The sequence below is a fragment of the Vipera ursinii genome (assembly GCF_947247035.1).
Source record: "Vipera ursinii genome assembly, chromosome: 4".
Lineage (NCBI taxonomy): Eukaryota > Metazoa > Chordata > Lepidosauria > Squamata > Viperidae > Vipera > Vipera ursinii.
This window is the reverse complement of record NC_139514.1, coordinates 49,693,689-49,754,636: the sequence shown is the minus strand read 5'-3', so window position 1 is coordinate 49,754,636 and position 60,948 is coordinate 49,693,689. Positions and strand designations below refer to the sequence as shown.

Here is a 60,948-nt window from a genome sequence, read left to right as displayed (position 1 = left end):
GATCTTTAACAATTGAGAATGCCTGATTTTTATCAGAAGGGTACAAAGGAGATTTCTGTAATTAATTCTGATAGGAAAAGTACTTCAAAGGAAGACTTCACAGCCATTATGATTTCACTGGGTCCTCTGTAACTATGTCTAAACTATTTCACAGATGTGGGACTCTTGATAAATCTAACCCATGTGAATAATAAAAATTCTTCCTTCCTTCCTTCCTTCCTTCTCACCCTCACTAAAATCCTGACAAGCTTTTACGTTCATGTTTGTGTAAGACATGTTTCAACATTTGCTTTTAATGTTACTATATGGATGCTACTGGAATTTAATTACAACTCAGACCCATGTAGCCATGAAAATTTTACAATATAGAATAACCCAATTCAAAAATACATTTTTAAGGAAAACATATATTTCACATTGTCATTGCTATCAGTTTTAAGGAACCTCTTTTAAAATGTTTGCAGGTTTTTTTAATGACATTTTCATGTGAGTCAAATATGCCAGTAATCTTGGCAGTATACTCAATTGAAGTACTTGTTATTTGGTTTATTTTGGCCCAGATTTGATAAGTGCTTCTGAATTTCCACAGTGATAGTGTATTTCATGCATACTTGATGCATCAGAGAATGTTCAGTAAGAGTTGGTTACAATCACTCTGCTGTTAAGACATAACTGAGAAGATAAAACATTAATCCATATGATTTGGTCTTACCCTATTATTGTTGCATTTTAGACTTACAACATGGCTAATATGATTCTGGATCAAATATCATATGTTAAAGATGAATATGTTCTCCATAGTATTTGAACTCTATCAAGATACCAAGAACTATGCAGAATTTTTATCCATTTTATTTAACATTTAATGGTATAAGCAAACTATGTGGTACAATTGGCTCTAGTAGCATCCATAAGACTAACTAGCTTGACTGCAACGTTAGTAGTAATACACTTCATCAGATGGCTATCTGGACCAGCTTTGGTAAGATTTATGGATTTGGGCTCCATACAGCTAAATATGGTGCTTTTCATAGTGGAGAACAGACACGTTGGTGGGGAAGTGAGGAATTGTATAAGTGTGTGATAACAAAAAAGATGCAGAATCTGATAACACTTTGAAGAATACTCTTATTATGAAGTGGATACTTATACTCCAACAAAGAGGGCTAGTTTTGAAGATGCTATCAGATTCTGTATCTATCTAGAATCCACTATTAATAGTTCAATGTTTTAGCCAGAGTAATGAAATTCAGAAATAAGATTGTTTTTTAAATTGTTTTTTAATGAAAAAAATACTGTGCGAATAGAACGGCAATATAACAAAGACATTTTAGATGATTCAAGGGAAACAAGTATGTGGAGAAAAAGAAGGAAATGAAACGTTTAAAATATTTATCTAAGATCAGCCCTTTCTTCTAGAAAGTTCATCAAAATATGGATGTAAGACTAAATCATGTTTTCATCACAAACCTAAGCAAATTACCAAAAAGCAAATCCCAACCTGAATTTACTTTCAAGTCAGCATAAGTTTTAACATCACCATAAACAAAACTGCCAAAAATATTTTGTTCATTGGGCATTTTTTGCCTATTCCAATGATGATTGTAATGCTACTTTGTGTAAACCACATTGATAATTCAGTTTTAGCACCAAATCAGAAAGAAAAAAAGTTCATAGATCGTGTTGTCATTGGTGGAATAGAGTTCTGGCAGGGAAAGGTAGGGGAGGATTCTGAGAATTCTTTCTGTAAATAGCTAATCCTTAGCCCTACTTGACTGCATGGGAAGGAAGATGGAATAAAACCACTGATAAAATTGGCTTTTGCAAGTCTTATTTACCCACCCCCACCCCAAAATATTTAATTATTCATTTTATATACTGTTGAAATATTTGTGTGCTTTTCCTGATCTGGAAAATAGTTTCAGAGCACAAGTTGGATGAATGATCCCTATTCCTTCTAGCATCATAATTCTGATTGCCTTGTGGTATTGAAGATACTTTTACAAAAAAGAGAAATGGAAACAAGCTGATCCAATGTGGTTTAAAATGCATTTTCTTGGAAAGAGGCTGATTCTCACAACACATTGAGCACTGCTTTTAATTAGGGTGTAGTGTAACACTTTTGCATGTAGCACAAGTGTTAATAGAGATGACTTTTTGTATAAAATTGCAACTAAAAGACTACCCTTTCTGTGTATAGAAAGGGTAACCATTTCAATAGAGTTTCTAAAAATATGTATAGTAGTTAATTATGTTACATTTTGAATTTGATGTCAAATATTAAGTAAATCCTCAAGGCTTCATTTGGGAATGATGCCTGGGTAGCATCCTAACTAAATTTCAAACCAAAGATGCCATTAAAATCAACAGGATTTACTTTTAAGAAGTTTAATACTGTTGTACAACATAGACCTGTCCCTTTATTGTTTTAACAAAGTACATATTACCGCGTCAATTTATACTGAAATTCTAAGAGAATTTATTTAGGATTGAAATCCTATTAAATATATTGGAGGTTATAGACAAGGAATTTGTCTCTCTATTTTTTTTTGCTATAGCTTGACAAAGAAAGTGATTTAGATAGCATGTTGCTAACTTTTAAATATTCTTCCATGTTTGAGTACCTTTTCACCTATCTTGCTAAATAACAGACTGATTTTTCTCCCAGTTTTCTTAGCTCAAATTTTAAAAGACAGCATTGCTGCAGCCTGCCCCATTTTAACATTCTTCCTGCCATAATATCTTAGTGTAATCCATCCTCCAACAGAGATGACTCATACCAATTTCTAATGCACTTAAACCTTCTTAAAACTGAAAGAAATATCTTTAGAACAGAAACCTGATCCATTTGCATATATAATAGGGACTGATAAGCCTCTAACTATGCTACTTGAAATAAAATATCCAATATCCATATTTAGCTAGTGGCTGGAAAGCATTACATTAAATATAGATGCTTGTATAGTCTGCGATTTTAAGTGTTCCAACTCTTTTAGAAGGAATCTCTGAGACGTGGAAAGAAAAAAAAATCCCTTTACCCAGCAGACTCAAGATTTGCATTTTTTATTGGCCCAGATATGTTCATTCAGGTTATGATGATCCCTGTCTCTTTTGATACTGTATTCTAAGCTTCTCCAGCTGTTCAACACATTGTGTCTGGGTCAACTTCAGTGTCCGATTCTCTTCTGTCAGATCTGCATACTCCTTCGTTAGCTGTGCAGCATCCCTGTTCTCTTTCTCAGCTTCATCTAGCCTAGTGATCAACTCTTTTCTGAAAAGAAAAAAACAAAAATGAAGTGTCTTTATTTTCCAAGATTACATTAAAGGTGAACACAGATACCTTGGCTTGGATCCAAAGATCCATGAATAAAAGAAGGAAAAGGAGAATTGCTTTCTGAAAACATCAGTTAGTGGAAAATGTATGATTTTTTTTTCCTGGAAAGACTCAAGTTAGTGTGTTCAGTATAGCAGTCAACATGCTCATGATGGTAATAAATCCATTATGTATAATTTTACTAACAGCTGTAGGTAAATCTGAATTAAATGGAAAAAATAATTGTCTCATTATGTATGTATGTATGTACGTACGTACGTATGTATGTATATTCATTCTTTTTATAATCTCTTAATTTTTTTCCCTTTCAGATATCCCTGTTGCAATTGTTATTAATGGAAAGCAACTATGGAAAGGTCTGAAGGATCTTATAATCATTAGTTCTAGGTAACAAATTACTCGCCTGAAATTTAAGCGTGTAACTTAACATATGCTATATATAATATATACCAAGGGACAAAACTAAACATCTCATGCTGAGTTTAGCCAAACTCTGATTAAGAGACACAATGCCATTTTTAAAAAATTCTTTTTCAGTGTTCCTGAGCATTTGGTTTGCTCTTTGAGAAATTGGGTTGTATCCATCATCCAGGTAGTTATTTTTCAGTTTATGTCTATAGACCATAGTTTCCCATAAACAATAAATCTTTTCAGTTAAATACTTAACTTTTTTCCTCCCTTTTAACCAGGGGTAGGCAACCTCGGCTCTTTTATGACTCATGGACTGACTGACTCAGGAATTCTGGGATTTGAAGTCATAAAAGAGCCAAGGTTGCCTACCCCTGCTTTTAACTGTACACCTTCAGTGAGGCTCTTTAGCAGAAACAAATAACACAGCAGCTGAATTTTTATTAGCAGTGCCAACCATGAAAAAGAGAGGGTGAGGCAGAGGTGCTAGAAGGCAGGCAATCCTGCACCATGTCTCTCCCTTACTTGACACAGGAAACCACTGAGAAAATTTAAGTGCTATGACTTCTTTCTTGTGTTGTCTGGCAAATGATTTCACCTGTTTTGCATGTTTGCATGTAGGTGTGTGAATAAATGGAGGATGCTGTGTTTGGATTTGTGGTACTGTACGTGAGAGAGGAGGAAAGGAAGCAGGCTGAACTACCTCCCACCAGCCTCTGGCTAGGATTATCTGTTCAACGGGGCCTTCACTGCACAAGAATGCTTATTGCTACTGATCAAGGCGCAAGCTAGAAAGATAGGGAAAAATACAACTAAAAGGATATGTCCAGTCAACTGAACTTAAAACAATATTTGAAGTCAACCTGTGTAAACTACCTCCATAGTACTACTGGTTCCATCCAACAACCATGGCAACTCCTCCTAATACTAATAGGTTACATTTCATCACATATGTCTTACTGTTTTCAAATTTACTGCACTGTGAATCAGTTCCTATAGCACACAAATTCATATCTGTTTATCAAAAAGAAACAAATTTTCATTAAGACTTTATCCCAGATATCTCCTCCCCCATGGGTGAAAATTGGGAGACGATCACATGGAATATCATATTTTGTTTTAAATGGTTTCTTCTAGATTTTTATAACCGAAAAGCATCGCACCAGGTTGAAGAAAGCTGGTTTCTCTATTAGTTAATTAACACCCATGAAAACATGCTCCTTTGCAAAAACAAATCCAAGCTACTGGATGTAACTTTTCAATTTATTCTTAATGCTTTGAATGCCAGCATTTCTCCAGGTTTCTAAAGCACTTTGAAAATGATTGAACTGTAAGTAAAATCAGACTAGGTGCTGTCTTGGCAGAGAAACATGAAACATTGGGAAAATACACACTTATGTTTATTGTTTATTTATTTATTCCATTTCTATGGCCGTCCACCTCAAGAAATGACTCTTGCTATTTTCGATGCAAGTCACATGTTCCACATATTCACAGAGATAAATGCACTGAAGTTTTATTTCACTTTAATTAAATTACTAAACCAGTTAATGACTCCGTGATAAACTATTATTTGTGAGGTATGGGGAAAAAACTTACTTTCTTTCTTCAAGCAGTGCTATTTCTTTTTTGACTTCATAGTATTCTTCTGCTATTTGGCAATGCTGTTTGAACACCTGCATAGATTCCTTTGAGTCATGGCAAGGAGGCAGAGGCTTTATGAACAAAGAAAAAAAAAGGTCTGAGACTTTGTATTTAAATGGATCCTCCAGAAATAGAATTTAAATGGAGATATCATTTGAACATAAGCAGGAGATGCTTTATTTGATACTTCTCTTGTGAAAAGGCTTATATTTCCCCTTCTCCCTGGGGAAAAAAAAATCTCCCTTTTTTCCAGAAAAAAGTAATTAACCTTCATTGAGAATAACAATTTGTACCTCATTTAATAAAACAGAACAAATATTAAATAAAAAGCAATGCTGAAAAACTGAATAAAATAATCCATTACTAGAATCACACTTGACACTATTGGTCAGAATTTTGTTTTCAAAAGTAGTACTTAATAATTTAGTATGTCAAGTTCGGTGAAGAGTTGTGAGTAAAAATTCACCATGTGGGTTTTTTAAATATGTATTTAATTTAAAAAGTAAGCACTATATGTTATTTAGAAATGGTCATATTAAGTATATAGATACCAAATATTCTCTGGTGACATCCCATTTTTTATTTATTTCCTACATTTTGAACTGCCCATCTCCATCAAAGAGTGAGGACAAATCCATAATTTCTGTTTGCCCTATTGCCAGCATGGGCCTCTTACTGCTTCTGGAGGGCAGGAATGGATGGCATCCATTCAGAGTCACTGAGATTCAGATGGCCTACAAATTTAATATGTAACAATAATACATTACAGTTTGTTGCATAGTTAGCCAGATGTTCAGACTGGATTTGGCATTTTTATCCACCTATCAAGTGCTTCACAAGCACCTGGTATATACAGATGTTGTTTGATTGTGTTAAAGAAGATTTTGTCCATGCTGATGGTGTGCTCCAGATGTTTTGGGATTGCATCAAAGGTGCCTATTACTTTTCATACTATCTTTGCTTTCTTTTGCCACAGTTTATCTACTTCTATTTGTAGATCTTTGTATTTCCTCCAGTCTTTTTGTTCTATTCTGCTATTCCAGATACTGCTACTGTATGTCCACTATCCAGACATTTTTGCTTTCTGACTGACAATTGTTAAATCTGGGAGTTATGTGGCAGGTGTTTGTCCAGGGCTTTTTTTTTCATAGAACGCTCAGAACGGAGTTCCGGCGCCTTTTTTGGATGGAAACTTGTAGGTTAGGCAAGGCAGGTTGTATGACATGTGTGAGTTCCGGTACCTTTTTCTTTTACAAAAAAAGCACTGTGCTTGTCCATTTGAATTCTAAAGTCCCAGAACAATTTAGCTTCATGATATTCCAATGCACCTTTGTTGCTTCTTTTATCATGTCATTCTTTGTAGTCAGTCTGTACAAACTTCTTGCAAGGGCTAACTTTGTGGTCCACTGTTTCTTCAGCTTCTTTGCAGAGGCAGCACTTGCTGTCTATTGCTGTCTTCTCAATTCTGGCTTTGTGTGCATTTGTTCTTAAGAATTGGTCTTGTGCAGCCGGAATTAGCTCCTCTGTCTCTTTCTTCAATTTTCCTGCTCTTAGCCATTGTTAGGTCTCATTATGGGATTTACCTCCAATTTGTGGCACTGTAGTTACAAGTAGTCCACAATTTACAACCATTTGTGTAGTGACTGTGTGAAGTTACAATGACACTGAACAAATGACCTATTGTTTTTCACATTCCTGGCCATTTGTACATTGCCATGCACGTGTGATGAAAATTTGGATGCTTGGCAATTGGCATGTATCTATGGCAGTTGCAGTGTCCCGGTGTCATGCGATCACTGTCTGCAACCTTCTGACAAGCAAAGTCAATGGGGAAGCCAGATTCACTTAACCACATGTTACCAACTTAACAACTGCAGTAATTCACTTAACAACTGTAGCAAGAAAGGTCATAAAATCGGGCAAAACTGACTTAACAATTGTCTTGTTAGCCACAGAAATTTTGTGCTCAATTGTGGTCCTAAATTGAGGACTACCTGTAGGATGATTCAACAAGGGTAATAAAACAAAATAACAATGAGGGGACTGTATTAGGCTCAAGCAAGAGAATGCAGGAAGAGACGGGGGGGGGGATTTCCACTGTGGAAAGACAAAAAGTACCGAAAGAAGGGAGCAACATCCCAAAGGATAAAGGAGGCAGTATTTGACTATGGCACTAAGGGAATGGCCTTGAGGCGAAGATGGTATTGCTGCTACAAACAACTGTCAGATGAAAGCAACCTGAGCCCAGGGCAAAATTGAAACCTGAGGAAAAATCTCACACAAGACTCTCTCTAGATCTCATAAAGGTAAAGGGAGGGAGGGGGAAGTGCATTAAGATGTACATTAAATGCATTCTAAAAAACCTCCATGAACAATTCCAAGCATGTTCAGACTTGCAAGATTCTGAATTGGAAAACAGTAAACTGGATGAGGGGTATCTAATCTAATTATCTAATACAGCAATATTGTTGTATACAGCAATGATTTAATATTATTGTTGATTTCATAAGCCACATCTACATTCTAAAGTGTGATACCATAATGCCCGCTATCTTTCATTGATTTATTGTCCCATTTCTTTTCTGTTGCCTTTTGTCCTGAAAAAGCTCAAGCCAATATACAAATTATTTCTGCCTCTAATTTTATCTACACAACAGTCCTATGAGATGGGTGGATTAAGATACATGATTGGCTCCAAATTACCCAGAACACTCTTTTTGAGTGGGAGGTTGAAACTGCATATGTAATCCAACACTCTTATCCCTATACTAGACAAATCTGAGTGTTCGATGTACAGAATAGAATAGAATAGAATAGAATAGAATAGAATAGAATAGAATAGAATAGAATAGAATAGAATAGAATAGAATAGAATAGAATAGAATAGAATAACAGAGTTGGAAGGGACCTATGCAGTCTTCTAGTCCAATCCCCTGCTCAGGCAGGAAGCCCTATACCATTTCAGACAAATGGTTGTCCAATCTCTTGTTAAAAATTTCCAGTGTTGAAGCTTTTAGAACGTCTGGAGGCAAACTGTTCTACTGATTAATTGTTCTAGCTGTCAGAAAATTTATTCTTAGTTCTAGATTGCTTCTCTCCTTGATTAATTTCCATCTATTATTTCTTGTCCTGCCTTCAGGTGCTTTGGATAATAGCTTGGCTCCCTCTTCTTTGTGGCAACCCCTGAGATATTGGATAATGCTATCATGTCACTCCTAGTTCTTCTCTTCATTAAGCTACAGAGTCTTCAAATAGAACTTTTAGTCTTGTGCTAATTTAAATTACATTTAATAAATAATAAATAAATATCAGCTAGAGCCACATAGTGTAATTACTGCTACTAAAAATGAACCTTTTGGTCTTCTGAATATGCCAGACAGAAATGCTATACATCTTACTAGAGTGTCAGGAAGGCAGCAGCTCTTCTCATCACAAATGTGTCCCATGTATGTCAACAGTGTCTTGGATGAGTCCATTGAGTTAGATGTGTAACATATTTTACATTCCAATAACAGAATATTTTGGGATGTGATAGAATGATAACATTCATTGCAGTATCTTGAAGCCATCATTCTGAGGATCCATTGTAGGCTTATTAATAATAATAAAAACAGTGCCTTAAGTTTTTCAATCTTTTGTACAATAAATACTACATGCAGACAATTGCTGGCTATTGTGGGTTTTTCTATTATATAGTCATACTGTAAAGATAAAGGTATGGAAGAGATGTTTTTACATTGCTGAAATCAATTCTAGTATTCATACGTACTGGATAGGATCCACAATAATATTCTGTTGGAAGAGGGCAGTTTTAGTTGGAAGTTCCATAGTAAGCACTAAAATTCATGCCACACAAACATGCACAAGCATGCACAACCCAAGAGTGTTTTAGCTTTACTGAACCTTAATGTAATGTAATTGGTGTGAAATGGAAGATGCTGTTAACATAGGAATGCATTGTCTTAGTTTTTTTCTATTATTTCTTTTGTGTTATATTTTGTGATAGGCTTAAATCATGATCTGGGGCAAGAGAAGGCCACCATCATGGGGCCTGAGATAAAGTTATTCTACTTGACAAAGAAGTGCTCTATGTTTTATAAAGCAAAATCAATTATGTATTTCTAATTTATAAAATACACTATATGAATTCAGATATTATGATGAGACCGATTTCCTCCATAGTGTCTTGCTGGTATTTGCAGATATCCAAATAGCTCTGTCCTAATTCTCAAGGCTATGCTTTGCTGCTAAGAAGTTAGGAATGGATGGTGGTTTAGATTCTCTTATGGCACGGTGGGTATGGGAGAAAGGAGAAGTGCAGATACACAGTTGTCCAAAGGAAGTTTTAAAACACAGAGAACGACACATTAAGATTAAAGAAAGAGCATTCTGGGGAAAAATGAGCTTTCTGATGGACATGATTGTAGGCAAGATTTATTTATGGGAAAGTCATCACTACATCATAATAAACTGTGGCAAGTTCTTAAAGAGATGGGCATACCAGACCATCTTATTTGTCTCTTGAGAAACCTATATGTGGGCCAAGAAGCAACAGTGAGAACTGGACATGGAACCACTGATTGGTTCAAAATTGGGAAAGGAGTCCGGCAAGGCTGTATACTGTCGCCCTGCCTATTTAACTTAAATGCAGAGCACATCATGAGAAAGGCAGGGCTAGATGAATCAAAAGTTGGAATTTAAATTGCCGGAAGAAATATCAACACCTAAGATATGCAGATGATACCACTCTAATGGCAGAAAGTGAAGAGGAACTAAAGAGCCTCTTGTTATGAGTGAAGAAGGAGAGTGCAAAACTTGGGTTGAAACTTAACAATAAGAAAAACAAGATCATGGCATCCGGCCCTCTCAATTCCTGGCAAATAGATGGGGAAGAAATGGAGGTAGTAACAGATTTTATTTTCCTGGGCTCCAAGATCACTGCAGATGGGGACTAAAAAACGCTTGCTCCTGGGGAGGAAAGCCATGGCAAATCTAGACAGCACACTAAAAAGCAGAGACAAAAGTGCGTATAGTCAAGGCTATGGTCTTCCCAGTTGCAATGTATGGCAGTGAAAGTTGGACCATAAAAAAGGCTGAGCGCCAAAGAATTGAGGCCTTTGAACTATGGTGCTGAAGAAGACTCCTGCGAGTCCCTTGGACTGCAAGGTGATCTAACCGGTCAGTCCTAGAGGAGATCAACCCTGACTGCCAGATCCTGAAGCTAAAACTCAAATACTTTGGCCACCTAATGAGAAGGAAGGACTCACTGGAGAAGAGCCTAATGCTGGGAAAGATTGAGGGCAATAGAAGAAGGGGACGACAGAGAATGAGGTGGCTGGATGGAGTCACTGAAGCAGTAGGTGTGAGCTTAAATGGACTCCAGAAGATGGTAGAGGACAGGAAGGCCTGGAGGAACATTGTCCATAGGGTCGCGATGGGTCGGACACGACTTCACAGCTAACAACAACAAACAACAACATCACTACATCAGGTCAGATGCTGAGAGAGACAAATGAAAGTTTTCCTATAAATTCTATAAGTTATTTTCTTAAATCTAGATATTATTCTTTAATCTAGATATGCATAGTTTTACTATTTAATACTACAAAAGAGTATCAGACAGGAAAGGGCTTTGCTTGCAGAAGAACACAAAACATTTAGTCAAGCCAGAAAAGTTAAATGGCTTGACTGTTCTAATAAAGTATAGCTGAAGTTGCTTCTTATGGTCTTTTCTGTGAATAAAAAAGGGGAAACTGCTCTGTGAACCTGAAGTTTTTAATCAGAAGCCTCAAAGATGCATACACACCCATAACAGGTATCATTTCATAAATTCATTCAGATGATGTATTTTTGTTTCAGTTGGCTGACCATCTATATTTGACCCAAACTGATGGATAGGTTATTTTTACCTATAACTATGTAACATACATTTCTATAATGATTAAATTAACTTCTTACCATACTGTTTTGAATCAAAAATAAAGACTTGTTTAATTTCATGGCCCTGTTAATCAGCACCAGCATTCCTCTGTTATAAAAAAGAAACTATTTCTATCCCTGTAGTCTTGTTTTAGATCCCTCTATTTGTGGAGGAAAATGCTTAGAGTCTCTATGTGGGGAGTGGCACAGAATATTTATACTTGGATTGACCCTTTTAAAATGGTACAATATTATTCTCTAACCTTTAGCATGTTATTTTAGTAACTTTCAATAAAAGAACAGCTAACAATTTTGACTAATTGGCCTGTGACAACAAATATGATCAAATCAGGTGTCTGCTTATACCCTTGGATCCAAGTTCAGTTTTTGAATTTAAACATTAATTGTTATTGTTTCCAGAACATTTATCAGAATATGAAAGTATCTTATCAAAGTCTCTGCTTTTCACAATAACTCTAGGGAGCTGATTAATGTTTTTCTGATAATTTAATGGGTTTTATGGTTATATGAAATGTCTCAGACACTGCTTTGTCTTGATGAATAATGACCTATAATTAAAAATTATCTGATCCAAAGAGTAGGATCCTGCTAATTCTTTTAAACTTCTCAGTAACTTTAAGTACATCGAACATGGTATCCTTTTTTGGCTTTCTAAGATGCTTTGGTGTCAGAGGCACTGTTTTGCAGTAGAACTGGTTGTTCCTATTGGTACATGCATAGACGCTAGTGAATAAACTATGATGTCGAAGAGTTTTATCTTTTCTTCTATATCGTTTAAACTTAGTTCCAATTGCCCACTGGACACAGTTTAAAGGGGTGGAGTTGACTTTTTGAAAAATAATCTGTTATGTGTCAGCTAGATTTGATGGCAAAATAAATTAATAAATGGCATAAGGCTAAATAATCTTTGGGACTCTCTTTCACACTGTGAATCTTCCTGGTTCGTTTACATCAGCAGGAAAGACTTTTTTTGAAGATGGCCCAACTTCCATCTCAGATACACAGGAAAGAACTTTTCATCAGGCATGAAAAGAATACTCCCTAAAGCGATACATGTGGCAAAAGCACTGCTTTTGTGAAGTTTTAATGGTTATAGACTGCTATAGAGTGGTTATAAACTGTTTCTTCAGTCTACAGATTTTGCAATCCCAGAGAATGAAAAGAAGAAATTGGTCATCTTCCTATTTTTATTTTTTACAACACATTCTATCTTTCCCACTGTTGATGTATGTTGGGGCACTTTGGTTGACCCATCACAAGACCCTCACCTGACGTCACCCACACCTGACTCATCACTCCACTTGAAGTGACCCTCCCATCACAAGACCTACTGACCACACAAAGCCTTTATAAGTAGAAAAACACCAACACTGCCATTCCGTAAATTCCATTGAAGATGTTACTTAGCCTGTAACAAAATGTTCAGAAACCAACCGACAAACTTGGAGAAGGAGCCTCTACCCTCACCTTAGTTGTACAGAGAGAATGAACACAGATCAAATTACAAAACTGTATGAAAGAATAGGGATCAAGAAAGTTATGATAGACTGACAATATTCTTTTAAAAAAAGACACACAGAGAGACATACACAGCAGTGTGTAAAGTGGTGGGTGGATTTGATAGAAAAAAATGATGATTTGCATGCAATTAAATTTTGTTAGACATAAAAAATTAACTTTATGGACCATTTGTAGGGTACAGATGTCAATTGAAACCAAGTTGATTAAATTCAATTTACACAACGTACATACATTTCTATAAAATATATGAACAGTGTTCATCCTATATAATGGACTTTGTTCATTATTTGGGAGGGAAAGTGTGAACTCAAATTCATTCTACTGAATTTTAAGCTTACCAAATTGGGGCATAATACATGACATCAAGGTTTTACTGTATTGCCTTTTCTGTCATATCATGACTTTAATTTCTTTTGCTTACTTTCTCTTCTTCCCTACCTTGTGTAACACTGCTTACCATGAAAGGATGTGGAAATTATCACCAAGACTATATTCACAGTATATTTTAAAAAGAATTAACATGAGAAAATATAAAACAAAAGTGTCAGTTCTCAGAATATAGGGTTGAACCAAAGCAACTTCTATAGTATTAATGGCAATAACCCTAAAAAATATTAAGAAATGTAAATCTGTTTTTGGGAAGTGGATCCTCCAAATAGTTATTGCAGTTATTTACAAGGAAATTGCAAGCAATTATCAAAACAAATAATCAATTTTCATTTCAACATACTGATTTAAATTATAAATTAATTACAAATCCTATAAATTAATATTCTATTTTAAATTTTGAACTAGAACTTTTTTCAGTCATGCTCATTATTTTGGCTCAAAATATAATTTAAGTCTCAGTTGCTTAAATGGTGAACTCAAGCCAATATTTCTACATATGCAGGGTAAACAAATGTGTTGTACTGTACTATGTCCACCATTAACATCCATTCACATCTGTAATATCTACATTGTTAAATACTGTTCCAGAAAAGTCCATCAAAATGGAATTTGGAAACCAGTAATTTAGATTATTCTAGTGCTAGAGTCCAAGAAAAAGAAAGTGAAACTAACAGAAAAATTCAAAGAGGAATTTTTGTAAAATCTCTCTGGACCCAAAAGATTATAATTGATGTCCATGGTTAAATGCCATCTTTTGGGGGAAATGATTGCAAACATAGCTGTAACCTAACTACAGAAATTCTGTTAACATATTGTTTATCTACAGATCTATCTCATCTAAGCTTTTTAAATTATTATTTAGGGACAGAATTGACTTGGATCATCCCAAGGACTATTCTAAATATCTATTGGGTAAAGTCACTTGGATCTGCTCAGAGATAGATTTTGACTGAGCAGCCCAGAGAATGAAGCCGCTGGGTGAGATCATCTATCAGCAGGATGGAGTGGGGAGGGGGGATATCACAAGCATGCTGTTAGTACTCAGGTATACATCTCTGCACTCGATTGTTCAAATGATTCAGTAAAAGAGGTTACCAGTGCTAGAAGTGTTGAGGGCATGGATAGGGATGGACATTTCAACCCAAGCAAGACCGAATGTCTCCAGGTTTCAGAACACGATGGTTCTGGAGCTGCTCTATCAATAACTCCAGATAGAGTATCACTCCACAGAGTTGGTGCACAATCTGGGAATCCTCATGGATTTTCAAGTCTTGCCTGAGGAGCAGGTGATGTAACGGTTAGGAGGGTCTTTGTGCAAATCCAGCGTGTGCACCAGTTGTGCCCATTCCTTTATTCAGAGACTTTGCTCAGGGTCACTCATACAATACTTAAGTCACTTCCCATTTAGATTACTGTAATGTTCTCTACATGGGTCTGCCCTTGGAAAGCATTTGGAAACTTCAGCTGATTAAGAATGTGAGGGCTTTAGGGATGAGTCATTAGCACAGCCCAATATATATGAATTCGTGGCTGTGGTTTATTTGTAAGTTCCCTCAGATTTGTATTTATTATATTTGTTTTTAATTATACTTTTGTATACCTTTATATTGGTTTTGTATTGTTAGCATCTAGAGTTATTTGCTTAAGTTGGACAGTTATATGCATTTTCTAAATAACTTGAGAAGAGATAGAGAAAAAGATTCCCACCTCCACCCCCCACCACCACTCCTGATCTTGCTTTTGATAGTATTGTTTGGACACAATTATGGAACATTCACTCATGTGAGCCAATTTCTAGAAAGTAACAAAGGATTTCTATTTCAGGATGCCTGAAGGAAGTATTTTTTATGTTTCATATTTATATGAAGCTCTAGCTTCTTAGAAAGTTTAGGCTAAAATATTACCACAGCTTAATGATGTGCAATTAAAGCATATGCATTAAGAGAGCTTGCACATGACCAGCAATGAGTACACCTATGAACCAGGTGCTGAAGATCAATTCCTGGCTCTTTCTTTCTCTTTCTTTCTTTCTTTCTTTCTTTCTTTCTTTCTTTCTTTCTTTCTTTCTTTCTTTCTTTCTTTCTTTCTTTCTTTCTTTCTTTCTTATTTATTTATTTTAAAAAAGCACTACAGATGAGGGATTCTCAAGCCCTGGATAGGGATAGCTTAGCTCTGCTGACTCATGGAATAACCTCTAGAATAACTGCTGTAATGCTGTCCATGTGATGTCACCCTTGAGATTGCTCCAGAAGCTATAGCTAGTACCTTACATGTATTAAAATATCTTCACTGGCTGCCAGTTCACTACTGAACCAGACTCGAATGAATGGTAATTTAAATACATCACCCACCAGGATACCTACAATCTCTGGAGGGGTGCATGCTTTGCATACTATAGATTACTGATTATGTAACATAGAAAAAGGCCATACCTGTGACGGCACTGTTCAATGAAAAACACTTACTAGCCACTTCAAATAGGCTAAAACTACAGATCAAAAGTTGGGCTTCTGTGTAAATTATTTCCACAATTTCATGTGTGTAAATTTTAATGTTTGCGGGCTTAGTCTTGGACTGTATATTGGGGTGCATAATATTTTTAATGAATTTTATAGTAATTAAACAGCCTCCCTCCTTCTCCAATTTTCCACAGTTCTCCTGACAACTTGATCTTCTGTTCAGTTAGCTCTTCTTCCTTATCCTCAAATGTGTTCTGAGATCTTGTGAAGTTGGGGGTTTTGGAGACAAATGTTGGAGATGGTTTTTTACCATTTAAGACTAAGTGTCGAACATCCATTTTGTTTTTGTATGTGGTCTTTATAGTCCAATCTATTCTGAGATTTAAAAAGTTTCAGTTAATTGTCATTTGAACTCCAAATTATCCAGCCAGCCTCTCAATCCATCCTTAGGCCTCCCCTAAACAAATATAAGCAAAGTCCAGCTTTTTCTGTCCAATGAAAAACATATCCTTTCTCTCCAGTGAGAAAAGAAACAATTAAAAGTTATTCATCAATTGAAAGTTTATAATCCAAAGTGTTCCATCATCTTGATCAGTCATGCCTGTTTCTTCTACAGGGGAATAGTTCTACAACACAGCTGTAAAAGTCAGTTACGGTACTATTTATATTCATAATCCAAGCAGGCCAATTTCAAAATAGTTTATTGTCTCCACCACGCAGATAAGCAGCCCAAGCGGTTTTGTTTTTTTCCTTCTCTAGCTGCAGTCTTCAAAAGTGAAAGTTTCCAAGGACACCCAAGTCTTATCTGAGTCTGGGCTTCAGGCAGTATTTCCTTTAAGCATAATAAATTGTAATGCTGTGGTTTGCCACTAGATGTCGGTAACGCCTTCTTCCAGCTTCAAACTTATACTGCAAGCTTTTCAAATCTCTTTTCTAAAAAAGTCTCAAAAGCACTTTTAGTCCCCAAATTTCAAGGCTATATATATATCTATATTGATTCCAAATTAATCTTATAATTTTCTTCGTTTTCACCCAAGCAGTTAGTTCGCCACTTTTTTTCCTGAGGGAATGGGGCAAAAATTCCCTTTCCCTCTCATTGGGGAAGATTCTTTGCTTTGGGAAGTTTTTTTCCAGGAAAAAGTCTTAAATTTATAAAGAGAGGATAGAGTCTCACCCATTTCATCCATGTTGCTCAAAAGTTGCTGGTTAATGCTTATTTCCTTCGGTTGTCAGCAGCTTCTGACTGGCCACATGAATGTACCCAGTCTTTCCCTGGCCAGTTTGGAGGGCTTACTCAGATCAAACAGAAGGGCTGCCACCCCTCTGCAATCCATGAGGGTCCCCTCCTTCTTCGTCGCCTCTCTGGGATGACCTTTGACCCTTGATAGGATCCCCAGCAGGGAGAAAACGAACGCAGAAGATGGAGCACCATCTTCCTGTGTCTGTTATGCCAAGACAACAAACCGGAGGCCAAAAAATAACCAGATCAGATTTGTATCACTTACTGAATCTATTGTGGCAGACAAAATATTAGGCAGGTTTTTCTCTTATCTGTCCATACTCTAGCAAAATAGCCCAGAACATAACAATAGAAAATAATAGTACATGCAGTCAATTAGATACAATATTCAGGGGCAGGAATACATGAATATACATTTCCTGGACTTGTCTTATCTGTTATATAAGCAGCTCAATACTCTTCTCCAGGCATATATATCGCTCACTATTTGCACACTAGAATTTCTATTATAACAGAAGACTATAGCAAGTACCGTAATATTAAATTCATTGTAACTATTTGAGAACAAAGATGCCATATTTGAGGGAACACCTGCTGCCGGCATCAAATGCCCTTCGCCCAGTGCGCTCCCACAGGGAGGGTCTGCTCAGGGTGCCGCCGGTGAGAGATTGCCGGCGGGTGACACCCAGGGATAGGGCCTTCTCGGTGGGAGCGCCTGCCCTCTGGAACCAGCTGCCAGTGGAGCTGAGGACTGCCCCCGACCTCCGATCATTCCGCCGGGGCCTGAAGACCTGGCTCTTTGAGCTCTCAGGCCCAGGCTGAGGAGAAATTTTAATTGGGGGTTTTAATGTATACAGGGTAATTTAATATTTTTAATTGGTTTTTTAACTTTTGTATGGTGGATTTTTAATTCCCTGTAAACCGCCCTGAGTCCTCAGGGAATAGGGCGGTATATAAATGTAACTATAAATAAATAAATAAATAAAATATTGTCAAGCCAAGGGTTGGACCTGTTGTAATGTATGACTGTGGAGTTGGAGTCAACATCTTGTGGAATAGATCTGGATATTTGAAAAAAATATTTTGAAAAAGGTGAAGTAATTGAAAAAGAGCACAGAAGACAAGATGATACCAGAAAGAGCTTCCAACAATTCAAAGTAGCTATGATGCATAATAGTAGAGAAATTATGACTTCCAGAAGAATCAGAAGCAACCAAATTCCTGAGCAACAGTCTAAAATAGGCCTGATTCCCAATGTTCAGGGACAGCTGCTTCATAAAGTATTAATTAATTTGATTAATTTTAAGTTCAGATTAATGATCTTTTCCCTACCCTCATTTACAAAAGGACCAAATGTATATTTCTGATTTGCACACTATGTTCAGCTTGCCTTACATGTTTAGGCTTTCATGAATGTTTCTATTGTTATCTACTCTGTAAATCCTGTTTCCAAAACTAGAAAACTTTTTATTCCTGACTTAAGCAGCTCTTATCTTTTCTTCCCTTTCTATAAAGAGTAAGGCAGCCCATCTGTCTAACAAATCTGTCATTTCCCTCTTTCCATGCTTCTCATTCCCGTAATGTCATTTTTAGTCAACCAGTTGCATGGATTGTTTTTAGAATTTTAATAGCTCAAGTTGTCTCCACCAATGTTACATCTCATATCTTTAGAGTTATCCATTTGGTATAGTTTGCCCTGTCAGAACTATACTTGGTGTAGAAGGCGCATAGTCATCCCACTCAGATCAGATTCCCACCTGTGACAAAACCATCTTCGAAAAAATAAGACTATACATAAAAGTAATTCCTAAAGCGCTAAATAAAAATTACTCCTAAGCATATAACTTTTTAGCTTTAGCCTTCTAAATTAATTTCTTTTTCATATGAATATATACTGATCTATCTCCAGGATAATAGGTAGCAGATGATTCTGAAATTATCCTGGTGTAAACCAGTGAATAATTCAGTGTCCTTTTTCAAAAGTGGAGTACAGGTACTTTAAGCAGCACCTTTGTCCCTACTTTTTCTTCATTGAAAAACTGTCACATAGCAAAACATGAAAAAAATACAATAATGTTTTCTAATTTATCTCTGAATTAACCACAAAATATTTATATTCTAGATTTCACATATGATGATGTACACTGTTCTTTGGAGGAACTGTCTCAGTGTAGGACAAATAAATGCCACACAAGAAGTAGGCCAAGAAATGCTTAATATTTAGTACGAAATCTATTTCTAGAGGTTTATACCACATTTGATCATATACGAAATAGACAGTGAAATTGGGAAAAAAAACCCAGACATGTAGAGTAATTTGGAATATCCTTTTATTCTAATCCAAAATAAACACATTAGGAAATATTGACCTGTATAATAAGTATGTAATATTAGTTCCTAAAATAAACTATATTTATTTATTTATTTATTTGATTTATATACCGCCCTTCTCCTGAAGGACTCAGGGTGGTGTACAGGGCAATAAAATAAGAATACATTAGTTAAATAATATTAAAACCCAAATCCATCAGGCCAGGCCGGCTTGTTCGAATAGATAAGTTTTTAGATCACGCCGGAAGGAGCGAAGGTCGGGGGCCATCCGGAGATCAGCTGGTAAGCGGTTCCAAAGGATTGGTGCACCCACCAAGAATGCTCTCCCCCTGGGAGTCACCAGCCGACATTCTCTGACCGGTGGTACCCTGAGGAGGCCCTCTCTGTGGGAACGTACAGGACGGAGGGACTGCTTTGTATATATTAATGGTTCTGCATATTATGCACACCTAGAGAAGGCCAGATCAAGTACTACAGTCCTCAGAACAGCCTTCTTCAAATAATGCTGGTTGGGAATTAAGAGTTGAAATCTATTGCATTTGGAGGATAGGTTAGGAATGGGAAGACAATTACAACCAAAATAGTGAACTAAGAGGAGAACAACAAGAGAATGAGTCTCTTATTAATTATTCTACCTACTTAGCACCTAAAGAAAAGCAATAATAAACCAAGTGTATTAAGAACCAGCATTAGAAAAGGAAAAACACAAATTAATGCAGAACTAGACTGGAAAGGAGATGATATTACTTAGGGAGAAAGTTGTTGGAAAATGAGAAAATTGATCATAGAACTAGACAAAACTCATATTAGTGAAAACCATATGGTAAATGCTTCTTAAGCACCACTTAATCCATGCCAAAAAGATAGAACAAGCAAAGATGGTTATAACAGTTTATTAGCAATCTCATATATTCCTTAATTATTATTCTTCCAAAATATTGTGAATGAAGGAGACTGATATGATGATTAATTATTATGTAAACATTTACAGAACTTTACATCAAACCCTCCTTTTGCCTTTCCTCTCTTGACACTTCTCATTATATGAATAGTTAGAAAGAAATGTCTAAATCAGTAGTGACATGTCATGATTACCAGAACAACTATTTTTGTTTTGGTTTTAGGTTAATTCCAGCAGTCTTTATTTAACTTTGGCTTGGCAAGACAGATGTACTTAGGCATTGTGACATAGCCATTTTTGCATACTGCTTACTGTTATGTCTAAATCAGGCAACTATGGCTTATTCAATTAGCTATTCTTAAAACAAGTCCTAGTTTAGAGCAAGATATGAACCTATGCAAGTGAAAAAGTATGAGCCAAGGTAATTGCATACAAGAGTTGGAGATAAAAGTACATCATGAACTAAAAAAAAGCAAAGAAAGCAAAGAAACAAAAAAGTATCAGGGCCTTACTAAAATGACAACCTAATGAATCTAATGAATGAATCTTGTCTGTTGAGACTTATATTGCTACTTAAGGGTTGCCTGACAGGCCCAATTAGGGTAGGAAGGAATTGCCTTTTTTCTCATCATGGTACTGATATGGATGCCAGCTTGGTAGGTTCATTTTGTTGAGGACTTTGATGATATAGTGGATGATATGTGTATGTGTATGATGGTCTTGGCTGGTTTGGTAGATGGCCAAAAATGTACCAGTTAGCTGGGCCAGCAGAGCAACTGGAGTATGTTAATGATACCCAGGTATGCATCTCTACTGCTGGCCATGCAGGTGATGCTGTTGCAGTGCTATACAAGTATCTGGAGGTTGGTTGGGGATAAATCAACTGCAGCTCAAGGCTAACAACACAGAGTGGCTTTGGGTTTTTGGCTCTCCTGGGTCTGGTGGCTTATCTTTACTGTTGGAAGGGGATGTACTCTCCTACACTGAGTTGGTGTGCAAGTTGGGTATCCCTGTACTCCTGGCGCCTGCTTGATGAGCAGGTGGCAGCCATAGCTAGGTGGGCCTTTGGGCAGATTTATTTTCTGAGTCAATTGCACCCTTTTCTGGAGCAGTTAGTCTTGTTCATAGTCACCCCACATCTTCTTTATTTCCTGGTTGGATTATTGCTACGTGCTTTATATCGGGCAATGGGGTAGTACAATGGCTCAGTGGTTAAGATGCTGAGTTTGTCAGCTGGAAAACCAACAGCTCAGGTTTTCCTAAGACCTAAGCACCACGCAATGGGTGAACTCCCATACTCTTCCCAGCCCTTGCCAACCTAGCAATTCAAAAGTATGCGAATGCGGGTAGATAAATAGTACCATTTCAGTGGAATGGTAACAGCGCTCCATGCTGGCCATATGGCTGCGGAAATGTCTTTGAACAGCATTGGCACAATGGCCTTGAAACAGAGATGAGCATTGCCCCCTATAGTCAGCTATGACCAGTGAAGTAAAATCTCCAGGGACTCCTTTACCTTTGTTTATACATGGGAGCTGCCCTTGAAGACCATGTGGAAGTTACAAGTGGTCCAGAATGCAGCAGTGTGTATAGTATTGGGTACTCATAGATTTGTCTATGTTATACCTTTATTGAATGAGTTGAACTGACTCCCAATTTCCTTTTAGATGCAATTTAAACAGCTGGTTTTCACTTTAAAGCCCTAAATGGCACAAGACTCTGTTATTTGTAGGACCGACTCTCCCTGAGAATATCTGCCCATCCCACGAGATCAGATAGGGTAGGCACGCACACACATCCCTTCCCTGAATTCCTGCCAACTGGTGGGTCCTCAGAAGCATGATGTTGCATATGGAAAAGTTTCCTCTGACAATTCAGCAGGGCCCTTCCCCTTTAGCCTTTCAGAAAGCCACTGAGATCTGGCTCTTAACTGAGATGCTGGGAGAGATTGCGTAGATTAAAAGTATGGAATGAGGGCAACTGGAGCTTGCTGTGGGGCATCCTAAGATTAAGGCACAAGGTTTTTGTTTCGTTGTTTTACCACAGGTAGTCCTCAAATTACAACAGTTCATTTAGTGACCATTCAAAGTTACAATGGCCCTGGAAAAAGTGACTTATGATCGTTTTTCACACTTATGACCATTGGAGCAACCCCATGGTCACGTGATCAAAATTCAGATGGTTGGCTACTGACTCATATTTGTGACTGTTTCAGTGTCCTGGGGTCATGTGATCCCTTTTTGTGACCTTCTGACAAGCAAAGTCAATGGGGAAGCCAGATTCACTTAATAACCGTGTTACTAACTTAACTGCAGTGATTCATTTAGCAACAGGGGCAAGAAAGGTCGTAAAATGGGGCAAAATTCACTTAACAAATGTCTTACTTAGCAACAGAAATGTCGGGCTCAATTGTGGTCGTAAGTTGAGGACTACCATATTTTTATTATTTATTTATTTATTTATTTAATACTATTTCTATACCGCCCTTCTCCCGAAGGACTCAGGGCGGTGAACAGGGCAAGAATAAAAATACAGATTACAAAAGTTAAAACAAGATTAAATAAATGCCCACATACTAAAATACATCTTTAAAACTCAATAAAATAACCATAACAAACGCCCCCCCAATCCCTTCATCAGGCCAGGCCAGCTTGTTCAAAAAAGTATGTTTTTAGCTCGCGGCGAAAGGAGCGAAGGTCGGGCGCCGTCCGGAGCTCAACCGGTAGCTGATTCCATAGCTCCGGGGCGCCCACAGAGAAGGCTCTCCCCCTGGGGGCCACCAGTCGACATTCTCTGACATTATGGTTTTATAGTTGTTGGTTTTATTATTGTTGTGAACTGCCCGAATGATTGGCCATGTAATTCTTCTAAATAAATAAAGAGCACTTTGTTAGAAAGTGTCTGTTTCTTTATGTGGATGTCAGATAGGGTTGGGTGACATATTTCTTTTAAAAAAAAACTTCTTGGTCTCAGTCTGAATCTGGATTTTATTTTAATATTTTAATGAAGCACTTGAGTATACGTCAGTTCATCTATACTAAACAAAGTTCACAATCCTCCTGGAGCTTATAAAATGTGTATTAATATGTCAAATCTCAAACTAAAATGAAAAAAAATGATAGAGACGTCATATGTTTAAAGATAAAATACTGTACTCTATTACTACAAAATCATAATCCCTGAGGAAATATGCAGCTCTTTAATTTTTTTGTGAAATTTTAATTTACAAAAAAAATTGATAGTCCTACAAATATGCCTGTACATGCCTACTTGGTAGTACCTTCTAAGCATTGGCACACCTTGGCAACAATGTAAAATAATATCTTCCAGTGGACTTTTAATAAGAAGATAAAGACCAATTAGGAAAAGGTCTGTTTTGCTTACAATATTTAGAGCACTAACTGAACAAATTGTGCAATACTAATATCACAGTTAGGATCAGTGTTTTACAACAATGGTGTAATATCAGATATAAAGCACCTTATGCAATTAATGGCTTTAGAAGATTTTAAATATTTATTTTTTATTAGTCCTTTAGTCCAAGAAAAAGTGATTCCAACATTTTTTTCAGGACTCTCCCCTTAAGAAATTCTTGTGCATTGCAGGATATCATTCGCTTAGAGTACAAACCCATGTGCCACATGTTATGCTTGTATTGTTGGTCAGAATGTTTTGAACATTTTGAATTGTATGGAACTGTAGTTAAAATCCTGTTTCTTTATTGTTCCTTTCTTTAAAATCTTTGTCTTTCCTTTTCTTACCTGCCAATATATATTTAAATGACACGCACAATCCAAACAGACCTCTTTTTTTTAATTTCCCAATGATGTCAAATAATGGTCTAACAGTGCTACACAATTGAAACTAAGAGATTCTAATATCCCTTTCTCTTGCTCCCTTTCTCCTTGGACTGAATTGTGCATTTTTTTAATCACTGTGGCATCAGAAACGTTTAGAATTTATTTATTTGCCTCAGGAAGAACTGTATCACCTCATAATTGTTCTAAGTTCTTTTAGCCTTTGCCCTAGAAGGATACACTTAAGTTCTATTCCTTATATTTTACCTATTATAAATTCTATTGTTAACATTTTTTTTGTATCTGAGAACATCTTAATTGCATATATGTGTGGATTCCCACTAATAATAGTACGTTATTGATAATTTTAAAAATATGTTCCATATTGTAGCTTTGAATATTAAAAAAGCAAAACAGAGGCACCTGGAGCTGCTGTTCTAGATTTGGAAAAGCCAAAGGAAAGGCAGTCTCTGGTGGTGAATCATCTGAAATAAAAACATAAGGATTATGACCCCATGATGTAAAGATTAGAGTTTGCTTATTTTTGTATCCTTATATGTACAGAAATAACATTTTAATTGACATTTTATCACATTTTATAGACTGTATATATAGACTGTCTGTATATATATATATACACTGCTCAAAAAAAATAAAGGGAACACAAAATAAGACATTCTGTTGTTTAAGTGTTCCCTTTATTTTTTTGATATATATTGATATATATATTGATATATATATATATATATGGGGCCTAGCAAGGTAATCTAAATAGTTAACAAGCATTTAACACATATCTCCCTTGCTTCTCAGCTAACAAAGTGAGATAGAGCTTGTGGCCTAGAGGTTAAAACAACTGCCTAATGTGCAATCAGCCCAGGTTCGAATCTCAGAAGGGTATGGCTGACTGATGAAAACAAATAAGTTTGAAATGCATATCAGTCTCCCTTTAATTCTTTGTTAGCAATCTAAAATTTACACAAATATGAGCTGTCACTGTTGTGACTACTGCCTGTGGATGGCCTTCGGTTAGGCCAAAACAGGAAATAAAGATTTGTCCCATGTTTGGGGCCTAGCAAGGTAAGCTAAATAGTTAACAAGCATTTAATATATATATATATATATATATATATATATATATATATATATATATATATATATATATATATATATATATATATATATATATATATATATATATATGTATATGTTTAAGTATTTGTCAAGGCTTTTTGAATGCACCTTGCTAATTAACTCTTTCATTCCTGTTTTGGCCCGGCTCAGGGCTTATCCACAGGAACTAGTCAACTTATGACAGCTCGTTATTTGTGCAAATTATTCAAATTGCTAATAAAGAATTTGGGAGGCTAAGATGATCATTTCGAACTCTTTATGTTCTCATCAGTTAGTCATACCCTTTATCTGAGATTCGAACCCGGGCTGATTATATATCAGGCAGTGTTTTAACCTCCTGAGCCACGGGTTCCTTCTCTCTTATAGCAATTTGAATAATTTGCACAAATAATGAGCTGTCATAAGTTGACTAGTTCCTGTGGATAAGCCCTGAGCCGGGCCAAAACAGGAATGAAAGAGTTAATTAGCAAGGTCCATTCAAAAAGCCTTGACAAATACTTAAACATACATTTGCCTTGCCTTCCAGCTAATATAAGAGAGAAGGAACCCGTGGCTCAGGAGGTTAAAACACTGCCTGATATATAATCAGCCCGGGTTCGAATCTCAGATAAAGGGTATGACTAACTGATGAGAACATAAAGAGTTCGAAATGATCATCTTAGCCTCCCAAATTCTTTATTAGCAATTTGAATAATTTGCGCGTATATATATATATATATATATATATATATATATATATATATATATATATAAACAAAGATACGTACATGTGTCTATCCAATATAATTGATCACTGAAAGTATCATTATTGGAATTTTTCACAGCCGATTACACCCTGAATCTCATATTTGATTTCAGAGTGACATGTGTTGGAAGAAGGTTAGGCACTTCTCTCTTCTCATTGTAGTTGATATTACTTATTAACCAAGCTTTCCATTCCAATTACACAATTGGCAATCCACTAAAGATGGGGAGAGGAGTGAGGTGAACCAAGCTCCCCTGTGATGTTGCACCTTAGCGGACAGAGGTTGCCTTAGGTGCTTCTTCATAAATGGAAAGGACAGTTGTTGGGGTAGTAGAAACAAACATTCCATATTTGAGGATTCACCAAGTCTGTCTCCAGTCACGGGAAACCCTTGTTGTAACCCCCTTAGTTATAATGTATTTTACAATGCAACACTAAAATTTCTTTAGTCCCCAAATGCTAAACACTAGAGATTATAATGCCGAATAATGCTGCCAGAGGATCAGAAGCGAAGCAGCAATCTGTGTTCATGTGTTCTAAGATAATGGTTTAAATAATCCACAATTATGTTTACAATATGCAAAACAAAATGCAAGCAATTATTTGTAAACAAATAATTAGCGAGTTGGGTAAAAAGTCAAATTCTGTTTATACAGTATACTATATAAAATATATCTTAATAGAGAGTATCAAGAGAAGCAGCAGCTACAGAGATCTGTTAAAAAAAACAAAACAACCCACTGATTCCTGGGACATGATGTCTGACCAAGGTGATGACTTCTTGGTCCCTGATTTTGACACTAAAAGGGTCCCTAAAAACTCTGAAGTCTTTGCTTGCCATGTATTAGTTTGTCTTACATTTCTGTCTTACATTTATCATGTATAACATTTATTGTTTTACATTGCTATAGATAGGCTTCTTTCCCCTGGATAAAATATATCAAGTCCCTTGATTTTTTCCCCTAAATCCATTATTGATTATTAATATACATTATATAATATTAGTAATTTAATTTAAATTACTCTCAGAAAACCTCCCAGCTGCCATTTTTTATTTAAATTTGATAGTCTCAAAAGTCAATTACACTGGAGGCCTATGTAATTTTTATAAAACTAAATATTATTTCTTCTTGAATCTTAATGGCACCATATAGTATTCTGGATTTACACAGTTTGCCAAAATATGACTTGTTGAAATATGTTTGCTTACATAAGCGGAAAGATAGGCCTCATGTACATAGATATCACTCTAAGCCCCAATGTTATTTCTACAGTTTCATTCCAATATGCAATGTGAGGTCAGGCATTGTTCAGCTTTAATTCATTGCTGTAACTTTCCCATTAACATGTGTTCTCCTGGTGTTGGGACTGCCTTTGCTCACACTGCCTATAACAGGGGTCTTCAAACTTGGCCCTTTTGTGACTTGAGGACTTCAACTCCCAGAATTCCTCAGCCAGGCATGCTGGCTGAGGAATTCTGGGAGTTGAAGTCCACAAATCATAAAAGGGCCAAGTTTGAAGACCCCTGGCCTATAAAGTTGTTTTTCCTGTAAAGGAAGAAACTATAAAGATTCCTTCAATAAGGAATGGTGACCTCATATTTGCTTCATTATTTCCATTTATTATAAAAAGATGAAGAGCTAAAAATATGTATGTGCCCACTTCATACTAAGATATGTGGCAGATGTATTTTCTACTCTGGGATTATGTCGCAATACAAAAAAGCCTTGTCTGAAGTGTCCTAAGAGCTCCAGGAGGACCAGGAAAGACTATTGGGATGTCAAGAATGAACAGCTGGCCAATAGTAACATCCTCTTTTTCTTCTGGAATGGGAATGGAATGAGCAGCTTTCTGGCAAGTTGCCATATGGCAGGCGGCCCAAACCAGTCTGGGTAAGGGGAAAACATTGATGGGTTCAGTGATCAGCATTACATTTACTCTTCCAGTGATTAGTTTAATCTACACCTCAGTGACATGTTTTTACGCATGTTATACGGAATTGTATCTAATCAAATCACTTCTGAAAACCTCGCCAAGAAAACTGCAGGGACTTGTCTTGGCAGTCTCCGAGAATCAGACATGATTGAACAGAAAAAAAATGTGGAACTGTATCTAATCTTTGGCTAATAAAACAAGGTATTTCAACCATCATTCCTTTGGCTTACCAAATTATTTTTATAAATAACATTGACTAGGAAATTCCTCGTGTACAAGGCAAAAAATAGATTTTTTTTCCTTAATGCTAGGGGTTCTCTGAAGAGAGGTAGAAACTGTTAGCAGTTTGTTTGCTCAAAGGAAATCTTGGTGCATTGAACATAGTTTATTCCAAATATGCCAATAAGACAGTAATTTTAAAAATTAACATTTACTTGATTAACTACTTTATCGACAAAATGTAACAGCAGATATTTTGACATAAGTATAAGGCTGCCCGTGCTCCTTAATTATTCTCTATGGAAGCGCACCATATTTTATATGTTTGTTTATTAAATTTATGAGCTGCCCACTTTACCAAGGATAACTCTGGGTGGCTTACAATGCTGAAAAGGATAAAACTATACAAAACCTATATATATATATATAAATAATATAAATAAAATACCATAAGAATACTCAGGGCTTTTTTTTGTCATAGAACACCCAGAACGGAGTTCCGGCACCCTTTTTGGATGGCACCTTGTAGGGTAGGCAAGGTGGGTTGTATGACATGTGTGAGTTCTGGCAATTATTATTATTATTATTATTATTATTATTATTATTATTATTATTATTATTATTATTATTATTATTATTATTATTATTATTAAAAAAGCACTGAGAATACTCAACCCTAACTAAAACATGGGGAGGGAAGAAGCAGGATGAGCAGGGGGGAGAGGTGGGATCTGCTATTAATGTATGAATCTATCAACCACCTCCAATGTGAAGCTCCCCTATTGGAGCCCCAAGCCAACTGTCAGAGCCAGGTATTTAAGCGGTTATGGAAGGTCAGGAGGGTTGGAGATGACTTCACTCTGGTGGGCTTGGCTCCAACCCTCCTGTCTTCCACAAGAGCTTAAAGAGCTTAAAGACCTGGGAAGATGTTCCAAAGGACTTGAGCGGTAGCAGAGAAGGCTCTTCTCCCAAAACCTATCAACCGAATACCCTTGCCAATGGGGCCTGCAGCAGGCCTCCTCTGCCAGCACAGATGGGGTGGGCCAATCCCAGTTATCTCCATCAAGCCTGGATATCTGGATAGAAAAATAGCTAGATAGAAAGATGGATGGTAGATAAATGATAGACAGACAGACAGACAGAGTGCATTCAGAAAATATTCAGACCCCCTTCACTTTTGTCAATTTTGTTATGCTGCAGCCTGATTATTGCTGAAATTCATTTTTTTCTCATTAATCTACACTCAATCCCCCATAATGACAAAGTAAAAACAGAATTTTAGAAATCTCTGTAAATTTATTAAAAAGAAAAAACTGAAATATCACATTTGCATAAATATTCAGACCCTTTGCAACAACAGTTTAAATTAAACTCAGGTGCCTCCAATTTCTCTTGATTGTTGCTGACATGTTTCTACACTTTGATTGGAGTAACCTGTGGACATGATTTGGAAAGGCACGTGCCTCTCTATAGAAGGCTTCACAGCTGACAATGCATACTGTAGCAGAGCAAAAGCCATGAGGTCAAAGGAACTGCCTGCAGAGCTCGGAGACAGGATTATTACAAGGCATAGATCTGGTGAAGACTACAATAAAATTTCTGCTGCAGTGAAGGTTTCTAAGAGCACAGTGGCCTCTATAATTCTCAAATGAAAGAGATTTGGCACAACTGGGACTCTTCCAAGAGCTGATCACCTGGTCAAACAAAGCAATTGGGGGAGAAAGGCCTTGGTAAGAGAGGTGACCAAGAAGCCAATGGTCACTCTGATTGAGCTCCAGAGATCCCGGGTAGAGATGAGACAGAGTTCCAGAAAGACAACCATCACTGCAGCTCTCCACAATCTGCATGGTAGAGTGGCTATACAGAAGTCTCTTCTCAGTGCAAAATACATGAAAGTCCAATTGGAATTTGCAAAAAAGCACTTGAACGATTCTCAGACTGTGAGGAACAAGATTCTCTGATCTCAGGAAAACAAGATTGAATTGTTTGGGCTCAATTCTAAATGTTATATCTGGAGAAAACCAGACACAGCTCATCATCTGCCAAATATCATCCCAACAGTGAACCATGGTGGTGGCAGCATCATGCTGTGGGGGTGTTTTTCAGCAACAGAGACTGGGAGTCTGGTCAGGGTTGAGGAAAAGCTAAATGGAACAAAGTACGAGGATATCCTCAATGAAAACCTGTTCCACATGCTCAGGATCTCAGACTGGGCAAAAGGTTCACTTTCCAATATGACAACGATACTAGGCAGATAGCCAAGACAACACAAGAGTGACTTAGGAACAATTCTGTGACTGTCCTAGAGTGGCTCAGCCAGAGCCCTGACTTGAACCCTGTTGAACTTCTCTGGAGGCACCTTAAAATGGCTGTCCACAGGTGGTTGTCATCCAACCTGATGAGCTAGAGAGGATTTGCAAGGAAGAATGGCAGAAAATCCTCCAATCTGGGTGTGCAAAGCTTGTCATGTCATACCCCAAAAGACACGAGGCTGTAATTGCTGCCAAAGATGCTTCAACAAAGTACTGAGTGAAGGGTCTGAATACTTTTGCTAATGTGATATTTCAGTTTTTTCTTTTTAATAAATTTACAGACATTTCTAAAATTCTGTTTTCACTTTGTCATTGTGGGATACTGAGTGTAGATTATTAAGAAAAAAAATGAATTCCAACAACTGTAGAATCAGGCTGTAGCATAACATTGACAAAAGTGAAAGGGGATTGAATACTTTCTGAATGCACTGTAGATAGATGATAGATAGATAGATAGATAGATAGATAGATAGATAGATAGATAGATAGATAGATAGATAGATAGAGACAGAGACAGACAGACCGATAAATAGATGACATATATTCACTATTGCACAATATAGCTCAAAACTGCTGTTTCTCAGGAGGATATCCATCAGATTTTTTTTCTTATTTAATTATAGCTACAAGTCATGGTCCTGATTTTCAAAAAGTTAAATTCCTGTCAGGACCCACCCCAAACCACGTCTTAGGAAGACAAAACTCTTGGAGCCAAATCTAGTCCAAAAGGAATCTTTACTATGACATGCTTGGTTGTAGGAATACAAGACAGGACTTAATATTGTTCTACAAACTAAACCCTTATAAAGAGTTCCCGGTTCAACCCCCCCTTAACCCCATTTGGTCAGTCCCCCATCATTTACCTCGTATCATCCCTCTCATGGGAAAGAGGAACTTTGGACCTTTTACGTTTATTGCTCTCTTCCTTGACACAAGCCAGATGCTATCTACCCTAAACCCTCCCTTTTGTTCCCCCAGTTCAAAAGGCTTCTCTTTTCCTTTGAAATGCCTAATACAGGCTCAATACACATTCGTTCCCTCCTCCTCGGGAGATGGCAGAATCCAGGAACAATGTTTTAAACATACATTTATGAATATGATATAAATGGATTCTGACAATTCCCTAACTGACATGGACTGACTGAAATTGCCTTTATGACTGTTTTTAGAAAAGCAGTTTCCATGTGGCAACCATAGGTTTTGTCTACATCTTTATTTTAGGTTTGGGTGATTATTATTCATGTGGCTCTTGTGTAATAATACCTCAGGAAGTGCTTTATTAAACAAAAACATGTCACACTAGCATAATGTAGCGAAGTATCTTAGGGAGGCACATCAGAACTAATCATCTCAAAATTTGAGAAATGTCAAAATTTGAGAATTCATTTCAAAATTCATCTCAAAAATAGCAACTTTGCCAAGTGCCCTGGAAACCAGGAGTTCAAATAAAGATTTATTGCAAGCTTAGGCCCTCTACAAGAATCTGGCCAACTGACCATTAAGGGAAATGTGGAAAAGATAAGAGAGGGTGGCTGGACTTAGATTTCTTGCAGGCCCAAAAGGACTTGTGACATGTTTGATCCCTCCCTCAGGCTCAGCCTGGTCATCTCCCACAAGCTTCTGCCAAAAGGTAGAGGTGCTTCAAGCTTTGCTCAGGTTTCTGATAATATTGAGAGTAGGATGTGTTTCAGTATGTAAGAATTTATGCCATATTGTATTAATTATGCATCTCTGAACCAATAATTTGCCTATAAAATGTATTGACCCTTTGGAAGAGGAAATGATAATGCTATTGTTATTGTTAATAAAGGTATTTGTTGGATTCATGGACAACAATAATATTTCATTCTAATTGTGACTTGCAGAGATAAGATATATGGCTGATATTTAGATTTCAAGATTGTCTGATGGTTGGTATGAACACATTCCTATATACACACAGTTTCTTTTTCCCAGAAAACAGAAAGGGGAAGACACCCCTCTCCCCTATTCATCTATACTTGCAACCGAATAGCAGGCTGCTGTGGAGTTCTTCCATAAGAGAAGACCATAAGCAGTGTTCTCCTCACATTTCTTTCCTTTGGATAAATCTTTTTCACTCAATCATCTGTTTTGTAGGATAGAAGCCCTTGTAACAACAGTTGGACATGTAAAAAAAGAGCACCAGGAGTGGGCTGTAAGGAAGAGACCACAGAAGCCATACATGGTCCAGGAATATTTTCCCACTGCTTATGAATTAACATCCTGTTTGCTTTGGTCTGCAAAGATATTACTCACATGGAAACTGGGCCTTACAACTAAGCGTCTATGGAGATTCTCAGTCATCCACGTCATAGTTATCTCAAAGGTGCTTTTTCATGAGGCAACTGGACTTTCTTGTTTTTCTTTGAAGATGTTTCATTTCTCATCCAAGAAGCTTCTTCAGCTTAGAATAGAATACAATAGAGGTCTTCTAGTCCAGCCCCCTGCTTGAGCAGGAGAATCTATACCATTTCAGACAAGTGACTGTCTAATCTCTTCTTAAAAACCTCCAGTGATAGAGCACCCATGATTTCTGAAGGCAAGCTTTTCCATTGGTTAATTATCCTCACTGTTAGGAGGTTTCTTGCATGAGAAGCAAAATGCCTCATGAAAAAGCACCTTTAGGCTTACAACTAAGCATAGATAAGTTGTTTGATTAATCTTAGCAGCAAGTTAAAGTCTGAAGACAGTATACTTTGACCAAAAATAAATGTTCAGATGTTCCTAATAATACTTTGGAAAAAGTTCAACTGGCACTCTTAAGCATGATGATAATTAAATCTCTGCAACTTTTGATATGAAATAATGAATTATGAATTATGAAGACTAACATAACAAAAATTACAATTGCACTGTCTAAATTATAAATGGATATAAAAATAAATGATTTATGGATGTAGGATTACACTACCAAGAATTTCTGATTTCTAGCAATGCAAAACACAGCAACTATACAAAAATATTTTCTTTCCTGAACTGAATTTTTGAATTTAAGAAAGTTTGCGGTAGTCAGGAGTACTTTTTTAAATGTATGATCACATTTTTTCAGTGCTCAGATAAATTCCTGGGTTTAGAATGCTTTCATTTTAACTGTTCATAAAACTCTACTTGGTAAGTACTAGGTTTTTGTAGAAAAAAAGCACATACTGAATCCTCAAGTCTATATAACCTAGAATAAATGAAGTGACTGAAAATTTTTAAAACTAACCAAGCAAGATTATTTTAGCACATTCCTATTTTGTTAAACTAGAGAGACTTCAGGATGTATGGACTAAATACTCTGTTGACATTGAGCATAGAGTTAGTCCTTGTTTAATGACAGCAATTAGCAATAGAATTTCTGTCACTAAGTTATGTGGTTAAAAAAGCACAATGTCACATGACTATGGAGCCTAGTGACAGAAGTTCTGACACTTCCGGCTGAATGAATCACTGTTGAACATTAAGCAAGGATGTCACATGGTCACCATTTGTGACCTTCTACCTGCTTCCCCATTGACTATAAAAAGGTAAAGGTTCCCCCGCACATACGTGCTAGTCGTTTCCGACTCTAGGGGTTGGTGCTCATCTCCGTTTCAAAGCTGAAGAGCCAGCGCTTGTCTCCGTGGTCATGTGGCTGGCATGACTAGATGCCAAAGGTGCACGGAACGCTGTTACCTTCCCACTGGAGTGGTCCCTGTTTTTCTACTTGCATTTTTACGTGCTTTCAAACAGCTAGGTTGGCAGAAGCTGGGACGAGTAACAAGCGCTCACTCTGCTACGTGGCACTCAGGATTTGACCTGCCAAACTGCCGACCTTCTGATCGACAAACTCAGCGTCCTAACCCACTGAGCCACCGTGTCCCTAACTATAACTAACCATTGACTATAGCAACAACTAAACAGCACAGAAATAATATATTAAACACTGTCTTTGCTTTTAACTAATGGTTCTTCTTTTTTTTGCAGTTCCAATAGGGTAACTCTAGCAGTTAAATGCAACTAATAGTTGTAGTGCCATGGTTAAGATATGGCTCAAGGACAAGAAGCTTCAGGTTCAAGTTCACCATTCCTCTCACTTGCTGACTTTACACTAATAACTCTTCTCAGCCCAAATCTTCTGGGGACAAATTAAAGAAAAGAGAACTATGTGCTCTATTTCAAGAAAGGCGGAAAGTAAGTCTAATGAATTAATATAGAATATGTATATTATCAAACATTTAAATATAATATAAGAATGGTAAATGAAGACAAAGATTTGCTTTTTTCCTCTCTATTATAATCTTATGAAAATCAAATCCCCTGGTTCCTATTAGCCACAGAGAAAAACTTGTGGCTAATAAAGCAGATGTAAAACATTTGCACTGAGATGATGGTAGTTGAGGAAACACTCAATTTTATCTTCCCTGTCCCTGGAGCAACCACTGAAAAACAGCCACAACAAAAATGCATGTTAATGGCTTATGCAAAATTGATGTTATCTCTGTCTGTATCTCAACAAAAGTATTCAAAAGTGTTTAGGCTTTACATACTTTTATACTTGAATGTACATATTTTGCTTTACATGCCAGTGGCCTCCTACGGTTTTGGGGTTTTTTTGTTAAAGAAAGACCATTGTTCTAAAAGAAGAAAGATGAATCATTAGAAAAGCCAAAAGGAACTAAGAAGCATGACTCAATCTCCTTAATGGGACAGCTGCTGTAATAATGTTTGACTGGTAATTGTCAAATGCTTCAACAAAGTCACAGGATCAAAATTGTATAGGACTAAGGGTTGTTTTGGCAAACTGAAGAGCATGCCACAAGATGTGCTACCCAGAAAAAGCTTCTGCAATTTAGATCTTTTATTAATGTTAAGGGCCTCCCATTCAAATGTCCTCCATCCTATCAGTCCAAACTTCTTTACCCATTTCATACAAATGTGAAGTAGCAACCTTTTCTTTTAAGCAGATATACACTGCTTGCTTATAAACGTCATAGACAGATACCTCAATAGCACAAAAAACATTTTTAATGCACTGATGGTAATATTGTATACCATCATTTTGATACTTTCAAAAGCTATAATGTCAATTAGCTGTTTTTTTAAAAAAATATTTTGAGGTTTGCTTTTTAGTTTTTCCAACCTACGTATTATAGAATTAATCACTAATGTGGAAAAATGACGCATAGAAAATTGTGTTATGACACCCAGAGACAATACTTACGCTACCTAACATGCTAAGCTAAGGATTTTCAAAGAGTGGACCACAAATCCCTACAAAGCTGTAATTTGAGGGGGTTGTTGGGTATTGGGCAACTTGCACATGTGAACAAAGTCTCTGCCATAATTTATCCCTGCTTTGCCTACACAAGCCAATAGCTAAATTACCCAAGGAAAACCTATAGCAGCAACTAATGACAGTTCTGGCTTGGCTTGCACAAGAGAAATAATGAGCAAAGCCAGGATTATGGTTACGCAGAGTTCCGGTTTTATACTTGTAACGAAGGGGTGTCAAACTGCCGGCCTGTTGGCCGGATGCATCACATGGAAGGGGAAAAAAGTCACGATAGATCGTGACAAGTCATGTGACACGGCAAGTTTGACACCCCTGTTGTAACCTAACTTGCACTTATAAAGCTAAATCACTATGTCACCTTCTCTCAGTTTTCCTAGACAATACCAAAACTGGCTTGTTAAAACAAAGCACACAGTAATGTTTGGAGTAAGTACTGACAGAGCTTCTGTTCTGCATATATTTGTATAAGTTTTATGTTTGAGTTAGGATGCTGAGCTTGTCGATCAGATGGTCGGCAGTTTGGCGGGTCAAATCCCGGGTGCCGCGTAACAAAGTGAGCGCCTGTTACTCGTCCCAGCTTCTGCCAACCTAGCAGTTTGAAAGCACATTAAAAATGCAAGTAGAAAAATAGGGACCACTACGGTGGGAAGGTAACAGTGTTCTGTGTGCCTTTGGCATCTAGTCATGCTGGCCACATGACCACGGAGACGTCCTCGGACAAACACTGGCTCTTGGGCTTTGAAATGGAGATGAGCACCAGCCCCTAGAGTCGGAAACGACTAGCACGCATGTGCGGGGGAAACTTTACCTTTACCTTATGGCTTGTTTATACAAACCTCTATTTCTATCAGAATTTAACCTTGATGTCCCTACAGGTAGTCCTTGACTTACCATTCATGATTGTTCAAAGTTACAGTGGGGCTAAAAAAAAAGTGACTTTATGATGTTTCTTGTACTTACAGTCTTCACAGTGATCCCATGATCCTGTGGCCAAAATCTGAGTGCTTGCCAATTGGCATGTATTTATAACAGCTTCAGAGTCATGTGATCACCATCTGCAACCTTCCCAGATGACTTCCAACGAGCAAAGTCAATGGGGAAAACCAGTTTCACTTAATGACAGCAACAAAAAAGATTGTAAAATTGAGCATGGCCATATCATTTAGTGATGAAAGTTCCAGTCCCAATTGTGACTGTAAATCGAGGACTATCTGTATGATATTTGAATTTGTTTTCAGCACAGGTGATGGCTGGGACCAAGAAGCAAGCATGCAAAGCAAGCTTCTTGGCACAGAAGTGTCCTCTCCAGTATCTTGCTGCATCTGTCAGCAACTGTTGCGTAATATAACTTTTTTTTCCTATTGCAGATCTGGTCCTGGCTAAAATAATTGATAAGAGCAGGAATATGATAAATCAATATATATTTGCGTTAATATATAGACACTTTTGTGTACGAGAGAATATAAGAAAAATATGTTATCCTTGCTGAAGGACAAATGAATATTTGAAATCCTATTCAAAAGGTAAAGGTTAAGGTTTCTCCTATCCAGTCGTGTCTGAGTCTAAGGGATGGTGCTCATTTCTGGTTTTTAGCCAAGGGAGCCAGTGTTGTCCAAAAAACACTTCCATGGTTTTGTGCCCAGCATGAATATGTGCCCAGCCGCATGGAACGCTGTTTCCTTCCCACCAAAGAGGTACCTATTTATCTACTCTAATTTGCATGCTTTCAAACTGCTATATGGGAAGGAGATGGGGCAAGTAATGGGAGCCCACCCCATCATGCCACATTCAGGAACCTGGGCTGTCAGCTTTCCAGTTGACAAGCTCAGTGTATTTAACCGCTGAGCTATTGCGTCCCTATTCAATTTCCCCTTTCTTTAACACGTACATTGATAAATGTTTTAAGTGAGCACATGCCTGGAAGGATTTTTTCTTCCTTGACAGAAGATAATTGCATAAATCTGGGATTTCCTTGATTAAGCATGGAATATTGTTATGATTGAAGATACATTAGATGTAACAGAAGAACTAATACAAAATTTTCTTACTTTTTTGTTTATGAATCAAATAGTAATTCTATCTGAGCAGGAATCATAACTAATTTAAAGTGTAGTGATGTGTTAACAACTATCTTCCTGAAAATGATAAAAAATATATAATGTTCCATTAGAAGAGAGCCCTAGTTCCACAAGTCAGAACAGATATTACCCCTGTGGAGTTTAATCATGGTGCCAACAAAATCCAAGGGAAATGAAATAGATGAGTGGATGTCAATTCCCTGGCACATGTTGCTCTTTTTTTGTCAGAAAAGAGGTCCAACATGTGACCATCATTCTATAACACGCAAATTTTGCAGTGCTGAGTTGCTACTTCATGGAATGGTTAAAGATAGAAAGGTTGATGGCAGAAAACACTACCAAATTTACTGCCAACTATTTACATTAATGCTTGAATCTGAAACTCTCTTATTAGAGAGTCAAATCTTACCAACTATTTATTTTTTAATTCCATTTATATCCCGTCCTTCTCCGAAGACTCAGGGCGGCTTACAAACTTAGCAGTAGCCCTCATTCTATGTATATGCCTGCTTATTAGGGCTTTCACACACACCCAAGCGGCATTATTACAAAGTCAGCTTAATTGCCCCCAACAATCTGGGTCCTCATTTTACCTACCTCGGAAGGATGGAAGGCTGAGTCAACCTTGAGCCTGGTGGGATGCGAACCTGCACTAATTGCAGGCAGCTGGTGTTACTTAAGGAGGCATTAGCCCACTGCTCCACCAAGGCTCTTTAGTGCACCTGGACCGCTTAAACTAAATTACCAGGGGGCAACAAAGAGTTAAGAATTCTGTGGCTATTTTTATTGCCCTGTAAGGGTAGTTCAAATAGTAGCAATTCAAATTAGGCACTCCTAACTTAATTCTAAACATACATAGGATTCTGAATGGTTTGCTTTTATTATTCATAACTTCTTCCTAAAATACTTTCTACAAGCTTTTTCATTGGTACAATTCACACGGTTTATTTTTTTACTTCAACTGTCTTTTTTAAACCAGTCAATGTCCAGAAAGGAGTTCTGTCTGACGGTTGGATTTAGGCTACTTGCAAATTCTACTTTCAAGCATGGGACTCTCCAGATAATCCTGGGTGTTTATCAGCTTGGCCTTCCTTACAGGATTTGTCCCCGACAAACATTTCAGAAAATTTAGAGTTGAATATGTTTTAAATAATACTACAGGAAACCTCTTAAACATACCAAATACTGTCCCCATGTATTAGAAAGAAAAACAAAGCAAATAATTTAAGCCATCTAAGAAAAATCAAGTACTCCTTTGAAGAGTAATGACAGTATAATTGGAACAAACAAAGGCAAGCAAAAGAATACTTCCATAGACTATTACCTGGGGAATCATTTAGACTGAAGGCAATTCGTATCCTTTTATCAGCAGGTACCCTTGCTGTGGTGATCATGTGGGCACTCGAACCTATGCGCCTAGTTGTATGTTTCACCTAGAGAATAAAATAGCAAATTTGTATAGGTCATGCAAATTCATTGATGGCGCATATCAGATATGGTCCTATAACATGTTTTAAATGATGTTCAAGGAAAGATTTCCATCCAGATTTTTCAACAATTTCAGATGCTCTCTTCATTTTCCCTAAAGAAATTATGGCCCCATACTACTTTGTCATATTCAAATGCAAGGTAGAGATATTTTAAAATGCAAAACAGGCTTGCTTTGATAAGAGGGTCTATTTAAATATTTGACATACTCTACAGAAATGCAGAGCAAGTTATAGAATTGGGTTGTGTGTGATGATCATCAGCAATTTTTATTGGTTTAGACAAGTCTGTCCCTTCCTCCCACAATGACCTTTGGTATTTATTTTTTTTACAAAATTAAAGACAAATTGATCAGCCTTTTTTTCTAGATTAGCCTATCATTAGACAGAATAAAGCAGTTGTCTCCAGCAACTGTTAATTAGACTGCTGTATCAAATGACTGCGACAGATATAATTCTAATACAAGTATTTGAATTAAATAGAAATGCTGATCTCATCAAAATCTGTGAATTATGCTTTTTAAATTTTTAGTTTTCTGTCTATGAATATGTGTTTCCTTTTTTTAAGAAAAGACTTTCCGTATGAATCATTGTGCTGATGCAACTGACTTGCTTTAACTTTAACTCTACAGTGGAAGCAAGGATTAAAACAAACCACCATAGTTTAGTTTAGCACAAAGTGTAATCTGAGTCAGTGAATGCAACCCAGCAGCTGTTATACTGACTTTCATGATAGAATGTGGTAGAATCAAGGGCAGAATGAAAATGGGCAATGTGGATGGTATTGATGTAGCTTTTTCTTACTTATGTCTTTTGAGGGAGTGACTTTCTATTTCTTAATACATTTCTGTAGTTTGCATAATGTTCCCAAAAGGGAATAGTATTATGGGTATGCATGTAAATACAGTAGATGCAACTATAATAGATAAACAGGCTAACAGATTGCATGAGAACAACTAACTTGCATTAGTTCTTAATGATAGCAGCTGGCTAAACAAAAAGCTTAGGACATTTCAAACCTACTCTATACTATGCAGACAGCTAGCATAGCTTTTCTGGAGCACCATTCCAAAAATTAGGTTACTAGGTTAGGCTGATCTGTGAGTAAGCTGTAATCACAGCCTCTAATTCCTATGTAAATTATGCACTTTCATTGAAGTTCATCATGGTTACTTTAATACAAATGTAGGAAACCACAGAATCATTCTGATGAAATGAATTATAGTTCACAAAAACACATCCTTTTTAATAAAAATTATTCTGAAAAAAGCTACCAAATCCTTCTGATTTTGGGCTACCATAGACTAACACCACTTTTTATACAATGTCAGTAGGGTTAATTATAATTCATATTCCAACAGTGACTTATAGTAAAAAATAACTTCTTCCCAACTCCTAACTAAAGCCACACTTTTTATTTTAACTGCTGCTGGACAGAGGGAAGCTTTTTAGGGAAGCTTACAGATAGTCCTTGACTTATGACTGTGTAACAATGGTTCAGTGTTACAACAACCTTGAAAGAAAGGATTTACAACCTGTGCTTTCATTTATGACTGTCACACCATGCCATGTTCATGTGATTGCAGTTGGAGCACTTGGCAAGTAGCTTGCATTTATGACTGATTGCAGCATCCTGTACTCATGTGGTCACAATATGCAACATTTTTGCTTTTTTCCAGCAAAAAAAAGCGCCCATTGGAGAAGCTGGATTCACTTAATGACCACATGACTTGCTTGATGACCTTTGTAAAAATTGTCATAAAATTGGGTCAGACGTGACTTACAACCACAGCAACTTACAATGGAAATTCTGGTTTGTGTGTGTGAGAGAGAGAAAGAGAGAGAGAACACATGTGCTAAATGACTTTTGGATTGGCATCACAAGAAACTGACTATCTGGAAGTAACCTAAAGCTTTTCCTGCACAGGTATCTTTAGTTGATATTCATTCCAGGCTACACTGTCATGAAATGAAAATGCTCTAGCAGTAAACCATATGTTGATTGTTAGATATAACCATAGTTCTTGATAGTTCTAAAAAAAGTCCAGCCTAAGTATCTCCTTGTTCTCCCTCCACAGGCATATCCTTCAAACAGATGGGCAGGTGCCCAACTATTCCTTCTCCACAATCCATTTCCCTGGACTTCTGTTTTTAAAAGAAAGTTATTTAGCTTGGTCGCAGATGATGAAGAGAAAACCTAGAGAGCATCTTTTGCTGCCCGCTCTTGATTCAACAGATTGTCTGCTGCAAAACACAAAACAAAGTACAACTGGAAACAATGGAGGTAGGGAAATCTCTAATGCTAGATCATTTACCCACTCATCATATTGTAATTTTACTTTGAAAGTGGTAATGATCTTGTAAAGTGATGGCGGTACGGTCTTCCAGTTTTAATTCCTAAACAAAATTCAGTCCAGTCAGACAGATGGAAAGTGATAGAATGTACATGCAACTGTGTGAATTTATACTGCAGCCTTTACACCTTATCTGATGCTTGGAAATTCCGACTGGTCTGTAACATCTACTTATTGATTTAACAGAACTATATCCTGCAGTACTTCCCACAAAGTAAACCTAAAGGGAGACTGATCATGTAATGATTGTCTCCAAATCTTACAGCCTTCTGAGGCAGCACTTTTCTCTGAAGACCACCATTATGGGGGAAACTGTTCTACAGGCTAGGCTGACTCCAAGCTGTTTAAGGGTTTATATACTATAGTCATAACAAGCACACTGAATTTGTTCTTGAAATCAGTTGGGAGCCAATGCAGCTTAGGCAGAGTAGGTATAATATGCTCTCACCAAGACATACCTGAGAAGAGTCTTGCTGCTGCATTTTGAATCTGCTGTAATTTCCCAATCTCTTTTAAGACATCCCCAGGGGACACTTTGTTATAATTGTAATGGCAAATGACTAGAGCAAATAATCACAGTTGCCAGATCAGGCAGCTCCAGGAACACTCCAACCACATAAGACAAGAAGCACTTCCCAAGTGGTGAGGTTTCCTGGATCTAAAAAGAATGGGGTTGAAAAATTACACTTTTATCTTGATGTCTAGACGTACTGTTTTCCAGGAAAGGAGAAGGATATGGAAAAGACCAGATCTTTAAATTAATCCCAAAATATTTTGGGGAGGGGGAGGGAGGGAGAGTTTTTGAGATACAATTTAAAAATGCAACAATTTAATTTTAGTTTAAACTTTGTCTTGGAAACTGTGTCATACAGACAATTGGTACTGCTATAATTGTTATGTAAAAAATATCTTAGATATATTACTCTGTATATTGCTCCTATCATTAAATATCAAGTATGCTTTTATATCCATAAGTGCAAGTTTTTTCTGCAAAATCTATGCTGACCAGGTCATTGCAATTTCATGGGTGTCAGAATATAATTGTGTGTAGCTTCCTCTACAGTTTAGGTAGAATAAGTGTAAAAATAACTCAATAGCTAAAAATAACAGTGTATAATTAGAGTTTTCTGTATTCCTTATTAAAACTGGTTAAAACTGGTGAGATGTAAACTGAATTTAAATTGAGCATGACACTCTTTTTACTTGTTGGCCAATTTATATATAATTTCCAATTTATCTTGAATTCTGATTGTGAAAATAATTAATTAATTATATTCTTAATCCAGGAATCTTTGTCATTCAATTCAGGATAATATACTAATGTAATTTGTAGGTACTGGAGAACTAATACATTTGACATTTTTCCACTATAGAAATCATTCCATAGTTTATTATACTCCATAGGATAACAGAATACACGTTATTGTACTGTATCATGCTAAACTTTTTTGTGCGTAACGAACAAGAAGTGGTAAAATGCTTTTAAAGTAGCTTGCTGATGTCCCCCACCCCTTTTTTTTCTTTCAAATACTGATAAGGCTACTAAAGTTGCAAAAATCCAGGCTGATGCTAGATGGAAAGCAAAAGTTAGTGTTCTATATCTCTTTGTGCCACTACTTGGTTTCTGAACTTTTGCTGCCCATGTATGTTGGGTACTGGAATATTAATACCTAAATCAGATAAAGATGCTAAATAGTACAGTTTTAGATCCGGCTGATTCTGAAAATTTTATATTTGCTAGCCTTTCAAATAAAATAAAATTCAAATAAATATATGAATTCTGTCATACTTTAGATAAAATTATATAAACAAAATTTGGATTAATGGTCCATCTGAAATACAGTACTAAACTTCAACCTGTGAAAAGAAAACCTCATATATCATTTTTAGATTAGAAAAAATACAATTATGTTTTGCTTTCCTATTCACTGCGTACAAAGTCTAGCTTTTGACTTCACATCACAGATGAAAGCTTCAGTGATGCTACAAATGTAGGGTCTAATTTATTCCATTAATTATGTGACTTACCAAAAAATTTAAAAAAAAATGAAGTACTGCATATTAAAAACACATGAGTTCTATTTTTAATTACATTAATTCTTAGAAAAATTATGTTATTAACTGGTTAAAAAAATACAAAGATTTTAACTAGAAACTTGAAATAGTGTACCAAGTTCTTTTAAATGAACCCATAAAAGAATTTTCAAGCATCCATTTTTAAGCTTTCCAGAGAGACCTCTTCAATACAGATGTAATTTTCTCTAATTTTAGCATATATCCAAGAGGTTTCCCTCTTAGAAAAACAAAGCAAAGGGAAGCTATAAAAATAACAGAACAAAGATATAATCCGCATGTATCATCTAAAATGAACTAAATAAAACTGCTTCAAGCATACACCTTGATCTTTTCTTTTGTGTAAGACAGACAGCTTTGATTATTGTATTCTTTGTCTAAAATAGTCATCTAGGAAACAGCTCTTTAGCTGGCTTATCTGTGAATCTGCATGCACTTTGCTTATATCTAAGAAACTTCAGCTTCCGAACCTGAGTGTGGTTACAACTCAATCAGTTAGTCCAGTTTTCACACCTGTTGCCTTACCTCACTTAGTGGTGTCTGCACTTGTATAAATCCAGGGCCAGCCTCTGCCTTGACTTGTTGTTGCCTTTATGGAGTAAAGATTCAGGAAAAGAAAAGGCTGCACCTGCTACATAGCAGTGAACTGACAAGGTCTGAGAAGTTGAAACAGCTGTCAGGACAACATGCTGCTACCTGCACTTCCCACAGGCTTTTTACGCCATCAGGACCACCCTTTTCTGTTTTCCGTCCCAATTCCACAGTCCCTTCCCTTCCCAGCAATGAAAGATTACAGCATTGTCATGCTTCCTGAGCAACCCCCCCCTTTTCAGGAACTGTATTAAAGTAGCCAATTGTCTGGAGGCCAAGATGTTTAATTCATTAGTCCTGCCAAACCTAAAATACAAAGTGACTTGCTTCATGGGACTGGAATGTTTTCAGCATGACCCAATCAGTGTCTGTGTCTATTCCAGCAAACTGGAAAAGATAGCCTGACTCCAGTCAGCAAAAATGTCTGCTGCTCCGATCAGCTTGGGGTGAGGTTGCCAATTTGAACAAGCGGCAAGCGAGCTTATGGCAAGATCACTGCTGCTGCAAGCCAAGCAACTGGACTAGTAGTTTTCCTGCCGACACTTGAAGACATCAACAATACTGCACTGTCCAGTAAATTAGAAAGCAGACTTTGCAGCACTAAAGAAGACAAGGGCTAACAAACCTGGGATGTCCAAATCAGATTTACATCAACAGAGAGAAGAGAATTGGGGTTTTCTATTTATTTCTGCTGTTGTCTATTGCTTGCTGGGATTTTTGCAATCCAAATAGAGTAGCTCCCATTCATAGATGTTTTGGAATAATGTCTAATATAAGCTTGGTTCTGAAGTGAAGTTATATACTTTCCCTAAAATAAATTGCTTACACTTAATTATTTCACCTAAGAATGTTAAAACTATTGAAAATGCAGCCAAGTGATTTGGAGATACATAGATTGACAGATTGATAGATTGATAGATAGATTAAAAAAAGGGTAAAGGTTCCCCCGCACATGCGTGCTAGTCGTTTCCGACTCTAGGGGCCAGTGCTCATCTCCGTTTCAAAGCCGAAGAGCCAGCGCTTGCCTGAGGACGTCTCCGTGGTCATGTGGCCGGCATGACTAGACGCCAAAGGTGCACGGAACGCTGTTACCTTCCCACCGGAGTGGTCCCTATTTTTCTACTTGCATTTTTACTTGCTTTTGAACTGCTGGGTTGGCAGAAGCTGGGATGAGTAACAGGCGCTCACTCTGTTACACGGCACTCGGGATTCAACCCACCAAACTGCCGACCTTCTGATCGACAAGCTCAGCATCCTAACCCACTGAGCCACCGCGTCCCTATGATAGATAGATAGATATTCCTAAAAAATATGTTGGAAAAAAAGATGGTATACACAAGATTATATTTTAAAAACAGTGTTCAAATTTGAATAACTGAAGTCCCATGCTTCCTGATACATTCTGAAACATTCAGGACAATTGAGTGGCTTCTTTTAATAATTTCACTTTAATTTTGCTATCTACTGGTCTTGTATTTTAACCCACATTTTATTTATTTTTTATTTTTTATTTTATTGAGATTTCTATACCGCCCTTCTCCCTAAGGGACTCAGGGCGGTTCACAGGGCATATATAAATAACAGTACAAAAATTAAAAGAAAATTAAACCAATGCCCAATTAAAATACAAGAATGATAAAATAATAAAAACCAATAAAAAACCCATATACCCCTATCAGGCCAGACCAGCTAATTCAAATAAATGGGTCTTCAACCCGCGACGGAAGGATCGAAGGTCCGATGCCGTCCGGAGCTCAACCGGCAGTTGGTTCCATAATGCTGGAGCACCCACAGAGAAGGCCCTCCCCCTGGGGGCCACCAGTCGACATTCCCTGACCGGAGGCACCCTGAGGAGGCCCTCTCTGTGGGCACGCACAGGGCGGAGGGGAGTTGACGCCGGCAGCACGTGGTCCTCGAGGTATCGCGGACCCATGCCATGTAAGGACTTAAAGATCATAACCAAGACCTTGAACCTTACCCGGAAGACAACTGGTAACCAATGCAGCTCGCGGAGCAAAGGTGTAACATGGGACTACCGGGAAACTCCCAAGACAACTCTCGCGGCTGCATTCTGTACCAGTTGGAGCCTCCGAGTAGTCTTCAAGGGAAGCCCCATGTAGAGAGCATTACAATAGTCTAGGCGAGAGGTCACGAGCGCATGAGTGACCGTACACAAGGCATCCCGGTCCAGATAGAGCCGCAACTGGCGCACCAGGCGAACCTGGGCAAAAGCCCCCCTAGTCACGGCCACTATATGATCTTCCAGAGTAAGTCGTGAATCTAGGAGGACTCCCAAGTTGCGAGCCCTATCCACAGGGGGTAAAAGCTCACCCCCCATAGAAAGCGATGGAACATTTTGAATGTCCCGGGATGCCGGAATGTACAGCCACTCAGTCTTGTCAGGGTTGAGTTGAAGTCTGTTCCTCCCCATCCAGACCCGAACCGCCTCCAGGCAACGGGACATCACAGCGAGGGCATCACTGGGGTGGTTTGGGGTCGAAATGAAAAGTTGGGTATCATCGGCATATTGATGATACCCAACTCCAAAACCACGAATGATCTCACCCAGCGGTTTCATGTAGATGTTGAACAGGAGAGGCGAGAGGACCGATCCCTGAGGAACTCCACAAGCGAGAGTCCTAGGGGTCGACCTCTGCCCCCCTGCCAACACCGACTGTGAGCGTCCCAGGAGATAGGAGGAGAACCACTGAAAAACTGTGCCTCCCACTCCCAATCCCCTGAGATGCTGCAGCAGGATACCATGGTCGATGGTATCGAAAGCCGCCAAGAGGTCTAATAGGACTAGGACAGAGGAATATCCCCTATCCCGAGCCCTCCAGAGATCATTCACCAGAGCGACCAATGCCGTCTCCGTGCTGTACCCGGGCCTGAAACCCGATTGGTAAGGGTCCAGATAATCCGCTTCATCCAGGACCAGAGGGAGCTGATGCGCCACCACACTCTCAACAACCTTCGCAAGAAAGCGAAGGTTGGAGACTGGACGAAAGTTGTTCAATACAGCTGTGTCCAAGGCAGGCTTCTTGAGTAGAGGTCTCACCACCGCCTCCTTCAAGACGGTGGGGAAATAACCCTCACTCAAAGAACCCTCACTCTTTCCTTACTGTTCTGACACTAATTCTATAATTCTTGATACAATTGTTCATTTTGGGAATTGGTTTATAATTATTTAATAACTATAATATATATTTATAATTATCATTATAACAAACATTTAAGTTGCTAGAAACAGGGAGACCATGAGTTCTAGTCCTGCCTTAGGCAACAAATTCAGCTGGATGAACTTGGGCCAGTCTACTTTCCCTTAACCGTAGGAAGGAAGCAATGGAGAATCACTTCTGAAAAGCTTGTCAAGAAAACTGTGGGAACTTCTTCAGGCAGACCCTAAGAACTGGATATGATTGAACAGAAGAAGAAAAAAAGTATGTGTATGTGTGTTAAAAAGCTATATATTTGTACCTTAAAGTACTGATTTGCATTTTCTTTTCATTCATCTCAGAAGCAGCTCTCAGGCATCAATTTCTCTATGAAGATGCTAAACTGGAAACAAACTGACAGGTATGATTCTTATACCCTAGTGCACAGGTCTGCAACCCACGGCTCCAGAGCCACATGCAGCTCTTTCAGCTGTCTCCTGCGGCTCCCAGTCTTCTGCTATGTGTAGTCCAAAAAAAAAGTGGGACTAAAAAAGTTCAATCAATCAATTCAAATATGCAGGGTAGGTGCATATCTCGCCTTGGCTCCACTGTTCAGTCAAACCCTGTTCTGCGCATGCACGCATGTATGCGCATGCACACACATTTTTGCAGTTCCCAGTTTTTCCTTTTGTAAGGGAACCAGTTCTGAGTGGCTCTTTCACTGTTTCAGGTTGCTGACCCCTGCCCTAGTGGAAGGTTGCTTTGAAGAAAGTGAAATTAGTTAATAAAATAAAACTAATATAACACACATTTTTGGTTTGGGGTATACTACACTTTTCTCCCCTTCATGGATTACTGCCTTGTCGTGTCGAAGGGGCTTGTGTAATTCAATGAAGCTATGAGCTATGCTGTGCAGGGCCACCCAAGACAGAAAGGTCATACCAGAGAGTTCTGACAAAATGTTATCCACTGGAGAAGGAAATGGCAACCCACTCCAGTATCTTTGCCATGAAAACCCTATGGACAGTACCAAAAGGCAAAATGATATGACGCTGGAAGATGAGCCCGTCAGATCAGAAGGCGTCCAATATGCTACTGGGGAAGAGCAGAGGGCTAGTACTAGTAGCGCCAGAAAAAATGAAGCGACTGGGCCAAAGCCGAAAGGACGCTCAGCTGTGGATATGTCTGGTGGTGAAAGGAAAGTCTAATGCTGTAAAGATTTTTTCTCCATAGGAACCTGGAATGTAAGATCCATGAATCAAGGAAAGCTGGACGTGGTCAAACAAGAGATGACAAGACTGAACATCGACATCTTAGGAATTAGCGAACTAAAATGGACAGGAATGGGTGAATTTAATAACTACTGTGGGCAAGAATCCCTAAGAAGAAATGGAGTAGCCTTCATAGTCAATAAAAGAGTAGGAAAAGCAATACTGGGATACAATCCTCAAAATGACAGAATGATCTCAGTTCGAATCCAAAGCAAACCATTCAATATCACAGTAGTCTAAATCTATGCCCCAACCACCAGTGCTGAAGAGGATGAAATTGACCGGTTCTATGAAGCCCTACAGCACCTTATAGAACTAACACCAAAAAATGATGTCCTTATCATCATGGGGGATTGGAATGCTAAAGCAGGAAGCCAAAAGATAACCGGAATAACAGGCAAGTTTGGCCTTGGAGTACAAAATGAAGCAGGTCACAGGCTGATAGAATTTTGTCAAGAGAATACGATGGTGATAGCAAACACTCTTTTCCAACAACCCAAGAGACGGCTCTACACAAGGACATCACCAGACGGTCAACACAGAAATCAGATTGACTATATGCTCTGCAGCCAAAGATGGAGAAGCTCTATACAGTCAGTAAAAACAAGACCAGGAACTGACTGAGGCTCAGACCATGAGCTTCTCATTGCAAAATTTAGGCTTAAACTGAAGAAAGTAGGGAAAAGCACTAGGCCACTCAGGTATGAACTAAATCATATCCCTGATGAATATACAGTAGAAGTGACAAATAGATTTAAGGAATTAAATCTGATAGACAGAGTGCCTGAAGAACTATGGACAGAGGTTCGCAACATTGTACAACAAGTAGCAACCAAAACCATCCCAAAGAAAAAGAAATGCAAGAAAGCAAAATGGCTGTCTGAGGAAGCTTTGCAAATAGCTGAGGAAAGGAGGAAAGCAAAAGGCAAGGGAGAAAAAGAAAGATACGCCCAATTAAATGCAGAATTCCAGAGAATAGCTAGAAGAGATAAGAATGCCTTCTTAAATGAACAGTGCAAAGAAATAGAAGAAAACAATAAAATAGGGAGGACCAGAGATCTTTTCAAGAAAATTGGAGAAATGAAGGGAACGTTTAATGCAAAAATGGGCATGATAAAGGACCAAAATGGCAGGGACCTAACAGAGGCAGAAGAGATTAAGAAGAGATGGCAAAATTACACAGAAGAACTATACAAGAATGAGCATAACGTCCCTGATAATCACAATGAGGTGGTCACTGACCTCGAGCCAGACATCCTAGAACAGGCATGTCAAACACAAGGCCCAGGGGCCGGATCTGGCCCGCGAAGTGGTTTCATGCGGCCCGCGAAGCCATCCTGGAAACAGTGAGGGAACGGCCCCCACTGCCTTGGCCCTGGCCCAGAGACCCTCCTCCTGCCAGAGACCCTCAGATCTGTCCCACTCCTGCCCAGGCCCCCATAGGCACCCTTGATGCCAACGATGTAGAGCTGGCCACGCCCACCCAGTAGGCCATACGCACTCTAGCCACACCCACCTACTAGGCCACACCCACCCGGCCCCCTGAGGGCAACCGCAATGCTGATGCGGCCCTCAATGAAATTGAGTTTGACACCCCTGTCCTAGAATGTGAAGTGAAGTGGGCTTTAGAAAAGCTGAGCAACAACGAAGCTAGTGAAGGTGACAGTATTCCAGCTGAGCTATTCAAAATCTTAAAAGATGATGCAGTAAAAGTGCTACACTCAATTTGCCAGCAAATTTGGAAAACTCAACAGTGGCCACAGGATTGGAAAAGATCAGTTTATATTCCAATTCCAAAGAAAGGCAGTGCCAAAGAATGTTCAAACTATCGCACCATTGCACTCATTTCTCATGCTAGTAAAGTTATGCTTAAAATCCTACAAGCTAGACTCCAGCAGTATGTGGATCGAGAACTACCAGAAGTACAGGCAGGATTTCGAAGAGGCAGAGGAACTAGAGATCAAATTGCCAAAATACGCTGGATCATGGAGAAAGCTAGAGAGTTCCAGAAAAACATCTACTTCTGCTTCATTGACTATGCTAAAGCCTTTGATTGTGTGGATCATAACAAACTGTGGCAAGTTCTTAAAGAGATGGGCGTACCAGACCATCTTATTTGTCTCTTGAGAAACCTATATGTGGGTCAAGAAGCAACAGTGAGAACTGGACACAGAACCACTGATTGGTTCAAAATTGGGAAAGGAATCCGGCAAGGCTATATACTGTCGCCCTGCCTATTTAACTTATATGCAGAGCACATCATGAGAAAGGCAGGGCTAGATGAATCAAAAGTTGGAATTAAGATTGGCGGAAGAAATATTAACAACCTAAGATATGCAGATGATACCAGTCTAATGGCAGAAAGTGCAGAAGAACTAAAGTGCCTCATGTTGCGGGTGAAGAAGGAGAGTGCAAAACTTGGGTTGAAACTTAACATTAAGAAAACCAAGATCATGGCATCTGGCCCTCTCAATTCCTGGCAAATAGATGGGGAAGAAATGGAGGTAGTGACAGATTTTATTTTCCTGGGCTCCAAGATCACTGCAGATGGGGACTGTAGCCAAGAAATTAAAAGATGCTTGCTCCTTGGGAGGAAAGCCATGGCAAATCTAGACAGCACACTAAAAAGCAGAGACATCACCCTGTCAACAAAAGTGCGTATAGTCAAAGCTATGGTCTTCCCAGTTGCAATGTATGGCAGTGAAAGTTGGACCATAAAAAAGGCTGAGCGCCAAAGAATTGAGGCCTTTGAACTATGGTGCTGGAGAAGACTCCTGCGAGTCCCTTGGACTGCAAGGTGATCAAACCGGTCAGTCCTAGGGGAGATCAACCCTGACTGCTCTTTTGAAGGCCAGATCCTAAAGCTAAAACTCAAATACTTTGGCCACCTAATGAGAAGGAAGGACTCACTGGAGAAGAGCCTAATGCTGGGAAAGATTGAGGGCAATAGAAGAAGGGGACGACAGAGAATGAGGTGGCTGGATGGAGTCACTGAAGCAGCAGGCGTGAGCTTAAATGGACTCCAGAAGATGGTAGAGGACAGGAAGGCCTGGAGGAACGTTGTCCATAGGGTTGCGATGGGTCGGAGACGACTTCGCAGGTAACAACAACAACAACAACAACAACAACAACTAGTATTTATTTCCAAAAAGCATGGACAGCTTGAAAGTGGATATTTATTATCAGAAAATTATTAATAATGAATAGATGCAATTGCTCTTTTAATGTAGAGGCCAATCAGGATTTGGAATATTAATGTATGACTTGTTCTATTATTATTACTTTTGGAACGGAAATCTACATTACAGAATTAGTTGCTATCTGTGTTGTTTGTCAGCATTTGCAGCAGTATTTTTTCAACAAAAGAGTAAAGAAGAAGAATTTGAATAATTTGAGCAATTGTTTTGGAGCAGCTTCACTTACAAGATTTCCAGACTTTTCCAGAAGATTGTTAACACAGTTAAATATAGGTAATTTTTCCTGCTAATCAGTACGTACAATAACAACAGAAGCAAAACCAATAACAAATGTACAAGTGAAGTCAACTTCAGATAATCCTGGCTCTTTAAAAGCAATTTCCTAAGGCTTGTTTGAGGATGTTATAAATGCATACAATTTTTCTGAAATATAAAACTTGATTTCCACTTTTGTACAGAGACTATTAACTAAATTCCTGTTAAGAGCAGTTTTTTAAGTTTTAAAGTTACTTGTTCTATCAAAATTGTATTAAATTATAGAAAATAAGACAAAACTGTCAATTTTATGTGAAATAACATACCCACATTTGAATTCTCTTTTATTTTCACTTTTTCTTTTCTTCTTCTTTTTTTTGTTGTTCCTTTGCATCAGTATTGACTCCTGGTGACTGTTGAGATTAGTCCCTGAAGTTTTCTGGGTAAGATTTTTCAGAAGTGATTTGCCATTGCTTGCTTTTTAGGACTGAGCTGGCTTTGTGCAAAGGTGGTACAAGAACTCAGTCTCCAGTTTCTAGCCTGATGCCTTAACTACATCAAAGACCTATAATTTTTCCTTTATGCTTCTAAATAACAGTATTGGTATACACTTTATATTTGTATAGTTTCATATACTATGTAACCATTTCCAAACCTGTTCAATTTCTATTGTGAATGTTCAACAATAGAACATTTAAGGTCTTTTTTTAAAGATTATTTTTTAAAGAAACTAAATGAATATAATAAATTGAATTAAATGAGAATGCCTTCTGCTAGGGGAAAGACAGAAAAGTTGCAAGTTCCTATTTTTCCCCCTGTAAGCACAAGGATGGGAATGTTCTCTTTCTTGCTGGAGCACTGTACTCATTCAATGTCAAGCAAAAATATTTCAATTGTGGATTGGATTATGAAACTTATCTCTCTAATATACAACATATCATGTTTTGGTCATCACACATTCCAATGTTATCATTCCCTGAATTAGAAACATTACAACTTATTTACACCCTAGAGTTAGAAAAAGCTTGTAAAGCTTGTAACTTTATTCATTTATTTACCTAGCCTGAATCATTTAGTATCTGGAATATATACATAAAAGGAACTATCTTCTATATAAGAAACACCTGCTTTTCTTTGATTTAATTGCCCTACTTTTACCTCATTAGGATTGGCAGCATTTTGGTAAAGCAGATGAAGACACTGACATGAAAATGATGTTTGTTGTGTTAGCCCATGGGTTTCAAACTCGATTGCATCATGTGATGTATTGTGATGTATTGTGATGTTTCTTGCCTTTGCGGAGCAGGGGTGGGCGTGGCCTGTGCCTGACGCATCTGGCCCACGGGCTGCCAGTTTGACACCCCTGTGTTAGCCTGTAAAATGAGCTTTTAAAATGCTCTAAACACATGGATGACTTTCAAAATGAGTTAGAGAAAACTACTGTAAGACTAGTTACCATACATGCAGAGAAAAGTATTTTGATCCAAGGGAAATTATGGTGATGCCACAGGGACCCAGTTTGAACTTAAGTACAAAAATCTATTGCTACCATATGCTAACACGCAAAAGGCTGCTTAATGTATGTCCCTTACCTGAAAAGAATACACGAAAGCCTATATTTCCCACAAATTGCTGTTTTCCACATTTATTAGATTCTAACTGTCATCAGCTTTGCTTAGCATGTAGATGGTCAGGATTATAGTTCTACATATCTTGAAGAAACATTAAATTGGGAGAAGCTGCTCTACAGTGAATCTCTCAGTGAGAAATATACCATGTTCACTAAAACTATTTAATCTATTTTAATTTTATACTATTTTTATATTGTATTTTATGTTGCCCTGTAAACCGCCCTGAGTCCTTCGGGAATAGGGTGGTATAAAAATTTAAATAAATAAATAAATAAATAAATAAATAAATAAATAAATAAATAAATAAATAAATCTGAAACAGAAAAGCTCTGTTTACTGCAATAGGTTGTTACAAAGAATAAAGTTTTGAGTAAGGGATGGAGGAGGAAATAATTCATAGTTGTTCCACAATACAGGACAAGAAACAAGACTTTCAGTCCTAAGTAAGTCAAGGTCAGTTAAATATCCTTTAAAAAAATTCTAACAGTCTTGGGAGAAAGTGGAGGTTTTTCATTTTATTTTGTTAGCAATTTATATAGCTGTCTATTTCACAAACACAACTTAAACACAAGCTTAAAAATGAGCAATATAACAAAATATAATAATGAATAACAATAACACAATAATAGCAAACTGGTAAGCTAAATGCTATTGTTTAGATTAAAATCATACGTGATTTGTATATCTCAGGACAAGTATATGAATGCAGAGAATGGAAGTAATTTATTATCATCCAAAAATATGGATTTTTTTCCAATTTGAACTCATTCTCTGTGAAACTGAAATCAATGGGGAATTTTAATACAGCAGCAATTTAGTACCAAATTTTGTGCTGTCATGAATATGAGGCTATCCCTCAAAATAGTTTGAAGGACACTGCCTGAAAATGTTACAACATGTTTACATTGCTAGAAAGTCAACAAGGCTCTCCTATCCTTTGACACTTTTATAGATTCAAAAACAAATTGAGAATGCCAAACAAACAGTTTTTTGCACATATTTGCTATCACCTGTAACAGTTTCTTTAACACTACCAGATAAATAAGACACCAAAGAGAGAGAATCCTACAAAATCATTCTGCTTTCCAATACTGCCACCAAGAGAACATATTTAATATGTTCTTGATATAAGATATCAAAAAGAAAGCTAATTATTTTCAGCAAGAACTCTGAATACTTTTTTAAAAAAATACATGGGTCTCATTTGTAAAGATCAAATTTGCTTATGAATTAACAGTCATGTATGCATAAATTAAAATGTTAAAATGAGTGTGCATTTCAAACAAAAACCTTCAAAACCATTTTTTTCCAGAATAGCCTAGCAATATTGTTTATCAAGAATTTCACTCGAGGCAAATTAATTTTTGCAGGTTATCCTGACCAAAATCTATTTTGACAATCACAGTGGGATAAAGACTTTCACTAAACAGCAAGCATATATGAAAAAGTTACGTAGAGAAAAAAAAGATCTGTTGATGAATTATTTCAAAACTCCTCTTTTTAGTGCCTGCTTTTTGCCTCTCACTCTATCTATTCCTGCGTATGCTGATTTCTCTGCTTTCCTGTTCTATAATTCTCACATGGATATATTGAGAGATGTTCAGAACAAACAATTGGAATTGGAATTGGAATCACAATGCAAGCTCTGCCTCTTATATATAATCGGCTGCATTTGTCTCCTGAAGATGTCCTATTTATTATTTACGTATCAGCATGACATTGCCCATCTGAGACCAGCAATTGTAGAAGCACTTTGAAATAAATCCTGCCTTATAAAATATCTATAAAGGCTCACTGCACACTACACTACACTTGAGACCGAACTTTTTCAGATGCTTGTTATTTGTAATGAAAACACTACTATCTTTAATGCTAAATAGTTGAACGGAATACTCAGAAATGCTTCAAAGCATACTCCACACAGACTTTCAAAGAATGTCAAATTATAATTTTATGAGGTTAGCATGCTGTATTAGCAACGTACACTTGATTCCCAAATTTTAAACAAGTTTTCTTGTTTGTGTGATATCAGCATAATATTTCACTTGGTTCTAATATTTCTTATTATGTAATATAAACCTTCCTCTCAAGACAGATGACTAATATTAAGTCTCTGATTAAGTGGTTTATGATCCGCTAACATAAAAAAAATTCTACAGTCCATACATATACAGTACCATATTTTATGCTTAATGTAGGGATATCCCATGCTCAGAGAAGAAAGTGAATGACTGGCATATACAATAGGTAGTGTCTGGTAGTGTTCATAGCAAGATGCTATGAGATCCACAGGCCTGGAATGAGACACTACAAAAGTTGGTGGGTTTAGATTATAATAAATCAGAGAAATTTCTTAGTTAATGTGTCTTTCAGTTGATATGCAAAGTAACTACAGAATACTGACAACTGGGTTTTTTTAGTCAGCTGGTGGTGCTTCTGAATTATTTACGGTATATAATTAGAATTAACTATATGCATAGGTAGCTAGGGGAAAAAGCGACAAATTCAGTATTCTCAGGAGTTGGGCAATGCAAAATAGCTTCTCCCTTCTTGGAATTGTATCTATATTTAGTTTAAATCCTCTTTTATGGTTTCTTTCATAAGATGTAAGTATTACAGAACTATTCAATAGTTGCTGCATAAGCAATATATCATCCATATATCAGAAAGTGCCTTGAAGGCCCGGCAGTCTAGAGTGAGAGTGTTGAAAACTCTCACAAGCATTTTCAGAGCCAGTTTGGTGTAGTAATTAAGGCATTAGAACAGAAATGGGGAGACGATGAGTTCTAGTCTTGCCTTAGGCACAAAGCCAGGTGGGTAACCTTGGGCCAGTCATTTTTCCTCAGCCCTAGGAAGAAAGCAATGACAATCCACTGCTGAAAAACCTTGCCAAGAAAACTGCAGGGATAGGAAAAGGACATGATCGAATGGAAGAAAAAGAAGAAGGGACACATTTTAGAGTTCAAAAAGAATTTTAGAGAACCATTGTGTATTACCAATGGTATTGTGACAAAACTGCTCAGTGGCATCTAATTCAGCAAGAATCTGTGTATCTCAGTTAGGATGCAATGTAGTATACAAGGGCAATTGGGAAATAAACCTCTGTTTGGTTATCAATGACAGACACTCGTAGATACATAACTTTTATTATACACATTAGAAAACTACAATGTTACATTACTTTTTGACATAATCACCATTCAAATTGAGGCACTTGTCTGAGCTATAGGGAGGGTGATCAAAAACATCCCAATGGAACTGCTTCAAAACTTATTGGGTGCGTCTAGCAGTGGGTGGGCAAGCATTATCTTGAACCAACACCACACTGAAAGTCAGCATGCCCTGACACTTGTTAGGGATGACTCGTCTGAGTTTTTGTAATGCTTCACAGTAGAGTTCTGAATTAATGGTTGAACCACACTCCATGAACTTCACTAGCAATACTCCTTTGGCATCTTCACATTTGGAGGGATGTTCTATGGCACCACTTCTGGTGAGGTGTTGGTTCATGATAATGCTCGTCCGCACACCGCTAGACACACCCAAGAACTTTTGAAGCAGTTCTGTTTGGGATGTTTTTGATCACCCCCTCCCCCCATAGCCCAGATTTGGCACTGAGCGACTACTACTAAGGAATTTCAACCTTGTGAGACATTATGACAAGTGCCTCAATTTGAATGGCGATTATGTCAAAAAGTAATGTAATGTTGTAGTTTTTTATTGTGTATAATAAAAGTTCTGTATCTGCGAGTGTCTGTCATTGATAACCAAATGGAGGTATATTTCCAAATTGCCCTCGTATATCATTCTTACGTAATGCTCCTGTATAATTTTGTTTATTGCTATATCAATACAATGATAGATTTCATTACTATCTTTTTTGGTTCAGTCAGCATGCTGGACACTGAATCTGTACCTTTAATTACTTCTTTAATAAAACCATTCTTCAACATTTTATCTAATTCAGCATTCACAGCTTATAGTGAATACACATTTTAGATTCTGTGCAAAGGCACAATCCGCTGTGATTTTTATACAATATGTCCTGTTTCTGATAAACATCAGGAGCTTTCTTTTAACAGAGGTAGCTATATGTCATATCTCTCTTCTTTTTCACTTTCCAATCTAAATAGAGAGTATTTCATCACCTTATCTACTCTTCTCATAAATCTTTCCTCATTTTCTTCTCTGCTGCCATTTCTGTTTCTTTTGCACTCCTCTCAGCCCTGGCGATCTGGGTCTGCTGCCAGATGAGTTGAACATATATCCTGCATATAAGCACCATTGTCTCACCCATGGAGAGGTTGGGGCTGCCTAGTAATGCAGCTGACATAAAGAGCAGTGTTATAAACTGAAATAGGACAACTCTTCCTTCCCAATCACCTCACAATTGATACCTCCATATCATTTTTATGGGTTTAAACATGGATTTAACACTGTTCCAGAATAGCATTCTTTCCAGCATAATGCCCAGAATGAGGGTAGCCCAATTTATGCCAGCATATTTTTCTACTAACAATATAGATAGGATAAATGCTTGTTAATACATCTGTGAGGAAAACCCGATTGGCTAATTTACTCTGGAAAAAAAAGTGCATTTCCTAGTTTTAAGTTATGCTAGCTAAAGAATATGTCAAAAATCATGCCAAATGTAAAAATGTTAACATTTTATTCATCAAACCATATATTGTTATCTTTAAGGCATATGATCTGTGTTTCAATTTATACATTGTCATAATTTCATTGTATTTTTTAGCCCAATCTTCCTGTCTGGGGCACGAAGGTTTCAAGTTCCTTTTTGCAGATAAATTCACAAACATTATTGTGAACATATAAACATTTCTTACTTTTTAAAAAAGATATGATCTTTCATCACTAGCAAAAAACGGTAATATTGTAATAGTTAGATGCATACACTTTATTATTACTCATTGTCTTTTTTTGTCTATAGCTATTATTCTGTACATTTCCAACACTAAAACCTGTAGCTAGTTCTAACTCTACCATGGTTTTACTACTGATGTTTCTCTATTAGTCTGCTTTCATCTAGATCAGAGTTCATGCAGTTCCCCAAAATGCAATCACAAGGATTTGTAACACACTTTCTCTTATCATAATTATATATTATTTTTTAAAAAAGAATGTCTTGTGACATATCACAGCTGCATAGAATGGCATGAACTGTTGTACTAATCATATATTTGGAAACATTTTTATTCTATCATCTCAGAATTTCAAACACAGCATATCTTTTAATGTCTTTTTGGCAAATCAGTACTACTACTAAACTGAATATATTTTAAACATTCCTTCATTGCCAAAATTGTGTAAATTTGTATTAGAATGTTAATGAATAATTCTGAAACTATAAATAATATATTTTAAACATTCATTCATTGCCAAAATTGTATAAATTTGTATTAGAATGTTAATGAATAATTCTGAAACTATCAAAACATGTGGGCAGATAAACTAGGATTTTCATCTAGTAATAGGTTTTGGCTGATAACCATCACCAACAATACAATATGTGACCTTCAGATGGTCCTCTATCAAGGCCAACCATCCTGTACATAAATTATGTAGCTAAATAAAGATCAAGACCAACTCAAAGTCATGATCAGACACTGATTCCCAAATAAGTATTCAAGGCACATACCAAGATTGTGGGAACACATGCTTTTCAGTTATTTTAAATAGTCAGATATTATTAGGAAGATATTTTAAGAATAAACTTTAATATTGAAACAAGATTTTGGAAACTAAACTCTAGCACATTGGTTAGCACTTTTTACCTGCCTTAATTAATAGGATGACTTCTTTGTGCAACCCAGAAAATCAGGTCATTCAAAAATGATTGTTTGAAATATTGATGATTTACTTCATGTTTTACTTTATCAGAGCTGCAAAATATACAACAAATACTTCTTAAATTGTTGCTGACATTTGGAAATTTTTATCTCCCTGAATATTTTATCAGTTATCAGAAGAGGTTTTTAAACTCAAAATTCAAGAATAGTACCGTATTTGTGGAAAATTTAAAATTTATGTCCTGTTTATTTGGGATTGTTAACTAAGAGGCTTCATTTTGTATTCTCCCATTTTTAGTGTTTACTTTTTAATTCTCTTCTGGTATTAATTGCACCTGAAATTATGCATTGTGTGGAAAGCTTCCTCCAATCAACATTACTGACATCCAAAGCATATTTTATAATTTTGCCTGCTTTAAAAATATAATGCTGTATGGGTAGATAATTACAGTCAATATATAAATATATCAACTCAGTATACTTCTAAGTTCACAAGGGTTTATAATCAGATTGATTGACTATACTTTTAAGAAACATTCCTTTGTATTATATATTGTACAACTGTAATGGTAAAGATTACAAAAATTAGATTATTTATGTATAAAATATTAACATAAAATAGATTAATTGAAATAATTCCCACCATCAGAACACTTTAGCACTACATGTTCTTTACTACCCCGTGGCATCTGTGGCCTCGTTCCACTTTCCTAATGACAATGAGGAATGATAATGATAATGAGTTCATGTGCAATAACATTACATATAAAAAGAGGGTGAGGCTTGGCTTGTGATGCTTTTATCACTCTAATGCCCCTTCTTGGTGTCATTATAACATGGATAATTGTACCCAATTCTTGTAGCTACTTTCAAGTGCTATCTTTTATGCTCTTGAAATAAAACTTTTTCTCTTCAAGCAACGTGTCTGGATTTCATTCTGATTTGTTCTTGTGCAACCTCAGCTCAGATGGGGACCTCAAATGCTTTTAACACTGCTTTAGTTTCATAATCTTCTTTCTTGTACATGGAAATCTGCATATTATCATTCTTTACATTATTTACCTGCTCTCTAATGCAATGATAATGTTACTAATCGCAAACAGAATATAAACTTAAGAAATAACATTAATCTGTATGTAGTCATAATTTATCTACCTGCAAATGTATGAGAATAGAAGACCCATAAAGATAGGGTTACATACTTTGGCTGCCAGAATCCAAACTATGAGTAGGTGACTGCAGGACCTAATCCAACTGGCCTTCAGTATTTTGTGGCCCAGATAAGGTAGCCCCCATTAATAAGAATTATCTTTCTACAGAAATTTCTCAATACCTTCCTGCTTTTAAAAAAGGATGGATATTCTGTACTCTGGTGGACCAGCAAATAAGTGAAGCCCCATCCACAGGATGTAGGCAGAACATAAAACCATGTCCCTTCTGGTCCACGGGAAAACCTCT

At 37.3% G+C, this 60,948-nt stretch overlaps 1 protein-coding gene across 1 annotated transcript; it reads right to left on the bottom strand.

Moving 5' to 3' along the window:
• Window positions 1-1,303: 1,303 nt before the first annotated feature.
• Window positions 1,304-44,369, bottom strand: MAP3K7CL (MAP3K7 C-terminal like). The gene is made up of 5 exons (XM_083361838.1): window positions 44,106-44,369; window positions 38,991-39,099; window positions 24,389-24,450; window positions 5,342-5,457; window positions 1,304-3,271 (listed from the first exon to the last, which is right to left on the bottom strand). The coding sequence occupies exons 2-5, from the start codon at window positions 39,058-39,060 to the stop codon at window positions 3,091-3,093; spliced, it is 429 nt and encodes a 142-aa protein (XP_083217964.1). The 5' UTR covers window positions 39,061-39,099; window positions 44,106-44,369; the 3' UTR covers window positions 1,304-3,090.
• Between the last annotated feature and the right edge of the window lie 16,579 nt (window positions 44,370-60,948).

Bases quoted from the DNA above. Each gene is read 5' to 3' on its own strand.
- MAP3K7CL (XM_083361838.1), bottom strand. From the start codon at position 39,060: ATGATCACCACAGCAAGGGTACCTGCTGATAAAAGGATACGAATTGCC. The intron at 24,451-38,990 runs GTAATAGTCTAT...TTTTTATTTCAG, and splicing joins CAGTCTAAATGATTCCCCAG to ATGATTCACCACCAGAGACT. The intron at 5,458-24,388 runs GTGCCTCTGTTT...TTGTTCATAAAG, and splicing joins ATCTAGAACAGCAGCTCCAG to CCTCTGCCTCCTTGCCATGA.